Source organism: Gopherus evgoodei, chromosome 3 (assembly GCF_007399415.2).
Source record: "Gopherus evgoodei ecotype Sinaloan lineage chromosome 3, rGopEvg1_v1.p, whole genome shotgun sequence".
In the NCBI taxonomy this organism is placed as follows: domain Eukaryota; kingdom Metazoa; phylum Chordata; order Testudines; family Testudinidae; genus Gopherus; species Gopherus evgoodei.
This window is the reverse complement of record NC_044324.1, coordinates 23,482,310-23,554,398: the sequence shown is the minus strand read 5'-3', so window position 1 is coordinate 23,554,398 and position 72,089 is coordinate 23,482,310.

Sequence of the window (72,089 nt, the reverse complement as noted above, 5' to 3'; positions counted from 1 at the left end):
TTGCAGTTCCCACTGGCTACAGTTTGCCGCTCCAAACCAATGGGAGCTGTAGGAAGTGGCGCGGGCTGACCGTTGCTTCCCTCCATCCCCATTGGCTTGGTGGACCGCGGCCAGTGGGAACCGCGATTGGCCATACCTGCAGACACGACAGGTAAACAAACAGCTCCGGCCTGCCAGGGTGCTTACCCTGGCAAGTCATGTGCCAAAGGTTGCAGATCCCTGCTCTACATAAAGCCAGCATGACAAAACTAACAGCATACACACACACATATTGTCACAAGACTGAAAATTTGCTCACACACTAACAAAAAACTTTGAAAACTATGTTTCACAGCATTATTTGATGACACCAGCCATAACAATTATATATATATATATATGACATATACCCATAACATGCATTCATTCATATATTAGCATTGACAGAATAATCCACAACAAATCATTTCCTCTTCAAATTTGACTATTTTTCTGCTTGTGAAATTGACACTGATTTACTCACATTTTTGGGGAGTTGTTTTTGGTTTTTAAACCTCTATGGATTGATCATGACCAGAACAGACTGGTGTCCAGTGAATGGAAAGGAATGCCTCTGATTGACTTCTATGGTCTTTGGATTGGGCCCCTGAGTATATTTACTACTTGCAGCACTTAGATACTACAATGACTTGTTTTCAATAAATATGATCAATAAATTGATACCAACTATGGAAAATGCAGTATGTATCTCCAATTCCAGCTATTTTTTTCAGTTGTAATGAGTTTCATAAGTCACATGGTATTGTTTATGTTCCCTGTCTGGAAAAGTGAAACTCTTATTATCTGGAGTAGGATCTGAAGAAGCCGTTTGGGGGTTTGAATCTCTCAGAGGAGAGATAATTGATAAGTAAGATTAGGAGATTTTAGAGAATTTTTAACCTTTTCCTTTCTAGGCTACATTCCTGAAACATCATTCCTAGAAAAATTAAGCTACTGTTAGGTTTTTTGGGTGAGTGCGTAACAATTTATTCTGTGATTTCCCCCCCTTCCCTCTCCTTATTTTCCATATTTGCCAATGGATAGAACACAACACTCTTGAATTTATTCAGTTTAGAAAATTACTCAAATAATTCTCTACAGATAGTTATGGATCCCTTGCTAATTCAAGGAAAGCTTTCTGGGGGAGTGTAGGCTGGTGGACCTGATCATCAGACTAGGACAAACAATTAGCCATGCCCTTTTCTATTTGTAGCCTTTTCCCAGGACTCCGTTTATTCTCCAAACACCAAAACAAAAGAAAAAGTAGACCAATAAACAAAAGGAAAAGCCCAGTTCTTGACAGGGACTGTGGGGACCTCTGACAGTATCTCTACACACTGCACTCTTAAGCCCAATGACTCAGGGTTGAGCCAAGCCCCCTTTTCATCCACACACATCAGTCAGACTCAGATCAGCAACCATTCGGGATCGGGGTCCCAGGACCTCACTAATGGTGTAGGGCAGAGCCCAAGTCCCACTGGGATTCAGGTCCAAGCCCTATTACTTTTGCAGTGTGGACACAGCTCAAGCTGCAGACCTGAGTCAGAAGGTCTGTGCAACGCAGTATAGATGCGTTAGCACAGCAGTGAGACATGGATCCAGCAACTGAAAACCCAGGTCTGCTATGCAGTGTGGACACTCTAGCACAGGATTGGAAACATCGAGTCCACTGTTTATGATACAGTGTAGACATCCCCTTAAGGGTCTGGACCTCCCCAGCCCAGGGAGGTCTAAAGGTCCTGCTTGCCCTCTTGCAGCTTTCTGCTGCAGCCACAGGAGAGTGTGAACTCAACTCTTTCCTGGTCCCAGGCTCCCGCATTTATATTGTCCAGCTGGGAATCAGACTCAATCGTTAGGGGCAGTCCAGCTCAGTAAACTGATTCCCAGCCCCTGCCTGCTGGGTCTTCCTCCAGAATGGGGCTGGTGGCCCTCCATGGCCCTTAAAGGGGCACTCCACCCTGTTACAGGGAGTATTCACTATTCATCTGGTTTTAATTGGACAAACTGGTCACATGGCATGTTTGTGTCCTCTGGCTGAAAGAGTATTACTCTTACAATCAGAAGTCCACTCTGAAAATTCTTATTTTCTTTGAATATTTGCTTAGAATTCACTGCACTTATGAAAATCCCTGGCAGCAATTTGTTTTGCTAAAACATTTTTGGGACACAAACAAAACAGAAGTGCTGTTCACACTGTCAAAGAAAATGTAACCTTTCTAATGAATATTCATAGTATATTGTTTTTCACATTCACCCTGCTTTAGTGCAGAGCAGGGCTGGCCTTACCATGAGGTGAACTGAGGCGGCTGCCTCAGGTGCCAGACTGTAGGGGGGCGCCACTAGGACCCAGAGTGTAGAAAATTGTGTCTGCTGCTGGTGCATATGTATTCTCTCTGCTCTAGATGCACAGAGATAGTGGCGTGCTGTGCTGGAGGAAGGAGAGCATAAGAGAAATAACAGGCAGGTAGGAGAAAAGGTGAGAGGGAATAACAGAAAGCAGCAGGAGCTGCAGGGAGAGGGAGGAGGAGGAGCCTCTTTTGGATCTCTCTAGCACCTCCAGGACCCTGGACTGATTAACACCAGCTTCTCAGGGAGCTTCCTATTTCCTGCTGCTTCCCTGAACCCACTTGAGGAGAACAGGCAGTCAACTGAAGTAGTAGGAGCTAGTTAGGCCCTTAAGACGCTGATATCTTCCCTCACTCAGGCCCTGCTACCAGCCTGCTTATTTGTCCCCTTCAGTTGAGTGTTGAGAGCCACTATAGCTGGCATAGAACAGCAGTCATGAATGAAAGCAGAAAACGCCCCTCTGGGGCAGCATTCAGAAATAGAAAGAAAGCAAAGGAAGCTTTTCTATCTAAGAAGGAAGGAGCTCTCCTGAGATACACAGACACAAATGTTCACGGTGAGCCTTCCGGCCCCAGTGAGGATGTGAGTGATGAGGAGATGCCTGATCTTCCAGTTAGTCAGAGTGCAGGTGACCTAGCAGCTACTGCAGCATCCATCTCTTCATCTCAAATGAATGCACATGCACATTCCGGAAGAAAAGTGTAGATCACAGAAGAGTGTGGTGAAGGCACAAGAAACAGCTGCTGCTGAGTTTAGTTCCTTAAGTCTAAATGATTCAGGGCTGTGGACCCACTTGAGCAGTAGCCTGAGGGATGTCCTTGTACTGCATGGGCCACAGCAAGTGAAAAACTTCACGTTCCCCAAAGACAATGAAAATAGAAGTTTCTATCCAACACATTACTGGCGTGAAATCCCTAATGGTGACAAAGTGGAGAGGTCATAGCTTATGTTCTCAAAAATCCAGAATGCTGCATACTGTTTTGGTTGCAAACTCTTCCAGTCTAATGTTCCAGCCACATTGGGTTCTACAGGAGCAAAGTACTGGAAAAATCTGGCTAGAAATCTGGCATGCCGTAAGAAGGCAGCAAATTACCGGAGAGCATTCCATAGATGGAAAGAGCTTGAGATGAGACTAAGGTTGAAAACCACCATAGATGATCAGCATCAAGAAGAGATTGCATCAGAGTCTCTTTACTGGCAAAATGTTCTGAACAGGCTCATTGCCATTGTGAGAATGCTTGTTATTCAACACCTAGCACAGGGTGGCACTTCTGATCAGCTGTATGTGCCAAACAATGGAAACTTTCTTAAAATTGTGGAGCTGATGACTGAGTTTGATGCTGTACTCCAGGAGCATCTAAGAAGAGTCTCCACCCAAGAAATGTACACACACCACTACATTTGAAAAACAATTCAAATTGAAATCATACAGTTACTGAAAACAAAAGTTAAACAGAAGATTGCGGCAGATCTGAAGTCAGCAAGATATTACTCTGTTATTCTGGACTGCACATTTGACATCAGCCATATGGAACAAATGACTTTAATGGTGCGTTTTGTAACAACAACAGAACCTAGTGAAAATGTCCCTGCAATGGAGACTGTCAGAGAGCATTTTCGAGAATGTATTGACATTGATGATACTACAGGAGCTGGTATGACAAATGTGCTTCTTAAAAAGCTGGAAGATACAGGAATTGCAATAGCTGACATGAGAGGTCAGGGCTACGATAATGGTGCCAACGTGAGAGGAAAGAACAGGGGAGTGCAGACATGGATCTGAGAGTTAAACCCACGAGCTTTTTTTGTCCCATCCAGTTCTCGTTCATTGAACTTGCTGGTCAGTGATGCAGCTTCTAGTGAGGCTGCTGAATTTTTTAATGTCATTCAAAGCATCTATGTATTTTTCTCTGCATCAACTCATCGATGGAAAATTTTGAAGCAACATCTGGGAACATCCTCCCTGACACTGAAACCACTGAGTGCCACACGATGGGAAAGTCGAGTGGAAGCGATAAAGTCTATCAAACACCAAATTTGGAAGATAGATGATGCCATAGTTGCCATTATGGAGGATAATGCCATGACAGGAACTGTTCGTGGGAGAACAGTAGCAGAGGGAAATGGAATCACCAGAAACATACATAACTTCACATTTCTGTGTGGCTTAGTGTTGTGGCATGACATAATGGTTGAAATAAATATTGTAAGCAAGAGACTCCAGCTGTTGACCTTGATATATCTGGAGCAATGGAATAACTGGACAAAGCAAAGTTATACCTACAGTCTTACCGGTCAGATGAAGGATTTCAAAATGTTCTGAAGAGTGCACAGAAGTTGGCAGAGAAAATTCACAATGAAGCTATTTCCCCACCCATTCAAGAATATAAGAGTCACCAAAGAAGAAGACATTTTGATTACGAAACACCGGATAATACCATAAGAGACCCCAAACAACAATTCAAAGTTGAATTCTTTAACTAGGTGGTAGATTGTGCAATACAGTCAGTTGAAGAATGTTTCATGCAGCTCCAGGAACACAGCAGTATATTTGGGATGTTGTATGATCTTACAAAACTCCTCACTATATCTGAAGAAGACGTACACCAGCAATGCAGGGCACTAGAGACAGTGTTGACACATGATGACACGCACGATATTGATGCGAGTGATTTAAGTGATGAACTGAAAGCCCTTTTTAAGATACATTTCAGCAGGATCAACTCCAGAGACTGTTCTGGAATGTATGTGCACAAATAAGATGACCACCGTCTTTCCAAATGCTTTTGTCGCTCTCTGTATACTTCTAACACTTCCTGTAACAGTTGCCAGTGAAGAACACAGGTTCTTCAAGCTGAAGTTAATAAAAAGACATCTATGCTCCGCAATGACACAGGAGAGGCTGGCTGGCCTTACAACCATCTCAACAGAGCATGAACTGGCCCAGACTGTGGACCTTCAGGAAGCAGTTCAAATCTTTGCAACCAAGAAGGCACGGAAAGCACCACTTTGATTATTCAAACAGATAAAAATGCCAGTGTTTACTATGCAGACAAGAAAAGTTACATTTGGTGTTTAAGCAGCAAAGAGTCCTGTGACACCTTATAGATTAACAGACATATTGGAGCATGAGCTTTCATGGGTGAATACCCACTTCGTCGGATGCATGTAGTGGAAATTTTCAGGGGCAGGTATATATATGCAAGCAAGAAGCAGGCTAGAGATAACGAGGTTAGTTCAATCAGGGAGGATGAGGCCCTCTTCTAGCAGTTGAGGTGTGAAAACCAAGGAAGGAGAAACTGATGATGGTGTCAAATTTGCAGATGAACTGAAGCTCAGCAGTTTCTCTTTGAAGTCTGGTTCTGAAGTTTGCAGATGAACTGAAGCTCAGCAGTTTCTCTTTGAAGTCTGGTTCTGAAGTTTGCAGATGAACTGAAGCTCAGCAGTTTCTCTCTGAAGTCTGGTCCTGAAGTTTTTGGTGTTTTGGCATTGAAAGTTAAGTATTCCTTAACATTTTTGAACAAGGCATTTTAAGTTGTTTGTTCTCCTTTCTTGGGCTAGGTAGCAGAGCAGTACCATGAGAGGATTAGGACAGAAAGAAGGCAGAATTGAGAACTTTCATAGTTTCGGCCCAAGTGAGGGGACATGGGGGCATCATTTGAGCTCCCTGGCTCAGGTGGCCAGCCCTGGTGCAGAGCTCGGTGCAGGCTGGAGGAATATGATGGAGTTTGCAAACCCCATACTAGAGAGCAGCTCTGGACCCAGGCAGCCCCACCTGCAGTGCCTGCACAGGCTGAAGGCAGAGCTTTATAAAGGGGCGCAGAGGCACTCAGGGAGGCAGGCAGAGAAAGGAAGCAGATGGCTGCCCTGAACTCTGAGGGGAAAGTACTGCACAGGAACTTCTTGTCTGGCAGGACGGAAACCCTTGGGGTGAGGCATTAAATGGCAGGACCAAGATTCTAATGGGAAACCAAGCCACCGACCCCCACCTGACCACGAGGCATCATCAGGCTGGTGGGGGGGGTTGCACCCTGGGTTGGGAGCTACCCCCTGCTAGGGCCCAGGTGTGAGACAATTCCCATCCTATGGGGTCTGTCACTGGGGTCCAGTGGCCTCTGCAGCCCCAGGTCAGAGTCTGCCCCTTCAGCCGCACAACCCAGTTTTACAAGATTCTTGGGCGGGGCATTGTCACAGGTTTACTACTCACCACTGTGGCACCTCATTATGCCACGTTTGGGGATTAGCTCTTGACTGATCTGATGCCCTGTCCTTTGGTTTCTTTTCCCATGTTCTGTGTCTCTCTGTCTCTCTCTGGAGTCACATTATTCCATCTTCATAACTCAGGGTGCTCCTTATCCTGGCTTGCTCCTCCAGCCAGCTCACTATAGTTTTCCCCTTCTGGGATATCAAAGTCTCTCTGGACCAATTGTCTCAGGTAGTCTGATTCACCACCCAGACTGTGCTGCTTGTCCAGTGACTGGTAGGGGAACCCAGACCCACCCATTATTCTGGGTTCCAGCCCTGGGACCCTATGACTAGGAACCACAGTCTATGAAATCCTAGATCCTCAATGATGTTTCCGGAGGCTGCTTCCTACCTTTCTTCTCTAGCTATAGCAACCCTGTGGGTTGCTACTGGAGCTTCTTCTGCTCCCTGTAGCTATTTCACTCTTTTTGGGCTCTTGCCAGAATCTATAGACCAAGGCAGGATCCCAGGACTTACCCTCTACCTCCACCTCTCTACAGAGTGACTACACACTTCCTTCCTATAGTCCCTTCTTGTACGTCACTTCCTGGTTTTATACCAGCTCAGCCTGCCCCTGCCCGGTGGGCTTTATCAACAATCTGTTTATCAGCCCTGACTCTCTTCCAGGTGCTACCTGTCACTGGGTTAAATGGTTACTTTTATCCACTCAGGCTTTGTCATATTGGGTCCCAGGGAAGAGGGTGGGTGCAAGCCCGCCCAGGCTGAAGACCCCTCCTACAGCCTATGGTGAGAAGCCACTGAGCCTGGGACTCAAATAAATACGAGGGACAACAAAGAAAAAAACAGGAACAGGTGTGAAAGTCAAAGAGTCAAAAATAGGGAACCTGAACGGGACACCAAGCAGAGAATCCCGGACAGTGCCCACTGCTTCATGAAGGTGTCAAGGGAGCCAGCAGACACAGGGCTTTATTAACACAGGGGCTTCAGGGGCTGCAGCCTAGGGCCTCGGGCTAAGTGGGGGGGGTCCTCAAGCCAGACGGGGCCTGCTGCTTCTTTTCATCTGGCTCGCAGGAAGTCTCCGTGCCGCAGGCTGGTTCCTGAGCCACGAGTGCCCCTCCCCGGGGCTGGAACCACAAGCGCTTGGTCGCCGATGTGCCCCGCAGCCCCTAGGTGAGGGGCATTGAGGGAATCTCTGTGCACTGCCCCCAGCACCAGCTCTGCAGCTCCCATTGGCCAGGTACTGTGGCCAATGGGAGCTGCGTGGGCAGTGCCTGCAGCAACTGTGGGCACAGGCAGCCTGCACTTCACAGAGCAGCCTGGCCCCTCTGCCTGGGGGCCGGACATGCTGGCCACCTCGGGGATCAGAGCAGCAGGGAGCCAGGGCAGGAAGGGATCCCACCTTAGCCCTGCTATGCTGCCACCCGAAGTAAGCAGCCTGCACTCTGCACCCCCTCCTGTACCCCAACCCCCTGCCCCAGCCCAGAGCCCCTTCCTGCACCTAAACTCCCTCCCAGACCCCACACTCCCACCTGCACCCCAATCCCTTGTCCCAGCCTGAGTCCCCTCCTGCAAACTCCCACCGAGAGCCTGCACCCCGAACCACCTGCTGCACCCTAATTGCCTGTCCCATCCCTGGCCCCGCCCCAGAGCCCACCCCCCAGCTGGAGCTGCACCACCTCCTGCACCCCAATCCCCTTTCCCAACTCTGAGCCCACTCACTCACTCCAAACCCCCAGGAACCCCACAAAATCTATTAGCCCCGGGCCCACAGGAGAGTTAGTCCTGCTCTGAGTGGATGCCGCCCAGAGGAACTCTACCTCGATATGTGAACAGATAGTGGAACGGAAATAGGCTCCATGGTTGCAGAGTACCCCATAAGCCAACATCCTCTCCCTGGTGTTGTAGATGGCAACTTTGGCCATCGTTAGGAAGAGGTCCTGTGACTTTGTGGGGCCACAGATGGGGTGTAAGTATATGAGAAGCTGGGGGGAGAAGTGCAGCCAAAACCACAAAAGTAAGTCCAGGCGGAGTCAGAAAAGGGGCTGCAACCTGGCACACTGAAGGTAGGTGTGTGCCAAGGTCTCCTTTACACCACAAAAGGGACAGACATTGGGGACGGGTGAACTGTGCCAGGTACATGTCCGTGCTCAGTGCTCCATGAAGGAGCCACCAACTAATATCCCCACTCAGGCTTTGTGTGGAGTAGACACCCTGTAACAGAATGGCAGCAGCAGGGGAGGCACTTGGCATCAGCCATCAACATCTCAGAGGTCTAGGAGTGGGATGGCAAAGTGAAGGTTGCATAAGACAGCAGATTGTTTTGAATGGCCCGTGTTTTCCTGTAACTGTGATGGGACTACGTAGGGCCAGATCTTCTGCTGGTAAAACCTACATGAGTTACAGTGACTTACACCAGTTGGGAACTAGCCCTTTCTCTCCACAGCTGTAAATCCAGAGTTTTACATGTAAACGATAGAAATTACAAAAATGGCTCCTGAACTAAAGCCTGGAGAAGTGTCAATGTGCCCTGGAGATCCCGAGGATTTTGTTCCCGTTGTTTTAAAAGGGTTTGGGTGGATTAACAGGGTTGCTTAGAAAAGTAAAGTGGAGTGGAAGGTTTTCATCTGTATTCTACACCAATATTAATGTTGCATGAGCCTAAACAACAACAACAAAATCAAGCTGCTAAAAATAATGATGAAAGTATTTGGAAAAGTACTTCCATTTTGGAAATGAAACAAAAGCTTCAAGTAAATGCTGAAGAGTAAATTACATTTAACTCTGAAACCTGTCCATGAAATCTGAAGAATGTTTAGAAATTTATTGTTTCCTTATGGTCAGCTGAGTCACATAAACTTACGAACATTGGTGTAACTAGACATCAGGAGTATTGCGCTGAATGTCCCAAGGAAAAAAGCCCCAACTGCAACATATTTTAGTATAAATAAATATCTCTATATACATATTCGTGTGTATTTCATAAAAGTTTCACTGTAACATGCACATTCTTGGCTCCCAAAAGTGCTCTGCATAGATGTTGAACTTCAGTCCGCCAAATAAGCAGAACATTTCATTTCAGACCTTTCCTTTTATCTCACACCTTTCCCTGCTGTTTCCCTTCTGTCTTTTCTGCCAGCTACTCCATAAAGAAACCTGGGCACAGTATAGAGCAGTCTCCTCTGCTGGCCTAATAGAGCTGCTATGAAGGAAGCCTAGATTCAAAAGTTTCACATAGGAGACATCTTTTCACCTTTGGCAGTGCTTTTACGCTGATAAACAGTGGTTAGCTCTGCATGTTTCAATTCAGGAAGGTGGTCTGGGAAAGCTGAAGAAGTTACTGGCCTCTACCTTTAGTGGTTGAAACTCCCAGCACCCTTTCAACACATTTATGACACCACGTACTAAAATGGTGTTGAGCCCATATCTATGTTATGGACAGGGGCGGCTCTAGGTATTTTGCTGCCCCAAGCACGGCAGGCAGGCTGCCTTCGGCGGCTTGCCTGCGGGAGGTCCCTGGTTCCGCGGATTTGGCGGCACGCCTGCAGGAGGTCTGCCGAAGCCGCAGGATCAGCGGACCCTCCGCAGGCATGCCGCCAAAGGCAGCCTGCCTGCTGCACTCGTGGCGACCGGCAGAGCGCCCCCCGTGGCTTGCCGCCCCAAGCACGCGCTTGGCGTGCTGGTGCCTGGAGCCACCCCTCGTTATGGAACATGCAACCAGCCCTCTAAGCTAATATGGGCCTTCTGTTTTGCTATCAGCAGAGCCTACCTGAGCTTGCAAAGTGCTGGGCACCTTGTTGTCTGCTCCACTGACATCAACAGCATTTCATCCACTGATACTAACAGAGAATTTGGCCCATTTATTATTATTTATTTATCTGTATTAACATAGGGTGGGATTCACAAAAGAACTTAGGCCCTCTCAATGGCATTTAGGTGCCTAAATACTTTTGTGAATCCCATCTGTAATGCTTAGGAGACCCAGGTATGGACCATGACCCTATTGTGCTAGGTGCTGTACAAACACAGAATAAAAAGAATCCCTGCCCCCAAAACACTTACAATCGAAGACAAGAGACAACGGATGGATCCAGACTGACGGCAGGGGGAGTACAAAGAAACAGGGACCCAATATTGGTCATCATGATAAGCTGTGGTCTCAGGACACTAGCAGCGTAACCATTGTCAAGTTTTTTGTAGGCATCACAGCAAAAGGGAGTTTTGACCAGCCCCTCTGGGGTCGTGCAAGGGAGGGGGTGAATGCAAAGCACCTTTCCCATTTTTGCATCCTTTGCATAGGAGCCAGTACAATTTCAAGGCCTTTTCTTACAAGAAGGGGCAACCTTGGCAGCACTAGCCATCCAAAAGAGGTAGAAGAAGCAGGGATAAGGTGGGTCTGTGGTCCTACTCCACCCCACAGGATAGCCAGATTTGCTGGCCATGCACATGAGCTGATGCTGTAACCCTGAGAACGAGAATGCTTTCTGATGCTCCCGCTGAGACATTAGGATTGTGACACATCCTTCTCTGGCTATGGCTAAATGTCACAATCACACCCGCACTTTATCGCTTTTTCCATGGAAGATTTCTGTGTTAAATGTAAACCTTAAAATACCACTCTTTTTCCCTGGAAAAATCAACACCATAAAATATATTTAAAATATGGAACATAGCCAAGTTATTACTGAATCAGGTCCCAGGTGATGTTAGCTTTCATAGAGTTGCACCTGTTTACACCAACTGAGGATGAAACTGTAACTTTTTCAATATCCTTATTTTTGTGTGCTTGATTTTTCACCCTAAACTTTGTATTTACATTCGTTTTTGCACCTGATTATAATTATTTCTATAGCCTGTGTGTTGCAGGAGCTCAGATGAAATGTTCATAGCTGTCCCATCTGGCCTTAAAATCTATGAATCATTAGGTTTATTTATTAATCACACAAAGAAACTACAATTAAAAGAACATTAAGGTTGTGAAATCAAGCATTCAGAAATAAGTAAATGATAGAATTAAGGTGGCTGTGCAACCATAATTCAGCGCCCCTTGTGTGTACACATTATGATACAGTCTTTAATTACATGAGGTTAACAAGGGAGTGGAATCCCCACCACTGGAGGTTTTTAAGAACACAAATACCTGTCAGGGATGATCTCAACATACTTGGTCTTGCCTCAACACAGGCTGCTAGACTAAATGACATCTTGAGATCCCTTCCAGCCCTACATTTCTTGGATTCTCTGATCATACACTATTTTTTCCACAGGACCCCTGTCTTATTCAATACACAGGATGGAACTGTTCTAAAGATGAATCAGGGTTGTGTAGTAAAGGTAGGGTGATCTGCTTGTCTGAGTCCCCTCACCTCCTCGTGGGTCTTGCCCGATCCACTGGCCTGAGCCCCTAGCCCCATGTGGGGTTGGCCCCCACATCCACTGGTGCATTGCTGAGGCTGGCGTCACTGCTTGCCCAAGCTCCACCTGCCCCCAGCACAAGGCTGGGGCTGGTATCATTGCTCACTCAAGTCCTGCCTGTCCCCTACCCTAGCCCTGCCTCTCCCCATGCACAGGGCTGGTATAGCCGCTTGTCCCCAAGTCCACCCCTCGCACATTCCTTCACACCCACTATTTTGGCAAAAGTGGGCATTTGTCCTGTTTGCTCTTGCCAACTGGTCAAGTTGGCAAAAACAAACAGGACAAATGCCCACTTTTGCCAAATATTAGGGACAGTAGGAACAGGGCTTAAAAAAAGGGACTGTCCTGACCAAAACAGGACATATGGTCAACCTAAGTAAAGGAAGCTATTGTCCGTAGAACCTTTCCCTCATTTGTTGCAGAAGTTGGAAGGTGTGCAGTGAATGAGACAAGGGATTGCAGGAAGAGAAAGAATGGTCTCATGGTTAAGGCAGTTGAATGCTGCTCTTAAGTCTGTCACCCCGGGCTACTCAGCTGATCCCATTTGTCTTTTACCCAAGTTCCTTGTCTATCCAGTCCCATTCTCCTCCCCCACAACACCCCAGGCTCCTCATCTGACCCTCAACCCATTTTTAATATGGACAAAACAATATATTTCCCCCTAATGTCATTTTTAGAAATGGCTAAACCATTTTTACTGAAACTTTCAAAAGAAATTTAGCTGGAGGCAGATGCCCAGAATGGAAAAATTCCATCTGAACATTTTTAAAGTTTAACAGAGATAGAAGCAACTGAAAACAGAATCTGATAATGGGAAGTGTCTGGCAAACGTAACTATAGGCAGAGCTACTTTAAAGATCTTTATCATCTTTATTCAAAATTTGCTTCAGTGGAAATAAGAGGCGAGTAGGCAACCTTACTTACCTCTATGAATGCAGCAAAACCTTTGTCTTTAACAGTGCCTTTCCGCATAACAAGAATGACACTCAGAACGCTGACACCCCATTCCAGCCATCACCCATTGCCCTCCCAAAATATCAAATCCATAAGAAATACAAATTCAAGGAAACCTCAAAAGACCTCAAAGTATTGAACAAACAAATCAACCAACCAAGCAGTCAACCTCTGCCAAGTAGAGCATCTATACCCCTCAAAAAGGAAAAGACTCAGTGTGTCCATGGAGGCCACTAGCAACTTCACAATTGCTAATCTGTTTTCTGTAGGAGGTATCAGATACTGTGGTAATAGATAGCAATATAAATCCCTAAAATAGATAGCTTAAAGATTGATAAACATAGAGACCAAGGCACTACATAATAGTTAGCAGAAGTGACTTGTATGGATGGTAAACTCTCTTCTGAGTTTTATTGATACAGTGTTTATTTTTATTTATTGATAACAAGAAGTGAATACTCTATATAATCTGTTAACAGAGATGGGGATCAAACTGGTCCAAGACACTCGGAAGTATGGCTCCCCTCTCTTAACATTGCAAACTATTCGTTCATGGCTTGTCAACCTCTTGGGTTTTAATTAATGGAATTCCTGCTAGGGACGTTTTTTTCATCACTCATTCTATTCCAACACATTTCTTTCATTTGGAACCTGAGAGCTCTGCCAAACAGGCCCCTGATCTCAGAAGAGGAGGGAGCGCCTGTTTAAACTACAGTCAACCCTCTGTTCAACTTGATTCAATTTAGTGGAATTTCACTTTGTCAAAGGACAAGATGCTGTATTTTGACAGTTGCCTATTTATGCTAACGTGGAGGCATAAAAAAATCAGTTTGGTGTTTGGCTCACTTTATCTGTAGCTTTTGCTTAAGAATTTGATGATCCTTTTTCATTTTGACTGGCACTGGCATTTAGTTTCTGGTTGTTTGTTTTTAAATGACAGATTTCCTAAGAGACTGCTATTCTCTTCCTAGAACACACCCCTTCTCAACTGCAAATGTGGAAAACCAAAAAAGGAGGGGAAAAAAAAAGATTGAGGTGGTTATTTTGAGGGGTGAGGGAAGGGTTGGTTTAAAACTTTTTATTGGGAAAAAATAACTTAAAAAGACAAACAAAAACAATATTGATGCAGCAAATGTAAAAGCTGGGATTGTGGGTCCTGGGCTGCAGTCCTAACTGAGGGAGAATTTCCTATTGACTCCAAAAGTTTGTCTGATTAAGAACTGACAGAATCATTGATCCGGTTCTGTTTTTGTAATTGATGGTGTGTTGGGTTTTCTATAGAGTTAGGTAAAGTCTGTTCTGGGGGAAGGGATAGTGCCATGGTTTAAGCATTGGTCTGCTAAACCCAGGGTTGTGAGTTTAATCCTTGGGGAGCCCCACTTAGGGATGTGGGGCAAAATCAGTACTTGGTCCTGCTAGTGAAGGCAGGGGACTGGACTAAATGACCTTTCAGGGTCCCTTCCAGCTCTGTGGGATAGGTATATCTCCATTATATTTCTATTCAGGTTCTCACACTGCTCTTACCACATAGTATCTGAGAATTTTTCAGTAGTGCATTAAGTGACACGACCAACCACTGTTATTTGAGAAGTCTGTACAGTGGAGGGTTTTGTTTTGTAAGGGATTTTTTCACCCCCAATATGCACATTGCTGTGTATTTATGGTTGAGAAGGCAAGGTCAAAGAAACTTGCCTTGCACTGGGAGGGGAAGATGGGGAGGTTTGTGATGGTCCATAGTTCTTGTAGTTCATTCCACAATCTCAGACCAGCCTATGAGGGGGGAACTTCGTCTCCTGCACAAATGAGTTTTACCCTTTATTTCAGAGAATTCCTTTGAGCCAAAGAGCAAAGTTGTCAACCCCAGTCTTCAACCCAAAGCTTAAGAAAATCTTGTAAACACTCTGGTGGGGAGAGGCGCACTGAATGCCTTGAAGATAGAGAGTGAGACCTTGAACTTGACTCAATATTCTTTGGCAAGTCAGAGTAGAAAGTGGAGAACAGAGTCAGCAGAAATAACATACTTGTTTACTATAAGCATGAAAAGGCAGTGTGCTCTGCTGCCTACAACATTTGATAAGGACTCAAAGACCTGAGTTCTAGTCCTGCTTCTGCCACTGACTTGTTGGTTGATCTTGGACAAGTCACTTCACCTTCCTGTGCTTTTGTTTTTCCCCTCCCACACTTTGTCTGTGTTGCCTGTTTAGAATGTAGGCTCTTTAGAATAGGGACTGTCACTCACTATGTCTCTGTACAGCCCCTACTGTTGTGGGGCCATGATCTTGGTTTTGACCTGTAGAAACAAGAACAATAATAATCATTATTCTTTATTATTATTTGTCTAGTGCTACGAGGGCCTGAGCCAATGCCTACTGAAATCAATGGAAGACTGACACTGACTTTGCTGGGGTTTGGTTCAGTGCTTTGCAATAAATAAGTATTGCCAAACAAAAAACAGAGCCCCTGCCCGATCCAGTGAGATCCCTGGAATTCAGTGGGGGTTGAGAGCACTTAGTACCTCACAGAGGTAAACCTCCAAAAGAGCTCACGATCCTATGGCCTGATCTTGACAGGGACGGAGCTCTTGCAGCTCCCTTTGGAGCCAACCATAAACCACTGCAATCTGTAAGTTCAACATGAGGCTATTCAACAGCCACTTGATCAATAGCTGAGGACAACAGTCAATATGCGATGGGGTGTACTCACCACCCTGCCCCTGAAACAGCTGAATTAGTCCAGGTGGGCCCAATCGTCCAATTAAGCTGCAAAGTGGCAGGGGTGGGGGGGGGAGAGTGAAAGGGGATAATTAGGCAGAGTGCAGGGCATTAATTAGGAGGAAGCTCACCTGTGAGGGAACAGGAGGGGCTTGTATAAAACCAGGAGGTTGGCAGCAGGGAAGAAGCCTGCAGTCTGTCTCCCTGAGATTAAGGGAGAAGAAAGGGGGGAAGAAGCAGAGTAAGGAGGAGTCTAGGGGTGAGCACAGTAAGGGTGGTGTAGATGCTGGCTATAGGGCACTGGACAAGAGAGTAGAGCAGAGAGTTGGCTTGGCTTCTCCTACCATCCCCTGCAGAGTGGTATTGCTTTGGGCAGTGAACTGAGTCACTGTGGGAGTGACATAGGCAAGACAGAGGGTCTGAGGACTGCTCCCCCAGAAGGGGAAATCGCAACATGACCAGTCTGGGTGGCCAAGTCACAAACTGGCCAGATTGCAATGCTGTGAGCAGGAGCAGAGTGCAATGATAGAAGGGAAGACAGGGAGGGTGCTGAATTGGGCAGAACTAATCCTTATAAACACCTGAAAGGGGAGCCACCCAACATCAACAGAGAACCCCATGACAAAATCTTAGGGCTAGATCCTCTGCTGTATCTGAGGTGAACTCAGCACAGCTGATCAGGGGTGTGAGTAAAAGACAACTTACCAATTCTGAGGTCTGTCTATGATGAGCCAATCTCCCCTGGTGCTAACTGCCAATGGCCCCAACAGGCCATTGCTGCAGCTAGGCATCCCTGGGATAAAGCAACACCACTGAGCTGGCCATAGGTAGATGGGAATGGCAAAGGAGCTGCTATGACAGATCCATACCACCCAAGAATTCCCTCACTGGAGAGTCCTCCAATGGCCAACTATGCCAGCTTTAGGGCAACTTTGGGCCAAAGCAGCAGGACAAAGGTGCCAATAATCTTGTGCAGGGTCTGGCCCATAACATTCAGCTAAGCTATTAATGGAGCAGTGCTCCAGTTAATCAATATTGGGTCTTCCACAGCAACAGAGGCAAAGAGAAGCCCTGATCTCAAACCACAGGTGGTAATGATCTACAGCTGGCAAGTCCCAATCCTGTCCGTCCCAATGGCCCCCGATCCCAATTCTAGAGTGTGTCCAGTTTTGTGCAGTGAGTGAGAAACCACCTGGGACACCTAGTGGTCCCTACTCACTGAAATCATTAGAAATTAGATTGAGTTAGAGGATCTCAGTATTTGCCCAAAAGAGAGGAAGAATCAAAATTAGTAAAATATTTAAGATTATGTATCAATAGCTCCAAGTAAATAAAAGTTCACACTTACTATTCCTCTATCTGGTGCTTGAGGAAGATCTTCCCATTCCTCTGCTCTGGTCAAGAAAAAAAAAGTCACAATAGGGTACGTTACCCATACGTTGAGCCTGGTTCTGCTCTTAGTTGAGTTTAGAGTATTCACTGAACCTTCTCCTCTGCAATCCCAAACCAACTTCAAGGGGCTTCCTCAAACCAGACCCCAAATTGCTTCATTCCTTGATGATCTAGAATGTCCCCTTTTGCCATGGTTTCTAAAGAATTGAGGTGAGAAAGCTCTCCCACGTCTATAGTGTTGTTTATTAACTAAAACCATGCATGAGCTCTGCTATCTTGAATAAGACATTTATTTCAAACAGTTCCGTTCTCTGTTTTATGACCTGGGTTTGATTTCAGATTACATTTAAACCTGATCTTTGGTACCCTCTGAACAAAGTGCTTTGTAACATCCCTAATTAATTATTGTCACAAATATTCATTTATTCTAGGCCACCCATCTCTACTTGTTGTCGTAATCCCTGTTTGTCATGCAGATGAAACAGTTATTTTAGCCAAACTAACCATGCAGCCTGAAGGGAAGAAAGTCAATTCCCACCCAGATTGTTTGAAAGCCAGCCATTAGGAGGTTCCCAGCTCCATATCTAGTTCTCAGTCCCAGAATCCATCAATTCAGACTTGACTCTAACATTCCCCACCCTTCCCACCCCCCAGGAGAAATATTCCCAGATGTAGTTTTGAGCCACTGGTCAAGGGAAAATAGATTAACAGGATGTTGGATGTTAAATTCACATATATTAATGGGTGAGAGTTGTTCCTTCTAACCTCAGTTAGTGCAGAGAAAATTAAGATAGTAAATTATTTCACTTCATTAGTATGATGGTGAAAGCAGAAGAAAATGAAGGACTTTCTTAGCCACTAGCATTCTCTGGAATGGGAGAGCTTATGCTATTTCAAGGGACATTTAAACAATATTATCCTGGACAAAACCCTTACACAGGCTTGATAAAGTCATATCTTCAGTGTCTTCTCACTGCTTCTGTGTAACTGTTACAGATTGTCTATACCTATAGTCTTTAATATCATATCTATATCAATGATTTTTATTACTGTTTATATTAGTCTCTTCTTAGGAATTGATGCTACAAATAGTTATTCATGCAAATTGTCTTTACTCATGGGAATGGTCCTGTTGGCTTTGATGGAACCATGCACATGAATAAGGGTTGATAGGATTTGACCTTTAACTAGGAGACCTCAATGCACTGCCCTGTTAAGGCTTGATCCTGCAAACATGTGGGCATGTGTTTTGTTCCATTAACGCTGTCAGTGTTTGTGGGATCACGGTCCATTGCTCACTTTCACATATGCATAGAAAGACAAAAAGGTAGCAGACCTAGCATAGTTCATTTGCAGGAGGGCTTATGGGATAGGAAATGGATCATGCAAGACTAGATGAAGAGCAAGAGTCACATGCACAGGCAGTCCTCAACTTTGTGACGTTCAACTTACAACGAATGGCACTCACGACGTTTCTGTATTGGCCCCCTGATTTGACTTACAATGATCGGTTTCAACTTTACGAAACTCAGATCCGCAATGGAGTAGATTGCAGTTCTGAGTTATAATGTTTCGACTTACAATGCAATTTTCAGGAACCAATTGTGTCATAAGTCTGAGGACTGCCTGTATTTTAAACAACATCCTTAAAAGTGTTTAAATTCCAGGTGAAATAGTAAAGAATGCAGAAATCTAGAACAGACGTGGCTTCTGCCCCTGTGCCAGAGAAACTTTCACAATGAGACAAAAGAGAAAAAAACACCTCTAGGTCTAAATATTGTAACTTTTTCTGATGGGTCCCCAGCAGAGTGGAGCATGGGAAGCTGTATCCTGTTATTGTAAAGAATTTAGAATTCTAATAAACACAGAAAACCAGGAGCCAAAGGCATAAACACTATCTTTAAGAGACTAAGCCTGATTTTCAGAGGTTCTGAACTGAAATCAGTAGAAACTGTGGGTGGTTGGGCACCTCTGATATCAGATGATTAGTTAAGAAGACGAATCACAGAACTAGTCCAATTCTCAGCTTTGGTCTCAGAAATATCAAGCTTAGACTCTAATATCTGTACTAACCTATCTTCAATGATAGACTTTGAAGTAAGGTTCCCATCTATTTTTGTAGATGTGGAAGAAATTTTGAGTTGCATCTAGTTGTATATGAACAGAAGAAGGCCGGATTAGGGCAGAAATCCTGATAATTCACTCCTGGTAGGGAGCTAAGGTCAGGGGGTTCTTTGTCATTTCTAGAATATTGTTCCCTTACCTTTGTCTATTAGAGCCTATTTCTTCTAACCTTCTAGACAGAGGATCATAGAAATGCAGGCCTCGAAGGGACCTCAAGAGGTCAAGTTCATTCCCTCATGCTGAGGCAGGATTAAATATAACTAGACCATCCCTGACAGGTATTTGCATTACCTGTTCTTAAAATCTTCTAGTGACAGAGATTCCACAACCTCCCTAGGTAACCTATTCCAGTATGTAACTATCCTTATAGTTAGAAACTTTTTCCTAATATGTAACCTGAATTTCCCATGCTGCAAACTAATCCAATTTCTTCTTGTCCTATTCTTTGTGGACATGCAGAACAATTGATTACTGTCTTTTTTTTATAACAATCTCTTACATATTTCAAGACTGTTATCATTCCCCACACTCAGTCTTCTTTTCTCTAGACTAAACATGCCCAGTTCCAGGCCCACCAACCGGGAGTGGTGGCAAAAGAGGAAATTGCCAAGGGGCCTGGGCAATTTAAAAGGGTCCAGGGGCCCCTGGCCACAGCTGCCAGCAGCAGCGCAGCGGGGCTAAGACAAGCTTCCTGCCCACTCTTACTCATCACTTTGCGCTGCTCCTGGAACTGTCCAGCTCGTTGGCCCCATAGGAGGGAGCGGGTCTCTGCATGCTTCCCCCTGCCCCAATCGCCAACTCCACAGCTCCCATTGGCTGGGAACTGCGGCCAATGGGAGCTGCGGGGCTGGTGCCTGCTGGCAGTGGAGCGTGGAGACCTCCTGGGCCCCCCTCCTGGGAGCCGCTGCCAGTAGGGTGTGCCAGTCACTTTCAGAATTCAGGAGCCACCCAAGGTAAGCGCTGACACCCTGAGCCCCTCCTGCACTCCAATCCTCTACCTCAGCCTGGAGCCTGCACCCCACTCCCAAACTCCCTCCCAGAGCCAGTACCCCGCACCCTCTTCTGCACCCAAACGCTCTCCTAGAGCCTGCACCCCAACCACCTGTCCCAACCTGGTGAAAGTGAGTGAGGGTGGGGGAAAGCAAGTGATAGAGGGAGGGGGGATGGAGTGAGCAGGGGGAAGGCCTGCGAGAAGGGATGGGATAGAGGCATGGCCTCATGGAAGGGGCGGGGAAGGGGGCAAGGCAAAGGTATTTGAGTTTGCACAATTAGATAGTTGGCAACCCTACCGAGTGGGCATGTGGAAGCCCTGGCAGTGCCAGAAGAGCAGACCCAGCAGCACAGCTGGCAGCTCACTGAGCACCAGCCAGTGCAGGTACGGGACTGCTCAAATGTCAGGCGGACCATGCCCGTGCCGGTGCAGCTTGTGCGTGTGCAGGGGCCCATTTACTGTTCTGCCCTGGGGCCCGGAATTGCTGTCGGTGAGCCTGCCCAGGCTTTTCTTCATAGTTCATGTTTTCTAAAGCTCTCATCATTTTTGTTGCTCTCCTCCGGACTCTCTCCAGTTTGTCCACATCTTTCTTAAACAGTAGTGCCCCAAACTGGAGACAGTACCCCAGATGAAGCTTGGTAAAATACTTACCTCCCAGTCTTACTTAAAACACTCCTACTAATACATTTCAGAATAATATTTGCCTCCTTCACCACAGCATCACACTGTTGACTTATGTTTAATTTGTGACTTACTATATCCCCCAGGTCCTTTTCTGCTTTTCATTTTGTGCATGTGCATTTGTTTTTTTCCTTTAAGTGTAGTACTTTGCATTTGTCTTTCTTGAATTTGGTCTGTTTTTTATTTCGGCCCAGTCCTCCAATGTATATGATCATTTGAATTCCAGCCTTGTCCTCCAAAGTGCTTACAACACCTCCCAACTTTGTCATCTATAAATGTTACAAGCACACTCTCCACTCCATCATTAAAGTATTTAAATAAAATATTGAAGAGTACTGGACCCTATGAACTCACTTGATATGTCCTGCAAGTTTAACATGTTGCAATGCCCATCTTAACTCCCAGACATTTGGGTAGTTGGAAAGTTTTCATCTGGAGAGAGTTTAGGTTTCATGGCAGGATGAATAGTTTATTTGTTATGCTTTTGATCTGAGATATGACTTGATCAGATCCTCAGCAAAATTGACAATGGAGCGACCCCACGTTAAACCAGCTGAGGTTATGGCACAGTATCCTTATAAATACTGTGCTCGCTAGTCAAGCCTTCATAATTTTGCTTTTGTAATCAATTAATGCTAATGGTACTTAATCCATAGTATTTCCTCTGCTTATTTCCATTAGTACCATGGATACAATAATTTCTTGCAAATGGGGATGACAAAAATTTTAACAGTGAGCAGTTTATTTATTTTTGTAACAGTACAATTCTGTAATTAGGTTTGTGATACTTGTCCATGGAAGATGCTATTTACAATAAAGATTATCATTATTTTTTAATTGCAATTCACCTTTTTCTTGTTAACCTCTCATGCTGTTGTTAGCCAAAAGGAAAGCAACATGATAAAATTCTCCTCTGCCAGATAGGAAGCAGATGCGAGGCATCTTAAATGTTCTTTGCAAGGCCTGTTATAAGTTTTAGCTCAAACGTCAACATGAGTCAACATTTTACTTTTAGTGACAGGTTGGTTTAGTTTCCTATTTAGTATTGGGTGAAATGCTGTAAATCCACTTGGAGACAAAATATTGAATCCGTAACAGAAAATTGTTCTAAAAGCCCCAGTGAATTTTTCCAATGTACTTTGTGCATTTTCTCCTCGTTTCCTTGAAATTGCAGTGCGAAGGAATGCGGTGATCAAAGGGAATAGAACTGGCAGGGCATGGAGGAATACAAACCAATGCGGTTCCCATTTTCAATCTGTCTTTGATGAGATCCATACACTGTTATTAAGTGTTCTGTCCATCATGCTGCTATTCCATCTACACGTTCCAGTTGCCTTACAGAAATAACTACAGAACCTGCCTAGGGTCTTGTACAACTATGGTGGATCACTCCTATGGCATTCCTCAGTCTTTTGCTCCATGATAAGAGATTCTTTTTGACTTTCATAGTCACAGTGTTTGGTTATTATGAAAATGGCTCCTGAATGGAAATTTAGATTCTCAGGCACTAGTAACTAGGACTGGCTGGAAAACAACAATTTCATTTCATGAAAATATTTAAGCTTTTGAAGTTTTGTTCCAGTGAGGAAAGAAAACAAGGTCTTTCACAGAAAACATGAGAGAGAATGGTCCACCCTCTATAACCCGGGGGTTAGGGCACTTCCCTGGGATGTGGGAGACCCACATTTAAATTCCTGCTCTGAATCAGACAAAGCAAACACTTGACCCTGCCTCTTATACCTCCTCGGAGCTGGTCTTAACCACTGTTATTCTACAGCAGGGCTTGCTCTTGAAATTCCGTTCTGGGCCTGAGAACTTTTGTCAAAACCGATGCGTTTGTGCAAAAATTTACATTTTGGTGAAATAGCGTTATTCCATAAAAAATTAAAGCAGCTGTACTTGCAATGAGTCCCTTTGGCAGAGAGAGTGTATGTAGCCGTGGCTGATCCACTTGGGATACCACCCTGCTATCGATTGCATTAACACAGTTAGAAATTTGTCCAGCATGCATTGAAGTCAATGGAAATTCTAGTTTGGGCCACTACTCCCTCCACTCATGTGGCGGAGGTCTGTGTGCTGAAGGTCCTGCTCAAACCCAGTTTCTGGCCCACAATGGGGTTCATTACGGCGTCAAAGCAGGGAGTTTCACAGCAGTGCGACATCACTAAGGCTGTTCCATTTGGCTTTGCATTCGGTGTCATTTGTGACCAGCAGAGCAGGGAGCAATAATATCAGTAAAGTACATGCAAGCAGGTTAAATTCAAAATACAGGCAACGGCCGAGTTAACTCCAACCACATGGGTGCACAAAACATTAAATATAGGATGAAGTGACTGTGAGTCCTAGTGTTCTCCTGAGCTACATTGACCATTTGTCTAGAATTTGATGCTAAACTGAATTATTTGCATCTGTCTCAGGCATTTTGCTTCACTCTGTCCCTTAATGAATGGTTCTGTTCTCAGTCCAGCCAAAGGTTCAGATGGTCTCCCCCTCATGGGCAGCTGTTTCAGCCAGGCCCCACATAGCCAGGTTTGAAAGGGAGTTGGAAGTTCTATTTGCACAAACTGTTCTTCATTGCCTGCAAATAATAATATCAAAGGAAGTATTTTGTACGGAGGACTCATTGGGATCATGCTCAGCTAAGGATGTCGACTTAGTGCTAGTGGGGAAGAAGAGCGGGATGTGTTTAACAACCTAAGAGTCAGATGCAGCTACTCCTGAATGAGGTTGTGGAATCATTTGCCTGCACCAGGTGCCTGAATCTTGCATGAATTTGGGATCAGATTTCTAGTCTTCTAAATCTTCTTAAATGACCCCTGTCCTATTGGTACTGGATAGTCTAGTCTGCACACACACAGCTTCTTGGCACTATGCAAAATCTGTCCAGCTGAGAGTCTCTTCTTTCCCTTCTCACTGGATATTGTGGGCCAAATTCTAATCTTAGTTTGAGTGGCATAAACCAGGAGTGCCCCCTTTTTAATTAATGGATTGCAGCTAGTGCAATTTCCATTTTTTTAAACACAGGAGAGGAGAATTCACTTAGAAGTGAGAACTTTATGAAAAGCCATAACAAAGGGATAACTAGTAGAGGTGGATAAGAGTCATTGGCCTCAAAAAGGTAACATATTATGGAGTTTCAGGATAAAAGTTAAGAACATGAGTAATTTTTAATAATATTTAAGTCTAAATCTGATCCCAAATTCACGCAAGATTCAGGCACCTGGTGCAGGCAAATGATTCCACAACTTCATTTAGGAGTGGCTGCAAAAATGTTGTGACATTTTTCATTTGTGGAAAAAAGGTCATTTCTAGATCTAAAATGCTTTCATTTTAAAACTGTTGGCAAGCTCCAATAGTAATCCTTTCTCCCAGCCTGTGTCTATCTTGTGTATTTGAAATACAAGAAATTAGGGCCAGGGACTCTCTTTCACTGTGTGTTTGTACAATGGCTAGAACAATGGAACCCTGATCTCAGCTGACGCTCTTAGTACTCCTGTAATACAAATAATAATAATAATAATAATAATAATACTGCATAGTATGTGGCACTGCATGCGTCAGGCATCTGAGTGTCTTTTGCAAGAACTTGCTCAGGAAACATTTAACACGGACTTAATTAACCTAGCTGTAGTCTAATTTAGAAACGTGCTTCAGATACAGATGCCATGTTAAGATGGAAAACTAGAGAGAAAAGAGAGTTGGTAACCTAATGCAGTTCATCAGTGCATGTGATCTGCACAAAACACTAGATATTTGAAACAATGGTGTAAAATAGATTTTTTTGTTATTAATTAGTGTTATTAACTGATACATTCACTATTTAAATAGGAATTGAAAGCTTCTGAACCAAGTCATTGGGAGCCATATTCTGATCTCAGTTGCACTAGTTGCAATCCATTAATTAAAAAGGGGGCACTCCTGGTTTATGCCACTCAAACTAAGATTAGAATTTGGCCCACAATACCCAGTGGGAAGGGAAAGAAGAGACTCTCAGCTGGACTGATTTTGCATAGTGCCAAGAAGCTGTGGGTGTGCAGACTAGACTATCCAGTACAAATAGGACAGTGGTCACTTAAGAAGATTTAGAGGACTAGAAATGTTCATAACAAGCCAGATAATCTTGCTGTGGTTTCTTGTGCAAGACTAGATGCTGTGTATAGAGAGGGCTAGATGTTGCCACTTCTACTCAGGATGATTAGAACCTTATGTAACCTCCCCCTTTCCTCTCTGGGTTACTTGGGAGCAGGCAACACTTACCTGTGAGCCCAGGTGCCTGATGTTGACATTAAAGGAGATCCTGAGTATCCCAGGGGTGATGTTGGATATATGGGAATCCTCTGTCCACCCCTATGCTGCAGTCCTTTTATTTGTAGAGGAAATTAAAATTGGTAGTGCCTCCACCTGGCTGGGCCCTGTCCACACTCACTTGGGAGCCTCCAGGAATAAACCTGAGCTAATCTATGCAATGGATCTAACTCAAAAATATAAAGAATACACACCCAATATACACTTTGATTAGAATTAACACCCCTTTATTTAACAGCTTAAGGAAACATGATATCACAGACTGAAATTAATTGTCGCCACTAATTTGAATGAGCAGGGGGGCAGTTCAAGAAATCAATTAACAAATACAGTTGACAACAGTAAATGAAACTTATCTAACTTGCATTTACCCACCCCCGAGTGTACACTTCTCTGGATTTCAGAGTTCTAAACAGTTGCTCGTGTGGGCACACTTGGAAATCTTGAAAATGGCGACAGCACTCTGTTGGTCCAGTGTATCAGTCCAGCCAAGGCAACACGTTACACACCCCTTCTCAAGACCAAATGTCAGCAAGCCTGAGTTCAGGTTTGTTCAGAAGACCACTCGCCACTTCTGAGACGCAAACAACCCCTTAGGCCTGGTCTACACTAGGGGGCGGAGGGCAGGGGCATCGATCTAAGTTATGCAACTTCAGCTACGTGAATAACATAGCTGAAGTCAAAGTACTTAGATCGACTTACCGTGGTGTCTTCACCGCGGTGAGTCTACTGCTGCTGCTCCCCCTTCGACTCCGTCTGCGCCTCTCGCCGAGCTGGAGTACAGGAGTTGACGGGAGAGTGCTTGGGGGGGGGGTCAATTTATCGCCTCTAGACTAGCCAAGATAAATTGATCCCCGCTGCCCACTGATCCCTTAGAGTTTCTTTGCTGTCCGCCTTCCCTTGCAAGTACTTTCCGAAACAAGGGTGGTGGTTACTCACACTACCTTCACCTCAGGCCCACCTCAGTTAGCTCTAGGCATGGCAACAATCTCTGCCCTGACTCCTGTGAAGCCACCAACCATCTCTGAGGCTCCCTGCTCAATGAAAGCCCGAGCAGGCTCTCAGCAGCAGCTTCTGGCTTCCTAGCAGCAGTTAGCCACCTCTCCTGGTATGGACAGAGCTCCACACAAGCCCGTAGAAGTCAATGGAATCACTCTCACTAGTTTCGGTGGATGTCAGATCAGGCCATTAAATTGGATAACAGGAATATGCAACGTAATATTATGGCAAATATTGTACTGAGATTAGAAACATGACGTGTATGACTTGGAATAGGATTTGCAGTTATCTGGGATAAGAATGTGAGGGGTCATTTGAGGATGTTTATTGACTAATATATAAAGCTGAAATTGACTCATAAATAGCTACTTAGAAGAAAGATCTATTTAAACTGGAGAGAGCACAGCCTAGGATAATAAAAATGATAAAAGCAACAGAAAGGTTCACATGTAAAACAGGTTGACCAAAATTTTGATTATTTAGTCTTTAGAGAATATGATTAAGAAGAGGCGTGGAAGAAGAATTGAAACTAAACAAAGATCAATATAAATTAAGATTGAGCAATATGAATTTAAATGAATGTCCTGTAGCTCAAGGCGTTCCATTGAAATTAACATGGAATATATTAGATATGTGAGAGGAAGATTGTTTCTGTGGTTAGAACACAGGACTGGGAGCCAGGAAATCATGGTTCTGTGCTCATTTCAAAGATGAGTGCGCTTGACCCAATTATGTGGGGTAGAAAGCAATTTTAAAAAATGGAAAAAATTGATTTTCTTTGTTATTCCTGAGACGATTTGTCATAATCTTTCTAGTTAAACTGTTCTCAACCATCTGATAAAGAAAATATGCAATCTGAATAATAAAGAAAAAATTAGACATTTTCCTTTTGTGATAGTCAAAGCTAATTAGTTTCGAAACATATTCCATGAACAACCCATCAGCCCTTCATCCAAACTAAAAAGAAACCAGGCAAAAAGATCTGCAGAAAAAATGTGCTTGGCATTCATTCCGTTTCCTGGAGTCAGTCTTCATAAATGTTCAGGGTAGGATTTTCTATGACATCTCTTTTTGTTTGTACAGGAACCAGTTACTCAAAAATTCAGTCAGTGCTCATGAAAATAAGAATTTCAGTTATGTTGCTAACTCCAGATCACATGCAAGGGACCAAATTCTGGTTCATGCAAGGAATGTGGCTTGATACCATGACAAAGTTGAGGCATATACACTCAGCAAAACCACCACTGATGTCATGTCCTGCTTCATACCACCCCTACACACAGCCATTTGCACATTTTATTGATATGAAACGGATCACTGAAATGCTCAGGATTGTATGTGTAAAGACCATGTCTGCAGTTAAAGATGCATACAGGCCACAACTCTTATCTTATGGTACTTACATGGAGCCTCTTATAATATCTGAGCACCTAAAGACATATCTACACTGCATCTGGGACCGAACCTGCCTGTCCAGATTCACAGACTCTCACTAATGCTCTATAAGTAGCTAGATAGACATTGCAGCTTGGGCTGGAGTTCAGGCTTTGAAGTCTGGGGAGCTGGGCCTGAGAACTTGAGCTGCAATATCAGCACAGCAATTTTTAGAGCATTAGTGTGTCTGTGGACCTGTGTGGGGAAGTTCCCACCCAGATGCAGCGTAGACATGCCCTAAGAATCTTTGAACTTATTTTTTAGAACTTCACAGGGGTGATGTAACTAGCTTCATCTTTGCAGATGGGAAATTGAGGCATATCTCTAGAAACTAAACAACCTGCTCAAATTCACACAGGAAGTGTATGGTGGAGCAGGAAACTGAACCACAGTCTCCCAAGCTGGGGTCCTCACCTCTGGACCATTCTTCTCTTTATCATTTAACTGGGTTTTTTTAATTCATGGGAACATGTCGATTCAGACTGAACCAAATCCAACAGTGCTTACTACTCAGGCAAAACACTTATTGAAAATAGTGCAAGCAAATAAATAAATAAATTAAACAAGTACCAGATTTTGTTGCCCTTCTTTGTGTTGCATAGTCTCATATTCCATGTGCAGTCCCATTACTCACCAAGTAAGAAACTACACACAGAGTTGCAGACTCTGTCCCTAAGAAAGTTATTCAGAATTTTCGCCATTAAGACCTGTAATTTTTCTTGAACAAGTAGACCCTGGTTTTATTAATAATAAGAAATGGCCTAAGAATAGGCATGCTGTACCTAACACTGGAATGGGTTATCTAGGGAGGTGATGGAATCTCCTTCCTTAGAGATTTTTAAGGTCAGGCTTGACAAAGCCCTGGCTGGAATGATTTAGTTGGTGACTGGTCCTGCTTTGAGCAGGGGGCTGGACTAGATGACCTCCTGAAGTCCCTTCCAACCCTGATATTCTATGATTCTATGATCTACAGTACAGAACCTACCCACAGAGTTAAGAGTAAAGCTTGTCTATCCAGGAGATAGAACTTTCTCTGAGGGCAGTGCTGAAACCGGGCTCCGGGGACAGGCCATGGGTCAGAACCAAGGTCAGAGTCCATAGGCTAACCAAGTAGTACCATAGCCAGAGTCCAGATGCAGACCAAAGGTTAAAGCTCATTGGGTGCCAGTCTGAGGGTCTGGGAGTCAGGCGGTGGATGCAGGGCTGGAGTGGGTCAGTAACACGGCTACAGCAAGGGTGGAGTAGGGCCTAGACAAGGCTGAGACAGTACTTGGACTAACACAGGAACCAGATCAAGAGCAGGCTGGGAGCCTAGAGAATCTGTTGCACTGCAAGGAAGCAAGAGGATTCCTGGCTGGGTAGGGCTGTTGCACAGACTAACTTGCAGTTCTGGCAAGGCTGGTGAAGTACCTGAGCCTGGGGGTCATCTGACCTGGGCTCTGCTCAGGGATGGGCTGCTGCAGCATGCCTGAGGGCTGAGTCACTGCAGGCTTTGTTGTAGGGGTGAGTCATAGTACTTGAGTGAGCAGCCCTGGTCTGGCTGTGCGTTTGCCTCACAGATATGCTCTAGGAATTATTTGGGGGGCAGTTCTGTGGCCTGTGCTATATGCAGGCAGTCAGACTAGATGATTACAATGGTTCCTTCTGCCCTTAGAATCTGTGAACATATGTGTAGTCACATTGCTTAAGTATCAGAGGGGTAGCTGTGTTAGTCTGCGTCTGTAAAAGCGACAAAGAGTCCTGTGGCACTTTATAGACTAACAGACATATTGGAGCATACGCTTTTGTGAATGAATACCCACTTTGTCAGACACATTGCTTAGTGAGCTCCTGGAAGGTGCTCGGATACTACCGGGATGAGCGCGGTATGAGAATTTACAGTGCATGGGACAGAATTACTCAATTCTCCACAGAGAATCCCACACTGTTGTATATCTCCTCTCAGGGTTACAATAAAAAGGATGGACTAGCTCAGATCAATCAAAACATTGAGCACCAAAGCCGCTCTGGCAGTGTGATCTAGTGGCAGACAGGCAGCATGATCCAGGGGGCAGGGCAGTCAATGAGGTCTCAGGAGACTCAGTTTTATTCCTCTCTATTACTTTCCTGCTTTGTAAACTTGGGCAAGATACTATACCTCTGTATGCCTGTTTCCCCTTCCCCACCTTATGTTTGCCTTGTCTAGTTACACTGTAAGTTTTTCTGGGCAGACATGGTCTCTTCCTATGTGTTTGTACAGCACCTAGCACAATGGGGCCTTGATCTCAGTTGGGCTCTGTAGGTAAGACAAATAATAATAACTGACACCAGTGTTGCAGCTGGGCTGATATCGGCTCAGGAAGTCAGAGAATGATGGAAAAAATCTGAATGAGGTGAGAGGATTTCTATTTTTTTAAGTGGTGGTATGAAATGAGGTTGCAGTTCATAATCGACAGGTTGGGAGGACTGGACAATAGTCACAGCTGGGGTGAAGGAAATGTTGGGAACATATGCAAGGAGGAAACGCATGAGCGAAGGGTATCAGTAAAAACAATCCAAGAACCTAAAATAGGCCTGCACTAGAAATTGAGGCGTATGGGGAAATGAAGGAACCTATAGTGAAGTGACTTGGTCAAAGTCACACAAGTCAGTGGCAGAGCTGAGTATGTATCCTTAACTCTCCTTTACATGCCTCTTTCTGCACTCTGACCACTAAACAATGTCAAGCAATATAATTGGAATCATTTATCAGAAATGTACTTGATGTTAGGGTTCTGTCAAAGAGAACATAGATCTGAACCACCTGATTTTGGTTTCACAGAAAAAACCCAACCTGAATTGCCGAAATTCTTGAAAACCAAAAACCACCCTCCGTTTTGTCCATGTTTAATTGCAGCCATTCAGGCAAACAGGAGGCCCTGCTGCAAATTTCCAAGTCTGAATGATAATAATTAGCTTTGTTCATATTCAAAGCACTATACAAACATTACTTCTAATTAATTTCCCCCATAGCCCTGTGAATTGAGTAGGTAAGTGTCATTCTCCCCCTTTTACAGATATGGAAATTGAGGCAGAGCATGTAAATGTACCTGAGGTTACAAGAATTAAATCTGTGATTGCTAGGCCTATACTTAAGTCATTAGGCCATGCCTCTTTCTGCCTAAGAAGCACACCCTACAATGGAATAAAAGACCTCAGATATTTTTTACCCAGTCATGGAGGAATAACCCATGACCGTGGGACAAAGGAAACCACCTTGATTGTCCAGTCATCTCTGAACTTACTTCATAGTCTCTGCATTTTTAACCCTGGTGCTATAGTCTGGTACTTCTGCTAACACAAAAGCCCAGTAATAGTTGCACAGGATACTCACTGAGCCAAGCAGCTTAAGTACACCAGTCTGAAAAGTAATGGCTCAAGGAAAGGGCCTGCCTGGAATGCCCTATTATTACACACCTTCTGTTTAGTTATCGTAGTATAAAGAACAGGGGAGATTTAGTTTTTGGTGGTACATTTGCAAAAAAAACTCATGCTATACAAATAAGTGCCATGCAGCAACTGCAAGTAAGGGCAGATTCCAGAAAGGGGGAAAACACACTCTGATGCATGTGAGCCTGTGGTTTTGTGTTAGATTAATGAAAGCTCCACACAACATAATTATGTTTACAGTAAAGCTACAGGAGTTTTCCCACAAGGTACAGCAGAGCCGTAGAGAGATTATTTAATGTTCACAGAGCTAAACCTGCGTTTCAGAGGGGGAGATTTGTTAGACATATAGGGCTACATTTTGACATAGTGGCAGATGCAATTTAGATGCCCAAGAAGCTGATTCTTGGATGTCTAAATGGCCTAAATTGTGAATAGTTAGCACAAGTTTACTTTTAATTGTGTTTAGTTCACTTTAAATGAGCCTATCCCTCAAGTGGCCTGAGATGCCTGGTAAGGCTGATAACAGATGAGAGGGGACGGTGATTCATGGGGTTTAAGGCCAGAAGGAACCACTAGATCATCTTGTGTGACCTGGAAGTGTTACATTCACTAAAATCACTGCTTCCTTCTCTGGGGCTCCAATCCTTCCAGGTCATCACGGATCTTGTGTTTGAAACAAGAAGCTGGAAGTAGAAAGTAATTATCTGAATACAGTGGAATGGCTTTTTTCAGCCCTTTCATTGTCAGCTTTCCATAGTTCTCCATGCAAAAAACATATTTCTTGGCTCTCATAATTCACTGGAGAAACTCGTGCTTTCTTTAATTTGAGCATAGACACCAAGTTTTTTTCAATCCTATGGACAGAAATCAAGTGTATTGACTAATCCAATAGTTGGTCTACCTATCTTCTTCCACAGAGTGTGAGAAGATATTTTAGACAGAGCTAGAGGAAAGGTACGTATTTCATCATTTGCGCAGAATTCTATGGGCCTGTTTTATGTAGGATGTCAGACTAAATGATCAGAAATCTTTTAATCCATATTTTGCTTAATGAATTAATTTTGCTTATTGCCGTCTAATCTGGGCAACGTAACAAACAGCAGAACAGTCATCTAAGGTCCACGTCTCCTCCCACTGAGAAATATGGGAGCAGGCTCCAGAATAGTCTCTTAATCACAGATAATGAGCTTTAAAATGAATGAACTGGAAGGTGTGGTGTGATCTTTAATTAAAAGCCTCAGTCAGTAAATGTGCCCTGCATTGTGCTATAGGAGTCTGTTCCTGCCAGGTGCAGATCACTCAATGGGAGAGGAAGGTACTCAGCTCAGACAGGACAGGACCTAAAGCTGGTTAAACACAGTGACAAGGGTTTCAAAAGTGATTGGTTATTTGGGGTGCTTCCATTTTTGATATTGCCTTCTGGGGGAGCTGATTTTGAGAGCGAGTGCTCAGAGCTTTCTGACATTCAGGTGTCTTTAATATTCCTCTGCTGGGCACCCAAAAATCAAGGCAGGCAAAATCACTAATCCCTTTTGAGAATTTAGGTCAGACTGCCAGAGAGAGTGAGTTGCAGAGGTCTGGAAAGCCCTGGACAATGAAACTCCAGGAACTGTCTGTAAAAGCAACCTAGATGGTTTCTGCTACAATGATGAGGTGTATGGAGAGAGGCAATCTTTCATGCAGCTGGACCTTATACAATTCAAACTGGGAGGTGACCAAAGCCTGAATTGTCATTGAAATATCTGTGCAGTTCACTGACCAACCTAAGGGCTCAGACTCAGCTGGTATGCAGCAGTATACCAGCAGCCTTCTGATGACCTCATCAGCTTCTGAACAATTTAAGCTTATACAAAAACATACTTTTGTATACACTTCTAGATTAAGGTCAACATTTTTTAACCTTAGAGGTCTCCAGTTCAGCCCTCTAATAAGTGAGAGCTGTGGATTCTCAGCACCTCTGAGAATCAAGCCGCTTATCTAGATGCCTTAATATGGTGGTAAATCTCTAACTTTTAGGGACTCCGATTTGAAATTGTTGGCTGAATGACTTGCCCACGGTCACCCAACAAGTCAGTGGTGGAGCTCAGCAATATTGATTCCCCATCCCTTGTAGTAAGCACTTGACCATCCCGCCATGTTACAGCTCAGTCTTAGCAGTCAGAGGCATCTTATGTGTGTGTGTGTGCACTATTTGAAAAGCAGCATTCTATAGGTTTCAGAGTAGCAGCTGTGTTAGTCTGTATCTGCAAAAAGAACAGGAGTACTTGTGGCACCTTAGAAACTAACAAATTTATTTGAGCATAAGCTTTTGTGTGCAGTTGTAAGCCCATAAGCCATTTCAAAGCCTTCTCTGTGACATTGTTGATATCATCCAAATCACCTTTGTACCCATAGTTGGGACACTGCATGATGATGTGTTCGATGATGTGGATGTTTTCCCACCCAGTCCCACGTAAGGGAGTCTTTGATTTTCCACTGTGCATTAAGTAGCCATGTCTTCCATGGTTTGTTTGGATGCAGTTCAGTGTGGTCCAAAGTTTGCATGGCAGGTTGAGAGCGACTTATTGGGTGAGTAATAATGTGCTTGTTTGGAATGGTAGATGAAGTCCAGACACTGCCATTCCATGGCTGGATCCAGAGATATGAGGTGGTCACATGTGGTCCATAGTGGTTTTCTTGATTCCAAACATTGTTGGGATACGCTCCATAACCTGCCAGATGGAAGTCTTTGGCACCCTTAAGTTCTCTTGCTGTGGCTATCTCAATGGATAGCTGCAGGTTTGATGTTTGCTCATACAGAAAGCCACGATAGAAGTGTTGATTTTAAAGTTCCCATGATGATTCTCATAGTCTGTTTCAGCTGCCTATTCACAAGTTGAGCATGGCAACTTCTTGTCCACACCAGTGCACAGCACTCTGCAACTGAGTACGTCAGCTGATCCCCAGCTTGTTCTCACTAGCTTTTGAATAATGGTGATGCGAGTCCTCACTTTAAAGGCTACTTTTTCTGAAGTGATCACGAAAGGTCAGTGTGCAGTCAAGAATGACACTGAGATATATTGGCTTTGGGTTATAATTAAGGCTACTTTTATGTCACAGAGGTCATGGAATCCATGACTTCCAGAGACCTCTGTGACATTCTCCCCAGGGCCTGCGGGACTCTGGAGCTGGCAGCCAGCGGGCCCCTGGCAGGGTTCCAGTGCCAGGCAACACCAGCGACAGGTGACAGGGGGCCCCCTGCAAGGTTCCAGGGACAGGTGACAGACTCCTGAGGGGGTCCTTCTCAGGGTTGCAGTAATGGGTGACAGCCTCGTGTGGGGAGCGGGGTGATGCCTCAGGCAAGTGGCTGGGAGTGTCCCATTTTCTCTTTGGGAAATATGGTCACCCTGCAGCTTCCAGCTGCTGTTCACAAAGTGGGGACACCTGCAGCTTCCAGGTGCCATGGGCAGAGGGGGAAGCCCACAACTCCATGGAGCTGCAGCAGCAAAAGTCAGACAGGTCACAGCTTCCATTAATTTTTGTTTATTGCCTGTGACCAGTCCGTGACTTTTATTAAAAATCACCATGACAAAATCTTAGCCTTAGTTATAATGCACAGTTTCACCACAAAACTTGACAGTTAGTGTTTTGTGCAATTCTATTGTCAAGGTGGAAAGTAGAGGCTACCAATTTGGTCTCAGCTGCCACTTCTGAAAGTACTTCTCCGTGATCTTAAGGTCAGAGGTAGGGGTTACTGCAAGTTCTTTAAAGCTACGGGCCTGAGTTGAAAGTGCCAAATCATCAGCATATGCAAACTTCTGCGCTGTCGATTGAGGAGTATCATGCATGTATACATTGAAGAGTGTCAGAGCAAGCACAGAGCTTTGTGGTAGCCCATTATTCAAAGTGAGCAGCTTGCTAGTTTGACCTCCAAGGTACACATGCATCCTTCAGCTGCTAAGCGTGGTGTTCAACAGCCTGAGAATCCACACACAGGAATCCTACCAGACTGTGTTATATGCTGCTGACAGATCAGTGAAAGCAGTACCAGTCTTGAGTTTTCATTGGAATCCAGCCCTAGTGTTTGTAGCTGAGGGCCAGGATCTGGTTGGAGCAACTTCTGTTCGGTCAAAAACCAGCTTGCTCCTTGGGTAGGCTGGTGTCCACAGAGGACCCAATTCTGTTCAGAATCATGTGCTCTGTCACCTTGTAGGTGGTGCTCAAGAGGGAGATTGGCCTATAACTAAAAGGATGATCTGCAGAGAGATAAAGAGTATCCAGTCGGTCACTGAGACAGCTGGTAAATTAATGTGTAGTAAAGAAAGGGAACATTATCAAAGCACGGCCCTAATGAGACTTTTCATGTCATGCTATTTCCAAGATGATCTACTGGTATCAGATGGAAGGAGAAAACAGATGAGAATTTCTCTTCTGTTAGAGGCTGGCCTGGTAGCACCACTGTTATTGAGCTTCCCTGCCATATCCCATTATAAGGTCATGTTTTCAGTAGCTTGTAACTTTGGCCAAACTTTAACCATTTGGGTTGAAGTTTTCCATGCTGGGTGTCTGCCTCGGGCTGTTGTTGTTGTTGTTGTTTTGTTTGTTTGTTTTTAATTTCAATCAAAATGATTTAGCCCTTTCCAAGAACTAGGCTAGGGAAAAATACATTGTTTTGCCCATGTTAAACAATCAGGTGACCTTTTTGTTGAATTGCTCTAGTGCTCCCAAGGTATGGAGCAGAAACTTGCAATGTAGAGGGGGCTGGCTTTCGTGTCGGGGATGTGTCTTTTGCCATCCCTGGGAAAATCTGCCCAGATTTGGCCAAGTTATAAGACTTTGCAAATTTGCAGTTTGCAGAAAGAGAACAGATAGTCTTATGATTAAAGCAGTTGAATGCTGTCCCAGAGAAGTGGATTCTATCTCTGCCTCTGCAACAGAGTTCCTGTGTGATGTTACTGAAGTCAGTTAAATCAAATGTTTCAGCAGTGTTCCTTGTTTTTTTCGTGCCTGATTTGAGACACTGGGATCTGATTTGCAGAAGTGCTGAGTGCACACAGGTGCAACTGAAGGCAGTGGGAGCTGTGCTCTGAGCTTATAAAGTGCTACATGATGCTAAGTACTCTGAAAAAATTAGGTCCTAGTCATCTCGAATTGGACACCCAAAATTAGTGGATACTTTCGACTTTCATGTCTCTGTTTCAGTTCCCCAACTACAAAATGGGGATAATAATACCCCCTCATCTCACAGTGGTTTTGTAAAGATAAACTCAGTAATATTTGTGAAGCACTCCAATATTATAGCAAGGAGAATCATGAGGAAATTAATAATTCTGTCTTCAGAGCAGGGTTTGTGCTGTTAATAAGGCATTTGTTGAGCAACAAGGAGAAAACAAAATATTGAATAGCTGCCCATTAAATGAGCATTGTCCAACTTCTGCCACAAATGAGCCAGGGGTCCTACAGACAACATCTTGGTTACCTGCCCAGCATCACACAGGAACTCTGCGGTGAAAACAGAGATGGAGTCCAGTACTCCAGGCCAACATTGAACTGCCTTAACCATGAGACCACCCTTTCTCTTCTTGCAATGCCCTGCATCATCCACTACACACATTCCAACTTCTGCAACCAATGAGGTGTGGGGGGGGGTGTCGTATAGCCTCCTTGGCTACACAATCCTGATTCATCCCCAGAGCAGAATGAATGAGGCAGGGATCCTGTGGGGAAAAAATATCACGTGATCATGAAATAATAGACTGTATCATAATGCATAGGTACAAAGGGGAAGGCTGCACAGGCAACCTTAATTCTGGCATTGCCTAACTTTTGAGTGCTTGACTTTTCAACCATAATAATGTTCTTTTGGCATAGTCTGCATGTGTGCATGCCTATGTGTGTAATATATAGAAGAACTAGCCAGCCAGATAGTTCAGGGAAAGAAGGGAGCTTTGAGCAATCAGTCCCGTGTCATTTCTTATAGATAATTCACTACCTGCACATCCTTCCGAGAAGCTGCTGCATGTGTTTTACTTCTGGTATATTAAAAAATACAGAAAGATGTAATGCAATGTTTATTTAAAATCCCTGTTTTGGGAAATCATTGAATCATGTCTGTCTTGAGACATTTGTGGTTCAGTTTTTAAATACTTCTTCCTGAAGATATGTCACTGTAAAACAGCCGGTCTCTAGGCTGCCCTGTCCATAGCCTGGGAAGAATGATTTGCAGGCAACTAGTGGCCTAAAAAGTAATGATCCTTTTTTAAAATCTTCCCCCTATTGTCTTCAAGTCGAAAGCTGCTTTGGGGAAATTGAGATATAATGTCAGGGATTTTCGGGAACATACCCTGAGTGCAACAGGCTTTTTTTTTTGTTTTCCAGGGGGAGTGGGTGACCTTGGGCACATGGAGTCTGTCAGGGCCTTTCTGCTGAATTAAATGGAATTCAAGGCTTGTGAGCAAAGCCCACTGATCCCACTTACAGTCTCAGATATAGGCAGACACTATGGAAACAGAAAATTCATCGCTGCACTGTTAAGCTGGCACACAATGAACAGCTCCTAGCTGGAAATGGCAGGATACCAATAAGAGGAACCTTGTAGGGGGCTTGGAATCGTGATGCTGAGCAGAAGGCTGAGTAATTAAGCATGGGGGCCATTTGGAACCAATGCTGCAGCAAGCGGGGGAGGCAATATCGATTAAAGTGTTAACACTTCTGACACACAGAAGGGAAAAGTCGAGCTAGCCAAGCACGTTCAGCAGAACACATAGTCAGAAATCATGTCACTTAAAGTGAACAGATTGTCCAGTAGATAGACATAGGAAGGGAAGAACTTTGAAAATCCTTTGATTTCCATGGGCTTTGGCTTGTACCTCTGTGTCAGAAACTGACTTCCTCTTTGGACAGTGCTTAGTCACAACAGTGGTACAGAGAAGCAGCTGTGGTCTAGTGGATGGCACACGTTGTGGGATGTAAGGAAAGCTGGGGTCCGTTCCTAACGCTAATTGCTAACATTCTGTGTAACCTTGTGTAAATCATTTAGGAAATGGGCCAGATTCTCTGCTGATGTAATGGACACAAGTCAGTGGAAATGGTCCAAATTCCCCGCTAGTGAAAATAGACCCAACATTTCAAACATTGATGCCTAACGTTAGGCATCTAAATCCCACTTGGGCCCTGTAAATAAAAGTGGCCTGATTGTGAAGGGTGCAGAGCTCCCACACGTCCAGTTGAAGCCAGTGGAAAGCAAGTCTGCAAATACTGATCCTAACATATCTGTGCCTCAGCTGCATCATTTGCAAAGTGAGACTAATAAGCTTTACCCACCTTGTTAATCTGCTTTGAGAACTCTGCCTGGAAAAGTGCTCCATAATTGCAGAATGTTATTGTAAATGGTTTGGAAAGACATTTTAACTGATATAATGGGCCAGGTCCTCAGCTGGTGCAAAGCAGCAGCATTCACTAACTGAGAATCCAAGCCCCATTTTCCAACGGAGGGGAGAAAAGCTCTTCCTTTCTGTCTCTTCATTTCTGTCTTTTCTGTATTTCTCATTCCCTCTCTCTAAATAAAAAACCAGGATTGCTTTTTACAGCCTCCCAAGAGAGTTTTAAATAATCCTAAAAGTGTTGACAAAGACACTGTAAACATATCCATCATGGAGGGGGTTAATTAGCAGAAAGAGCTGCACAACCAAAGTTCCAAAACAGCACATCACACGGGCTGGTCTAGCATAGCTAAACCAGTCTGATTGTCTGTGCTGCGGTGAAGTCGAATGTGCCAGTTCAGGGCTGAGAAAGGGTCTGGACAGCACCTTAGCTGTCAAATTAGATAGCCAACAAGGTCATCAAATAATGTGTCCCTCTGGTGCCAATTCATCGGTTCTTAATTAACCAGTCAATGCGTGGAACGCCAACAAGACTTTAATGCAAAAATGTATAACTCCTCCACAGCCCACTGCACTCTCTCTGGGATTGGCTTATTTAAAAACTATATTTCTGCCGAGGCATTCAAAAATGCAGAGAGCCTCAAGCAAACTAGTAGAATAAGCATGTTTCTCTACTGTTTCTTGGCAGGCTCCGCAGCCCGAGCCCTGCTTTAAATTAAAGCACATGTGGCTTGAGTTTAGCATTATCATGAAAATGAAATTACCACTTTAGAAAAGTCAAGTTATTTTGGAAGTGAAAACTGCAGGTCAGAGCCCACCAAAATTCCAAAAAACTTGCCCGAGAAACATCTTGTCGAAGGTTCAGAGCTGCTGCAGCACACAATGCATCCCTTCAGGTTCTGATTTATGGAGAGTTCTCCTGCACAGTTTCCTACATTTGTTACATCCTTAAAGGAAAACCTTAGAAACCTCAACTCATTGTCACTGTGATTGCGTTTGCAGTTCCCCCATGGAAAGAAAGAAATCCCTCCGACATCAGTTAAATTGACTGAGGATCATCCTGTTGTTTTGAAGCCCTTCTGAAAATTGCCCTGGTGGGCGGTAACTGAAAACCATGCAAGTGCTGGTGGTTTGCTCAGTTGAAAACTCTTGATGCTATTACATACACGTTAATTGTCTTGCCAATAGACTAATGTTGCCATTGTCTCTGGGCTTTGGAACCAGTTCTCATGTGCTTTAATTTATGCCCAGAGATTTAAGTGGATGGGAAAACTTGCACATTCCCAAGACATGATGGTTCAAATGGGATTATTGTTTGTTTAATTCCTCCATTAACTGATTTTTTCTCTAGATTTGTGCAGTTCAAAACTGGAAACTGTAGGTAAAAGTGAATCTGAAAGGAAGCTGAGTCATACTGGTGTTGCCTAGAATGCAACAGGAGTTGATTTCCATTCATCACATAGTAGTAATAAATATACATATCAAGTCACTTGCTAATAGCTGAACTGACAATTGTTTGGCTGTATGGGAATTGTATCATCTGGGTCTGATTCTTTGCTACATTTATACCTATTTTATGTCTGTGTAACTCCATTTAAGTCAACCCAGTTAAACCTATGTAATAGCATGGACAACTGGGCCCAGCATTCCCAGGAGTGCTGCTGATAGGGACTGCCTGGTGAATTATATAACCCCTTTCAAAGCCTGTAAAATTATTGTGCAAGTGGACTTAGCTCGCACTCTTGCACTCTCTTACACACACACACACACACACACACACACACACACACACACACACACACACACACACACACACGGAAGAATCCCTTGTAGAAAAGAATTTTTTCCTTTAGCAAACTCAGAGACAGTCCTGCGAACAGGGGAACAGTGGTTGCCAAGAAAATTTCCCTCATCTAAGAATTACTATTACTAATACTTGCCCTTTTATAGAACCTGTTCCAACTCTGTTGAAGTCAATGGAAAGACTCTAATTGATTTCAAATAGAAGAGGGATCAAACCCAAAGTGCCTTTCGTTGGAGGCTCTCAGAACACTTTGTTGGGTACACAAATAAATGTCTATCTCTCAGTTACAGACAGCCAAACTGAGGCATTGAGACTTTGGGATTTGGCCAAACTCCCACAGCAAGTTGGGTGGCAGAATTAAAAATAGAACCCATATCCCCAGTTCATTCACTGTAGGATGTGGGTAACTCCCACTGAAGTTACACATCTTCTGCACAGGGAGAATTGGGCTCCCAATCTCCTGCTTCACAATCTCCTGAGATAGCCATTACCATCTTCCTAATCATACTGTCCCACCATTGTAATGGAACATTGATACATCACCTTGGGGATGTCCAGCCACCAGCTCAACCTAACCGTGCTGAAAATAGAGCCCCTAATCTCTCTCCCACTCCAAGCCCTCGCTGCTACCTCCTACCTCAGTCACTGTGGATAACACCACCATAAGGCCTGTCCCTCAGGCCCATAATCTTGGCTTCATCTTCAGCTTGGAGCTTTCTTTAGGTCCTCACATCCAGGCTATATCTAAACCTTGCCCCTATTTTCTGCATAACATCTCTAATATATGGCCCTTCCTATCCATCCACTCAGCTAAAATTCTCATCCAAGTTCTCCCCGTCTCACATCTTGACTACAGCAATGTCCTTCTCTCTAGCCTTCACAAATGCAGTTTCCGCCTGTCCGTTCCATTCAGAATACTACTGCAAAGATCATATTCATAGCCCGTGGCTTTGACCATGTTCACCCCTCTCTCTGAATCTCTCCACTGGCTCCCTGCACTATATCACATCAAGCATAAGCCACTTGTATTCACTTTCAATGCCATGCACAGTCAATCCCCCAAACCCAACCTACTTGTTTGCTCTCAAGCTGTGGATGCTCACCTCTGATCCCCCCATGATGCCAGCTTGCACCACCCATGTGTTAAATTTTCAAACAAACACCTTTGTGCTTTCTCCCACACTGCCCCATGTGCTTGGCAGGCACTCCTGGTAAACATCCATGTGACAGAGTGTGCAAAGCCCACACTGGACCCAAGGCAGATAAAGGACAATACTGGGCCCCAGTAGACTCACCCTTCCAGACCAACTGAGCATGCTCCAACTCCAACTCAAGTTTAAAAGGGAATAACTCAGCTCAGAAGGGAGAGACTGAGGAGGAAGACAGACCTACCCTGAGGGCTCCAGGACAAGGGTGCCAAAGAAGACATCCTGTGAGGAGTAGGACTGCCTGCTGAGCCTAGTGGAAGCTGAAGATTTAGTTGTCTTTCATTTTTCTTTTGTTACTTTCTATTGGACTTGGAGCCATTGAGGAGATGGACAGTAGGAAGTGACCCCGAGAGAATAATTCCGAGAGCATGCCAAGGGGCTGGACACTGTTCACTCTACTAGGGCCCTGGGTTGGAGACCGGTGGAGTGGGAGGGCCTGGGATGCCCTAAAAAACTGCCCCTGCTTTAGGAGGGGCAGATACCACATTCCAGTCTCGCTCCCCTTTTAGTAAAGAAGTGGGGAACGCCATTGCAACCTAAGAAGCTAATTCCCTTCTTGGGTGAGGAACTAGACTGCAAGATCTTCCTGGTGACAAGATATTCTGGGTATGCTACCCACTAGACATTCTGGCCCTCTGAGGGCTCTATTACAATCCACAAAGCTATCTCCTTGCCCACCTTTTTCATCTCTCCTCAAAACTCTACTTTGCCATTTACTCCTGCTCATAATACAAGAACTAGGGGTCACCAAAAGCAGCAGGGTTAAAACAAACAAAAGGAAGTATTTCTTCACACAACATATAGTCATACTATAACAGAGTTCAAAAATAAATAGATAAATTCATGGAGGATAAGTCCATCAATGGCTATTTAGCCAAGATGGGTAGCGATGGTGTCCCAAGCTTCTGTTTTCCAGAAGCTGGGAATGGGTGACAGGGGATGGATCACTTGATGGTTACCTGTTCTGTTCATTCCCTCTGGGGCACCTGGCACTGGCCACTGTCGGAAGACAGGCTACTGGGCTAGACGGACCTTTGCTCTGACCTAGTGTGGTCATTCTTATGTTCTTATGTCTACAAAAGACTTGACAATAGTTAAGCTCCTGGTGTGCTAAGACCACAGCCTATCATGCTGACCAATATTATCTCATTGTTTACATATGCTCCCCCATTTGTCTATATCTGTGATGTCTCTTGTGGTATGCTTAGATTATAAACCCCTTTGAACAGGAATTGTCTTTTTGTTTTGTGTTCATACAGCACCTAGGACAATGGGATCCAGGTGTATGACTAGGGCCCCTAAAAGCTATGATAATAATTAATATGTATACCTCAAGTGGCTTAGGTTCCTTCAAGAGTGAAAGATAATGTATCAAGTTATGTCATTACAATAATCTATTTACTTATAGAATACCATTGCCCATACTAACAACTATCCTGTAGCAAAGGGTCCTATCTGAGGGGAGGGGCTTTCTTTTTAAATGGGATTTTCCTGGTTTTAACCCTTCCTGAATTCTCTTTAAAATGGGTTACCTACTGTTTAAGCAGGAACCCAATTTGACTTGTGTTTAACAATGCTTTTCAAACACAATTTCTCTTGCCAACAATCAAGGCGGCAAAGGCTAGGTATTGCAAACCTTTCATTTATCATTCATATTACAGTAGCACATAGAGGCACCAACTGAGATCAGGGCCGCATTGTATTAGCTACTGTTCAAACACATGCATGTGTGTAACTTTTAGTATGGGAGCAGGTCCACTGAAGCCAATGTGAATAAATATTTGCAGGATCAGGGCCTAATCATGTGGATGGGGAACTGGAGTTCAAAGAGGTTGAGTGAGCGGCCCCAAGTCCCAAAAGAAATCTGTAGCAAAGGTGGACATGGAATGCAGATCTCCTGAGTTCCAGTCCAGCACCTCAAGACCATCTTTCTTCTTACCTGAGGTCTGGAATCACTGAATTCTCAGGCATATTTTATAATATTGAAAAATTGTTTAAAAATGTGTCATACCGTGCTTTCTGCTTTCACTGCTTTCTTTTCCCTTTAAACTAGTCACCCTACAGTGATAGTCAGTTTGCAAAGGCTACATTTCCAGCTGCATGTGACGAAACTGTGCATGCATCTATTTATTCACCCAGACAGGGTTTTAGGCGCAGAAATCTGGTAACTGCTTGTTTAACTACCCATTTATCATTTGCTAAGGCTGCCTTACACATACAGCTGTAGCTTTTGATCTCTCAGATAGGCATGTGTACAAGTCCATAAGCCTCTTTTAAGGCTGAATATTTGCCCCTTGCTGTTCAATTCTTTGGGGCTAGGCTATGCTTCAGCTGCCATGTGAGAAGGCAGTAGTAACCAAGGTCCAGCATCCGAAAGCTGCTCATGTCAGCATTGGAACCAACAGCATACTCTCTGGGGGAAGGGAGACACGGAAAGTGACAACAGCATCACTCTTCAATAGATGTTGCAACTATCTGAGCTACCATCACAGTCAGCATCTCTACAAACGGCCGATTGCATGCTCTCAGACAAAGAGTAAGTGAAAGAAATGCCCAGGGAAGCATCCTGGGGTGGAAAATAAAACAATTACTTCAGACTGTTGATAGATATTTACTGTGTATATGAATTACAAAGATGTGTCAGGGTAATTATAATGAGCAACTACAAGGGCATGCATGCTCTGTTAGACTCATGCTACCGTGTGTCACTCAGTAGCCAACAGCGCAGCAGAAAGCAAGATCAACATTGAAGGACAGATCTAGCATCCACTGCAGCCTTTCCATTGGCTTTAATGGGCATTGGATCCGACTCTTAGAACTAACATTTTTTAGTACATCCTATCTGCTGAATTGTGGACCCCAATGCATAGAAATAAGGATCCTGATGCAACTTACCCAAGCTTTGGTCCAGAAGGTCTCAGAGCTCTCATGGAGAGTAGGAGATGGAAAGGCAACTACAGAGAACAGACTTTTTGTAGTGAGGAATGTTCATCTGAAAGGGTTGGCGAGTGGCCTTGTGTCAGGGATATTGTCAACTGCCATGGAAAACACACTTTCTTCCCTGCCTTGCCCCTTCCCATTGACGTTTGGTCCTAAGCAGATTTTTTTTTTCAAACTCCAGTCAGTCCTTTGATTCCAGTTCACTGCAAACACAGAGTGCTGGGAACAGCTCCTTTGATCAAAGTGCAGCAGTGGAACCAGGATGATACAACCCTTTCTGTAGCTGAAAGCTCTACCACGGCCCTTCCACCCAACCTGCCTCTTCCAGCTCTGTCTTTCTGCTCTCTCACTGCTGGAACACAGCTGCAATTGTGTGCTACCACTGACCTACCTACAGCCTCTCTGGGTCCCCTAACTCCCATAATCCCTCTGCTCCTGCTCCTCCATCCAGTGAGAATTTCAGGAGGGTCCATTAGACTCTTCCAGCTGGTCCATGTTGGTTTCTTCTGCGGGAGCAGTCACCTCAGGTGCCAGGAGCTTTGTACAGACCAGTAGAGAAGTGCCTAGCTAGGGCACTTGCCTTGGATCAGGGAGACCGAGGTTCATTTCCCTGGAGACTTTCTACGTGACCTTGGGCAAATCACTTTGCCTCTCTGTGCCTCAGTTCCCCATCTGTAAAATGGGAGTCATAGCACTTCCCTATGTTGCAGAGGTGATGTGAGGATAAATACATTGTGATGCTCTCACATATTATGGTCACGGGGGATATATGTGAAGCTTAGTTAGAGAGTTGCCAAATGGAGCTAGTGGGAGCCAGCTGAAAATTTTCAGCACCAGCCTGCCTGGTTCTGACTTGTTGGATGACTTGGGTAAATCACTTAATTTATTTTTCTTCATCTGTCAAACAGGACAATCACCTACTCACTTTCGCTTCGTCAATGGAGATTGCCCACTGTTAAAATGTCAAAGCCCTCAAAAAGTGAGTAACCAACCAGAAGAAAGGTGGAATTTTCCATGTAGCTGTTCTCTGTCATGATCACATATTCTTCAAGGGAACCACTAAAATTATTTGCTCATTGAAGCTATTAGTATGTTATAGCAAGCGAGCACGGATAGTGTGAAATGAAAGCAAAAGTGTACGCTGCTAAAAGATCAAGATTCATAACTGTGAGACTGGGCAAACTATAATTGCTGTTTCTGATTGGCGAACAATTGCACACATTCTATTAATTTTTATTACCCCGTCTCCTCCATCTCCCACCCCAACTCTCTTGTTCATCTGATTCACCTGCTAGGTCTTGTCTGTTAGACTTTGGGCAGGGAATGTCACGTACTATATGTTTGTACAGTGGTTCACACAATAGAACTTTGACATGGTTGTTCTTTAGTTGCTATCACGATATAAATGCTTAGAAATTATTATTATTTTAATATTATTATTTTATTTTATTATATTAATAATAAATAATCTGATGATGTATGGAAATGTCTCCCAAGTGAAGAGGTAGAATCCCCATTGCATGATTCATGCAAAGATTCACTGGATAAGGCACTAAAAGAAAATCTTGCACTGACAGGAGGATGGACTGCATGACTTCATCTCCGTGGGGTTAGGAATAGAGAAAACAAGCAATTTTTGTAATGTCTATGGGCCTAATGGAAAGGCTTCCATTAACTACAGGGGGTTGTGTATCAGACCCTATGCCAACAACTCCTACTACTAATCAAAAAATATTTTTATGTGTAAATTCCCTATTTGTGTGTGCAGTTTAAATAGATAAGGATCCTGCTATAAATGTAAACAATCCTCCATTCATGTCATCAATTGATTTTTTGCTGTGACAATAATATTCTTCCCCTTTTCATGCTTGCTATTCCTTGTAATGCATATTGGACATAACTGCAACTATTGAGGTGAAAATAGACATCTGAGAGAGGTGGCCACGCCCAGCATTTTGTTGGAGGATGCACAAGCATGGCTTTGTGTGCTTAATTTAGAGTCCAGATTGTTTGCAAAGGACAATGGTGAGTGAATTGAAGGGCCTATTTGGTTCATTTTGAATAACGCTTCTGAATTACTTGAATTACCACTGCTCCCACCTCATATGATGAAAACTGATTCCAGTTTGCTGTGGACTAACAACTACTGCTGGCCAAGAGGGCATGGAGATGTGACATTCCCCTCTGGTGTTGTCTGGACCAGTGATCTGCTAGGCCACTCCAATCCTCAACTCTGGGAGCCAGCCTTACCTGCTCTGCTGTGAGATCCCCCACTCCTGGGCTGTTCACGCACAGCCTCTGGCATGTAAGTTGCTCCTTGGATTGTGCAACTAAAAGACACTAGCCAATATCTCTTGTCCCAGACACATCCTTAGGAACCTCCCTCTTGCACTGTCCAGTTATGCCCGCTGGATGCTGCAAGCTTATATGAGTTCGTCAATTTAACAAAGAAATTGATATGTACCAGGCTTGTTCTCCCAAGGGGAGTCTCTGACACACTGCAAGCCAAACATACTGCTTCAGGTAGAATAAACAAACAGATGTATTAACTATAAAGGTAGATTTAAGTGATAAGTCAAAGCATAACAAGTCAGATTCGGTCAAATGAAATAAAAGCAAAACGCATTCTAAGCTGATCTTAACACTTTCAATGTCCTTAAAAACTTGGATGCTTCTCACCACAGGCTGGCTCTTCAGCCAAGCTCTCCCCTTTGATCAGTGGTTCAGTTGCCTGGTAGAGGTGGTGTCTGCAGATGTAGGTGGAAGAGAGAGAGCATGGCAAAATGTCTCTCCCTTTTATCATGTCCTTTCTTTCCTCCTGGCTTTGCCCCGGCCCCCCCTTCAGAGTCAGGTGAGCATTACCTCTTCGCAGTCCCAAACTGCCCAAAGGAAGGGGGTGACTCCCTCGAGGGCCTAAAAGATTCTTTAGTTGCTGCCTAAGCCACTGTCCATTGTTCCTGTGAGGCTGGGCTGGGTTTGTCTCATCCACGCACTGACAAGGTGTGAACTGCCTCGCTGTTCTTAGAGAGTTTTTGCATGGGCTTGCTTTAAGCCATGAGGATACATTTTCAGCCTCATAACTATATACATGAAATTATAACCTATAACCTTGCTAGAACATCACTGTAACAATTACTATAACATCACTATAACAACCATGCACAGTGCATTATGAGCCTTTTGGAGACACCCAACATGACAAACTTTGCATTGGATACCACACAATCATTTTATAAAGATGAACGTGTGGGTGCAGGGTGTTCTGCTGAGGCATAGAGCATCACACATGTGTTGTGTTTTCCCTTCACTGACTGCCTGATGCAAAGCTCAATGGGAGTCTTTGCATTGACTTCTGGGGGAGTGGGGTCTGAAATAAGCCCTTTTTTAAAAAAGTAATCCTAGTGTCCAACTGGAAAGAAGGAAATCAAGGAAACCAAGAAAGTTGGTTTCATGTGAATGTGAGGTGGGTCAGTAATAGTACATGCTTGAATGTCCTGGGGCCCCATCAAATATATTTTGGGACACAGTGAAACATGTTTTGCAGTTACTCAGGAGGCCAACAAAAGGACTTAGTGGAGGTAGTCTTCTATCAAAGGTGGAGCAGATTGAACTCGGCACATTTGGGGATGCTCTGGGGTGGTTTATAAGACAGGAAGTTACCTAAGCAGTGTAGCCTCTTTCATTTGCCTCGCTGTATCCAATGGTAAGAAAAATAACTTATTGTGTGATGTTATTTATTTGTGCTTCAGACTTTCACTGCCCTACACTCTCACTCTCTATAGCTAGAGAGAGAGAGAGAGAGAGAGAGGCATAGATTCTCTGGTAACTCTATTATTTAGTTAATGTCCTGTAAGCATTTAAATGAGCCATTTGGTGGCTCTCCACATCATGATTGGTTAAGCTATTTAACATACTTTATTGCCTCCTTGATTTATTGCCTGATGAGGACACTCAACCAGGGCTGAGAACCTCTCAGGGATTTACTGAGCTGGTATATATTTTATGCTGATTTCAAATAAATCAGTGTCTGTTGCAACCTAAAAAATAGGAGCATTGGAAAGAACATTGAAGAGAACTATTTCCGGAGCTTTGTGTTCTGCTTCATGCATACAGCATGAGGGCTTCATTAACATGGAAGTATGTGCATGTGAACCTTTAAGTCCTTATTAATCATCTTTGTGACTAATACATCGAGCCCAACGATTCCCATAAGCTTCCCTAAAATGAACCATAATGTACACACTGTGTGGGTGATGTTTCCTCAAAGCAGTGTGAAAAAATAATGAATTCAGCAGTGTGTGTGTGTGTGTGTGTGTGAGAGAGAGAGAGAGAGAAAAGGATTCGCTACATACTCAGATAGATACTCATTTTTTAATGTACAGTTCCTATCCCATTCTCTGCATGATAACCAACCCCATCGATGAATTAGGCAAGAATATCCCAGACTGCAGCGTAATTCACTACACAGTCTTGCCTCATTCACTACTTATCCTACTCCCTCAGGACCTAATCCTGCACTGCTGAAGTCAGTGGGAGCTTTCTACTGATTTAAAAGGGGGGCAGGATTGAGCCCTGATGGCTGCAGGAGTCCTGCAGGCATGTAATATGTCCTCAAAGGATTAAAGGCTATATTGCGATGTATGCACACAAAGGGTCAGAATTAAGGTTGTGAGACTTTTGAGTGCTTCACTTTGCAACATTTGATCAATATTGGCACTTACCTTAGCCAGCCAGCCCTTGCCAGAGAGGTAAGGGGGCATAAGCCCATTTCTATACTCACTTGCGCGGATCACCACTCTGGGAACAGAAGGAAAGCAGGCTCCTTGGAGCAACTAGGGATTGCTCACGACTTTACCAGGTCTGTCCCCAGGAGGATACCGCTGCATGCCACCGTAACACAGGACAAGAAGTAAGGTCTCACTCTAGCCCTTAATATTCTTTCGTATGGCATGTGCTTTGATAACATGTCTTATCAATTATTGCATCATCTGTGCCAGGCACTGTACAGATTACAGTCTCAAAAGATAAGACAGAAACAGGGAGTGAGAATCAAGTATTATTTTTCCCAATTTACAGATGGGGAGCAGAGGCACACAAAAGTAAGTGCCTTGCCCAAGGTCACACAGGAAGTCTGTAACAGAACTGGGAATTCAATCCAGATCTCCCAAGTCCCAGTCTATTGCTGCATCCTTCCTCTCTTGACTGTGTCTGATTTCAATTATAAGTACCTTGGATCAGGGTTCATGTTTGTTCCTATCGCTCTGCAGAGCGCCAACCACACTTGGCTCTCAGTGAGCAATAAATAATATGGCATGCATTCCAAGAGAGGAGGAGGCTGGAGTTATTCTCGCTTCCAAACACAAAAGATGCTCCCTTGTAGAGTACACCATATGTATGTGTCAAAAAATGGAAACGTTTTTACAGCGTAATTTCCCGAACTACACATGCAACAATTGCTATGAAATGCCTGTGTAGCAGAAGTGCTGTGGTGATGCAGCAGCTCTGCCTCTGGTTCTGCACATGGGCTTCAGCCCACTTCCGCTGTAGATGTGGCTTAGTCCTCCGGCCAAGTCATTTCAGAGAGTTCAATCCCTTACAAAGTAATGGAGTCCTTGAGTCAAAATCCAACAGAGACACCAAACAAAAGAATCCCCTTCCCAGCCAGGCTCAGCTTTCAGCCCCCTTCCTGGCAGGCAGGCCCTCAGCTGCAACAGCTTGGTCTAGTGCCTAACAACAGGTTCCTGGACTCCAGTCAAACCAACAGTTGGGGCCAGGTCCACTCTCCTACAAAGGGGCACTGGCAGGCTGCAGGACACCCCTCAGCCAGGCTTCTTGCCCCACACAGGAGCAGCCTTCCACATCAGCCACCAATTACTGGGGTTCGCTCCTTTCAAGCCCATCTTGAAAGCATAAGTGTAGCAAGCCGGGGCTAAGTTAGCCCATGTCTGCTCTTTAACCTCTTCCTTTCTGGTGAGGGGTTTAGACATCCCATCACAGTCTTAGTATACTTTCCCAGTGTTTGGTTGATACTTTAGTACAACAGTCGGCAAATGAGATTAAATATCATCATGACTTTCTATGGGATGCTTCAGCAACACTTTATTATAGTCTTCCTGTAATATTGGTCCCAGGAGAGACATCTGTTCCACTGGATCTGCTGTTCTTGTGTACAAAAAAGTAAATAGGTCACTTGCCTGTACCAAAATCTGAACCGTTGATTATCCAGTCCACTAGGGTTACTTAGAGAGACATTAGAATGGCCAATGATAGCAGAATGTTCTGTTTCAAGAACAATATATTGTAGTAAATCAGGATAGACATGGATGAAATTTAGCAATTGGTCTGGCCTGAGATTACAACTTCTACCTCTGAATCTACTGACTAGCTCATGGAATCATGATATGTCTAATATTATACAGCACTTGAAAATCTGCTAGAGGATGGGGTGTCTCTAAAATGTGATGTAAAGGGAGCGTTGTGGTTTTTTTGTTTTTGTTTTCTGTTTTTCTTCACAAAAGTTGTTCTGAGGACACAAAGTTCTAATCCAGAATCAAGAGTCATGTCTCGAGTTATGAGAGCACAGGAGAACTGGCAAGACATGCGGAGCCTATGTGAATTAACTAACAGCACAATAGATTTGCAATATTTAATCAAATTCTCAGTGATCACAAATCTTGCAACACATTCCAAGACTACTAAAAAATGCTCTACAGAAACCAGCTGTGCCAATATTTAAAGCCTTTTTAATTTAACAGAACCCATTTTTTATAGTATCTAGGATATGTTTCTGGCTTTCCTACTTGTCACATGATCTCCTGTCCAGATGTGCTGGTGTATATCTAATAGTGGACCAGCCAAACCACAGCACTTTCCTCCTGCTTGTAGCTTGTTACTGTAATTCAACCATACTTCTCTCAGCTACAGAAGCACTACATTAATATGTGGTAGAACAACAATAACACAGGAGGGGATACAATTAACCATAACATTAATAAGTATCTAAAATAACAATAATAACAACAATGATGTGACCTGATTCAGACAGTTTTATTTTTCACTCCAATGAAAAAACACTGGATATAAAAACCCAAGTATACGGTTGCTTGAAAACTTCCCCTTTTTCTCACCTGTGATAGAAAACTTGTACCCGAGGAGAAGATTTCCTGTAGCTTTCTCCAGGAAATTAGCCAGCTCCTTTGTTTAGATCTGCAGGTTGCACTATGCATTCTTAAATGCTTTCACGGGCCAGGCTGCCTGCCCAACTCTAGTATATGTAACTAGCAGCTATGTTACTCTTGATTTACGCTGGTAGAAGAGTAGGGAAGTATCAAATCCACAACTATTGTTTTCTGAAGTCTTTGAATTGACTGGCTGGATCCTGTAAGGTGTGAGTGCACAGGGCCCTGAAATCCTACTGATGTCTATAGAGGTTGAGGCACTTTGGAGGATTAAGCATTAAAAGAGCTTGTGGTGGGGGTTGGTATAGCCAGGATTTAAACCTTCTATGTCCTCATCTATCACCCTAATCAAAGAGGCAGCCTTCTATATGTTGCAATGATACAAAACATAAAGGCTGGCAGCCATTCAGGGCCCAGTCTGCACCTTGCTTACTCTGTCAATAGTCTTTGGGACTAGTACTGACTGTAATATGGGTGGGAGAATTGGACCCCAAGTTCTTTGATGTTCATTCTTTCTGGCACAAAGCTTTTCTGTTTTTGTTGGGTTTTTTTTTTGTCTTCTGCTGCCTATTTTAGAGCAAGATGCTGATTTAGAATATATTCCCTGTGCAAGGGAGTATGGAAGAATAAAAATGCCTCCTTACACGTCTGCATGAGCTGACCACACCTTGAGTCTGACACGGAGGAGTAAGAGAGCTGTGCGCCTGTTTATTCCCTCCTATCCCATCAAGTAGCTGGATGAGGAGATTTGGATCTGCCTCTCCAATGTGCCAGACAGCATAGCTCAGTTGGTATAAATTACTCTTCCCCTTTTGCCTAGGGGAGACGTGAGGGGCAAGGAGAGAATCATGTCTCAGGGGGCTCTCTAAGGCACAATGCCTCCCAGGGTTCTCCTGAGGTGCCGGGCAGTCATTCATCCTTGAAGCAATAATGCACTGAGAATAGATGCACTGAGAATAGATGTGCCCCACTGAGAATAGATGTGCCCCAGGACAGCAAAGCAATGGAAGCTGGGTTCTAAGCCCCAGACACACTTCTCCAGGAATACACACCATACTCGCCACAGTACTGAGCAACTTCATTTAATTAGATTTTTTTCTTTCCCCCCTCCTTGCTTTTCATTTTTCATGATTTATTTCCTTTGAGCACCAATCCTCTGTACTCCAGTCCTTGCTCAACTTCAGCTAGAGCAGCGATAGTGAAAGATTTATTTCTCAAATTTTCTGCAGGGAGTGCTTCACAAAAAACGTATTGTTTCTAGCTGGGATTTACACCAAAGTAAAAAAAAAAAACCTGTGACATAAATCCCCATAGAAACAATACTATGTTTCTTCTTTGAAATCAGTGATACTGAAAAAAATTCCCTTTATTCCTTTAATAAAAAAATCTTGAACTCACTGTACAGCATTAACCTTCAGTCAGGGCCTCTGCCTTTATTATTTTAAGTTTCAGCAGTGATATATGACTATTTTTAAAGTGCTTCTTAGTTGTGCAAGGCTATTAGGATGTGTGTGTGTATATATACATTTTATATGTATATACATTTTATAAATTTATATATGTAAAAATAAAACTTGTTTAGTCAGCAGACTAAATGGATATGGATATAAACACAGGATAAAGTTCTCCTCTGTTATATCAGTGCAACAGCGAAGTTGTAGATATGTTGACTGTGAAGATGTCTGGTACGCCCTAAAGTCAGTATCAACCTTTTTGTTGACTTCAGCAGTACAAGATCAGCACTGTAATCACTTTTCCGATTACAGACTTACTTTAGCCTGTACTTGTTCTCTGTGGTGGCGATTTGCAACATGATTATGATGCATATATGTATGCATATATATGTAAATCATAATCATGTTGCAAATCACCACCACGCAGAACAAGTACAAACTAAAGTATGTTTGTAATCAGAAAAGTGATTGCACTGCTGGTGCTGATCTTGCACTACTGAAATCAATGGGAGCACTGATGCTGACTTTAGTGCATTGCAGGCATTTTCATAGTCAACGTATCTACACCATTGCTCTTGCACTAATGTAACAGAAGAGAACTTGACCCTATGTCCCTGCAAATCATATCCATTTAGTTTACTGATTAAATAAGTTTTATTCCTGCAAGTATTACAGAATCAACACAGCTTTGGGAGAGTTAGCCAGACTCTAATCTGGCTTGTTCATCCTCAGTGAAATAAGTCCCTGAATCAGAGTCATCATTAGTCTGAATGATGCAGCAGGAAAATGTAAAAGGATCACATCATGAAAACTTTGTGGTGTGTTTTCCAGGACAGGATTTTAAAGCCATTTCAAGAAATTAGATGAAAAATTAGTCCTCTCATTTTTTCTCTTCTTCACAACAATTTCAGAATATTTATTCAGGGAGGAGAGGAGAAGGAGAGAGAAGAGAAGAGGATAGCTGGTTTCTGACTGTATAGCATTTTTGAAGCTTAGGCACTGACATCAACCATCTGAATGGGCAATTGCAAACACGTTCATTGAACAAGAAAAATCATGCAATGTAGAATATCTCCATGTCACTGGGAGAAGCATACAGGCCTGGGAAAACAATTGAAGGCTAATTAGGAGAGAGGTTTGGCAGAAGAATAGAAGAGAGGAATGAATGGATGTCTATGAGCAAGGCAGAATAATCTCCAAACACCTGAGGTGGAATTTTCAAAAGCACTTAATGACCTAGAAGCATAAGTCCTATTGAAAGTTAATGAGATTTATACTCTCTGTCATTTAGGCACTTTTGAAAATCTCTCCCATAGTGTTTATACATTTTTATTCAGAGCAATGTATATCACACCTAAACCACTAGATCCAATTAATGGAAATCATAGTAGGATAGAAATGAGTGGCTTGTAACAGGTGATACAGGATTGCTCTTTCTGTTAAAGGCTTCTTTTGTTTCCTATGTCCTCACAGTCTAAAAAGATATTTGGAATATACCCATACTTTATTGATATTTGCTTACACAGACAGAAAGCAAGAGGCTCAGTGAGGGCATGAATATGTTTCTAAGGAACTGAAGCAAGGACAGTACATAGGGAAAGAAAACACATGTCCCAAGGATCTCCAGTTACTCTTCAAAATATCCCTAGACTATGGCCAAAGGAGAACATGCCCACTAATGGTTTGGTCAACATTTACAAAATCTGGCTTTCCATTTTTGCACCCACAATCCAAGTCATTTACACATCAGAGTGCCTGACTGTACCAGCACACCAGCTACATAGGTGTGTCTAAATGACCTGCAAGAACACGAGTGTGAACTAGGCAGATCTCAAAATCAGGCTATTCATTATTTTACTGACTACATGTGACTTGGTGTTCACCCAAGAGTTCTGAAGGAACTCAGATGTGAAATTGCAAAACTACTGACTGTGGTATGTAACCTATCATTTAAATCAGCTTCTGTCCCAGATGACTGGAGGATAGTTAATGTAACAGCAATTTTTTTAAAAAGGTGATCCCAGCAATTACAGAACAGTAAGCCTAACGTCAGTACTAGGCAAATTGGTTTAAACTATAGTTAAGAATAGAATTATCAGACACATAGATGAACACCATTTGTACGGGAAGAGTCCATATAGTTTTTGTAAAGGGAAATCATGCCTCATCAATCTATTAGAATTCTTTGAGGGAGTCAACAAACATGTGGACAAGGATGATCTAATGGATTTAGTGTACTTAGACATTGAGAAACATTTGACATTATTACTCACCAAAGGCTGCTAAGCAAGTGAACAGTCATGGGATAAGAAGGAAGGCCCTCTCTTGGATCGGTAACTGGTTAAAAGATAGGAAACAAAGGATAAGAATAAATAGTAAATTTTTAGAATAGAGGGTGGTAAATAGAAGTATCCCCCAGAGGTCTGTACTGAGACCAGTGCTGTTCAGCATATTCATAAATGATTTGGAACAGGGGTAAACAGTGAGGTGGCAAAATTAACAGATGATACAAAATTATTAAAGATAGTTAAGTCCAAAACAGATTGCAATGAGATACAAAGGGATCTCACAAAACTGGATGACTGGGCAAGAAAATGGCAGATGAAATTCAGCGTTGATAAATGCAAAGTAATGCACATTGAAAAACATAATCCCAACTATACATACAAAATTATGGGGTCTAAATTAGCTGTTACCACTCAAGAAAGAGATCCTGGCGTCACTGTGGATAGTTCTCCAAAAACATCTGCTCAATGTGCAGCGGCAGTCAAAAAATGTAACAGAATGTTAGGAACCATTACTTATAGATAGATAATAAGACAGAACATATCATAATGCTTCTATATAAATCTATCGTAGGCCCACATCTTGAATACTGCATTCAGATCTGGTTACTCCATCCCAAAACAGATATACTGGAATTGTAAAAGGTACAGAGAAGGGCAACAAAAATGATTAGGGGTGTGGAACAGCTTCTATATGAGGAGAAATTAAAAAGACTGGGACTTTTCAGCATGGAAAAGAAATAACTAAGGGGGGATATGATAGAGGTCTATAAAATCTTGACAGGTGTGAAGAAAGTGAATAAGGAAATGTTATTTATTCCTTCACATAACACAAGAACTAGGGCTCGCCCAATGAAATTAATAGGCGGCAGGTTTAAAACAATAAATAGTAAGACATTGTGAAGGCCAAAACTATAACTGTATTCAAAGAAAAAACTAGATAAGTTCATGGAAGACAGATCCATCAGTGGCTATTAGCCAGGATGGGTGGGGACACAACGCCATGCTTGGAGTGTCCCTAGCCTCTATTTGCCAGAAGCTGGGAATGGGCCATAGGGGATGGATCACTCGATGATTGCCTGTTCTATTCATTCCTCCTGGAGCACCTGGCATTGACCACTGTCGGTTGACATGACACTGGGCTAGAGGGACCTTTGCTCTGACCTAGCATGGTCATTCTTATATTCTTGTAACTAAAGCCACCTTCAAGAAATAAGAACTGACAGGGACACAAAGATCAGGATCCTTCTCAGCGATCTGAGCTTCTGCAACCCTTTACAATTCAAGCTGCAAGAGACTAAGGAATTTTGTCCACAGGAAACATGATCCCTGTTACATATTCCAACACAGCGACTGATAGTACATACGAGGCTGGGAGGAGGTTGTGGGGGATGAAATCTAACCATCTGAGTTTTGCAAAGTATTTTTAGATTATTTTGACTAACGGCTTTTGGGTGGAGGACATTTTACATTTAATGAGCATCATCAGCCAAAACACAGTTCATTCATGAGATCAAATATTTTTTCAGTTACAAAATGTAACCATTATTCTAATTAATCTCTCTCACAGAATGATATCCATTATCTTCCTCCTCCACCCCCCCTTTTTGCATCTGATCTCACTGCAGTTTACTAATATTGCAAAGTCCATTCTGGATAGTCTGCCCTCCCTCCCCACAAAGTGCATTCCCTTGTGATTTGTGCTCGTAACTAATTAGTTTATCTGGTTCAAGTCTATTTGACGATTATAACAAATTCAGGTTACATCTCTATATTTGTAAAGAACAGTTCTAGTCTGAAAGACAACTATGTAAAAATAGCTCCATTTTACTCAGCAAATTTGTTGCTGCTGACTTCAGTGACAACAATAAGTTTGTCCCTCCTGCCAGCCTTGCAGAGCTGATACAGCTAAGACAGAGTGAGTTAGAGTCTACTGCCTCTTGTGCATCAGCAATTGTTCAGCACAGGTATGGCTGACAGCCAAACGAAGTCCAGTTCTAAGGACTTGATTCTGCAAGTCAATGGGAGTTTCCGGAAAAAATGGGATATGGACTTCAAATCCTATAAGGTCTAAGAAAAGTTGGAGAGGAGAGAAAGTGAAAAAAATTCTAATTAAAAAATAAAACTAGTAGTTCTATAGTAGTGCCTACAGTCCCCATCAGGGATCAGGGCTTTGTGATGGTAGGCACTTTATACACATAGAGTGAACTCAGGAACAATAGCATCTCTATAATTAAGGCTGCAAGTGGTTTTCCCTTTAATAGGATCTTTACCCATTTCCATGCAGAAAAATGGTTGATTTTATGCACATATATATTGCCAAGAGGGCACCTATTCATGGCAATTATATAGTCTCTCCTGGGTGTATATCATAGATTTCTCAGGAGCCAGAAACACATGTTGACAAAATTGAATTAAAAATGGGGCATGGGTTTAAATTACCAGGACAAAAAGGAATCTATGAACTCAGACCAGTTCCGTAAACCTAGCAACCCCCCAAAAAACAGTTCAAGAGTTTCATTAGCCCCAAACTCTAGAAGGCTCACCCCTTCCTAGTCCCATCACTTCAACACGGTGTAATGCTTTAAATGCAAACTTCAGTTCCTGTATGTTGACAGTTTTCTGTAGATAGCTATCACAGCCCCTTTGGCCATTACTTATCCAAGCTACATATACGTCAGACTTTTAATCCTTGCAAACTCAATGCAAACCTGCTAGCCTTTTTAGAATGTGCATAGAAGCCCATCTATTTCCAGTGCTGCCAGGGACCCATAGCCTTCTTTAACTTTCTTATCTGTGCACACAAATCCAGTAGAGGGAGGCATTACACAGACATGGCTCTGGAGCTGAGGAACTATCTTCAGATATTTGGAGTCAATACTATGAGGTAAGATCATAAACAACCATGTCTCTGTCTAGTCCAGTGGCCAGGTCGGGGGGAAGAAAGTTTCAAAGGAAGGGGAAACTATCTTCCTACAACAGTAAAAATGAATCTTTCATGGTTAAAAGCATTTGTGAGGGAGAGTAAATTGTCCAAAGTGAGAGCACTCAGGAAAAAATAAACCAACAACCTTAGATTTAGACGTTTCAGAAAATATGAGGAACAAAAGTTTTCCAGGAAATCCATCTATTATGCCCATGTTCTCTCATGTTGATTTAGCAGATGTATACCTACAATATTGTTTTTGTGTCTACTTAGTGGTCATTTTTTAAAAGAAGCTTCTATTTATTATGCCCATTCTTATTTCTGCTCTTACCAGTTTTTTTCCATATGTCATAGCTTTGGCAGCAGAGAAAGTTTTTATAGTTAAGGCCCTGATCCTGCAACATGTAGTCCTGGAGGAGGCTGCTGCTCCCATGAACAACCTATGCATTCACAGTCCCCTTATAAGCCCTATTTTCAATGCCCCGGACTGTCAGCTTTGGAAGGGGAAAAGCCTTCTTGACCTGCAAGTGTGCATGGCTTTTGTTAGGGAGAATAGAATATTTTTAATAATGTTTCAAGGCCGTGAAGGAAACCATTTTATTAGCAGTAGCAGGATTTATTATTATTATTTCTGACTGTATAACTTTAATACCTAAAAGCCCCAACCAAGATCAGACCTCCACTGTGCCAGACACTGTAGACATGCTATGTGAAGGTGCTTACAATCTGACTAGACAAGATAGACACTGTACAGATGTCCAGATGGGAACTGAAACACAGAGAAGTTAAGTGACTTGTCAAAACTCACTTAGCCGAGAATAGCACATTGGTCTGCTGAGTCCCACTCCAAAGTCTTAATCACAAAACCAGTTTCCCTCTCATTTTAGTTAACTGTGACTATATGCAACTTCCTCTTATCAACCCTTTCTTTCCTCACTGCTGACATTGTGGATGTTCCCCTGCTACATACAGGCTATCTTGCAATTATCTACCAACTCCTGATGTCCAGTTTACTGGCTTACATTTTTTTCGCTCTTTGCCAGCTCTCTTCTTAAATATGAAGCCAAATGCTGCTGTCAGTTACACGGATTCAATATTGTTGCCTACTAGGGATTTACAATGGCCTAGCAGTACTGAAGAGTTTGTCCCTGAAGAGTTTACAGGCTAAATTCTGCAATGGTTTGTTTTAACTTCAGTGTGATTACCTGTGGTACCTTAGTGCAGAAGCTGGTCCTACCTATTCCGAGTCCCACAGTGCATCCCTGTTTCCTTATGGATTTTAAATGTCAAATCTAAAAGTTTCTTCTTTCTCTTTAGGCATTTCTTTCTGAGTTCGCAAATAGATATTGCATGGCCTTGCAGCTTTTTCAGCTAAAGAGTTTTTAATTGTGTGCCTGTTCTGACACAATTCTAATTTCTTTCCAAATCTCTTTCTTCCTTATGAATCTTTATTGCTCGCTGTCTGGCCTTTCACCCACCTCTGTGGATACCAAGGGAAAGAATTTTGTCAGGGTGTTTTTTTGTTTTTTTTTTTCATTTATTTTCCTTTTGTTAAAAGCAAAAATTAACTCTGAAATCCTCATACTGGGACAGATTCAAAATCATTTGTAATTGATGGGAGCCTTGTCACTGACTTTAATGGGCTTTGAATCAGACCCAATGTCCTGCCCTATTTCTTCGTAATCAGAAGATACCTAACTATTTCATCTTAAACTCTTTCCTCCAGTATTCAATTCTGGTTGATTGCTTCAATTGTCCTTTCCATGCTCTGAAGTCTTTTCTGTTGTCTTTCCCACTGATGTCATTGGGAGTTTTGCCAGAGCAATGAAGGCAGAATTAAGCTCTAATTTTATCCAGATTCATCTCCTCTCTTACTTTATATTTTATACCTTTCATAAGAAGATCAGATCATTCGCTCTCAGTCAGACCACTTGGTCTACCAAGACTTGTCTCTAGGTCTGGCAACACAAAACAACCATCATCTAGTGCAACGTTCTTGAGAAAAAAAAATACTTCCTGGTTATCAGTTTATGAATAATGAGATTTGATTACCTTTATCCTTTATTATGTTGCTGATCATTAAATAAATCTGCCCTTTTTAACTCCAGTCAGAGAATCTGATTCACTGACCTCCTACAGTGTGAATCCACATCTCTCTCTCTTATCATCAATAATTTTTTGCACTTCATTGTGCCTCTGCCTCAGCCTGTCTAACCTTAGCCGATGCATTGCTAAGCAGTGCGCATGGCACTCAGGTATACATTAATTGTTCTTTGGACATGTTCTCTTTCCCCCATCTGCTCCATTGTTTTATTCTATTCAGTTTCACCCAGCTCTTCCGGCACTAAATTCTTCCACAATTTCCTCTGCTGAAGCTCTGCAGCCTTAGTTTTCTGCTTTTGGGTCTCTCCATAGTTCTAATTACAAACCTGAAGGATTTAGTTGGAATTTTAATGGTAATATAATATGATGCCTAGAGCCAAAAAAAGTACTTATTATTTTAAAACACCGTGAACTGAACAACAGATCAGGGGGACTTAAAACTCAAATGTGCAAAACGCATTTGAGGAGAACTTTACCCATAACTTAAATTAATTTTCTTTTCCCCACCAACTGATTTTATTAGGGAACATTTAATTTAAGAAATTGAAAGTTTCAGGCTTTCTAAAGAGAAGAGACTCCAAAAATTTAGAGCGTATCTCATGCCAAAATGTTATTACAGAGTTTGCCACCCATTTGTGTTTCAGTAGGAATACTTGCCTCCCACTTCTTGGCACTGAACCAAAACCCTCTTTCTCAAAGGAGGTGCTGAAAAAGCATCTGAGTATTAATTTGTCTTTTGTGGGAGGTTTTAGTGCTGTTATAAATCACTCTAAATCACAAATCAGGCTTTAAACAGGAGGCTTCTTAAGCTGCTCTCACTGTGTAAGGCCGTGAAAATGAAAATCTTAAAGCAAATGTTATCTGGATGTGGTGTATTTTAATAGCCTATAGCAGACTTACTGGCCTGGATTCTCAAACATCTGACCTTTTCATCAGATAGCAAAGGGAAGTGTATTGGGCATCGCTTGATAGAGCGATGAATGTGATTTAAAGCTCTGTTTTTCAAAAGGGATCCAATACAAATCCTGAGTCCTGGTTTGCTAGGCTGACTTTCTTATGGGGATGCATCTCATGAGAACTGCAAGCAATCATTATTTGTAATCTACCCAATCCATGGTCTGAGCTTAAAATTCTAAGCATGCTGCTTATCATGATACCAATTACTTAGGTGTGATTCAATGGAAATAACCCTACCTACAGTTCTTACAAACCCAAGAAGGGACTTACTAGTATCTTCCATCTATATAGCATCTTTCAACCCAAAACATTTTTCTGAGCCTTTTATACAAGCTACACAGACGCTTCACTTCCTCACTAATTATTATCATTACTATTATTTATCCACTTTGGCCATGTCTGGAATGAAATGCAATGGCAATTTAACAAGGAGCATCAAAATTACACACCATTTTAGGATTAGAAGTGAAGGATACATTCATAAATAGAAACTGTGTGGGGAGTTTAGCTAGACAAAGTGTTCCAAGTTGGAATGTGGCCAGGACACCAAAGCCATTGCAAAAAGTCATGGGATCTTTAATGACCACAAGTGTTCAGGACCTCCTCTGAGTTTTATGAGTTTAATATCTCATCCAAAGAACTCCGCCAGCAGCACAGGGCCCCATTGTATTGTGCTGGAGCACTGGATCAGTACTAATTCAAAGAGAAGAGTACCACACTGAATCACTCATGCCACTTCACCCAGCAACCCAGATTTTCCTTGTGTTTCTCCCATCCAAGTACTGCACTCCTCCTTAGTTCATGAGATATGGCAAAATTCCAGCGGAAGGTGGTATGGCTGCAGGCCCTCTAAGACAAAGGCCTTTGATGCTGATGGGATTGGTCCAGATTTACTGAATTTGGCATAGCGATGTACAGTTTACACTTCCATGTTCCAACCTGACTCCTGCATCTCAGTGGAAATTCAACCCAGGGAGTGCACATGGCTGCATTTCCACTGGGTGGGAACAGCTTTCAAATCCTCCAGTAGTCCCACTGTACAGTCTGCTGAGAGGCTGTACTGAATCAGCACATCGTTTGCCATGGCCAAACCTCTCCATAGAAACTTTTCAGGTGACATTATCCTCCTAATCCTTTGCCCAACTCAGAAAAAGTTATGGCCGCTGCAACTTCGCTGCCACCCCAGAAGATATTTATATGGCTAGGGGTATCTGCCAGGGTCTAGAATCTAGTATGAATGTAGCCCAATGAATGCTAAATTGGCAGGTTTTTTACACAGGACAATTACTGTGTGCAGACAAATACCTACTATAACACAGGCTTTTTCACATAGCCCTTCCATATCAATCCAGCCTCAGAGTCTTCATGCATCCTTCGGCTGCTTCTGAACTATTTCTTTCCAGGAGTTAAGTGGACTTGCAGCTGCTTTCTGCAGAAAAGAGGAACTCAGATGAAAAGCAATGTGATGCATAACAAATCTTGAGAATCAGCTCAGGATCTCATAGAGACCGTGATGACTCTGGGAATATTTCAGGCAGCTCCCGACTTAACTCACATAGCTGGTCACATTCTCAATCTATTGGTGGGCTGGGATTGGAGGTTAGACAGCTGAAAATTAGGCTAATGTCAAGGATCAACCATTACTTCCTGTGTTCTGAAGTTGGGTCAAACCTGCCTTGTTGGTGCAAGGGACGTGTTTGAATGATACCCCCTTGAAGGCTGATGGAATAGGAATACTTATCAGATTGCTTCTGTCCTAAGGCTTCCTGACACCAGTAATCCATCTAACCATTTCCCACTGTCTAAGCTTCCCTTTGTTTTCAGGGTTATAGAGTATCTAGATTCCTGCCACCTCCCTGGCTCTTGTCAGACCTGGGTGTGAAGCAGACAGTGCACAGCTGATGTTGGTACATGATCTTCTCCTGGTGATGGGTGAATATTAGCTGCCCATGCTGATATTGCTAGATTTATCTCATGTGGTTCCACTTCCTTCTTACTGTGTGTTCCCAAAGCATGGCACTGGGCAATTGTTCTTTATTTCTAAAGGTGCTGCTGTGCAGAGTTCAAAAGGTTCCTTCTTGTCTCACCTGTATATGGAGCCAGTAGGGGGTTTACTGAGGAGGTAGGGGCTATGGTGCTTTCAGCATGCTGATATAACCCACCCTGTCCCTGTTTTACCCAAGCCAACCTGATCTACTGTTTGAGTCAGACTGCAATTAACAGAAATGCTCAAGATAGACACTCTCTCAGTATAAGGGAGAGATGGTTGCCAGCCATGCGTTATCTTTGAAGGGCCCTCAATTTTGGAACCTTAGCCTGAAATATCCTAAATGTATTGAGCTTCAGGCCATGCTATAAAGCCTATTTATTTACTGGCAGAGTGGAAGGAGGGGCCCGTGTTTGGGAGGGGAGTGTTGTTGGCTTTGATTTTTATTGTGGTTGGTTAATTTTGGCATGTGGGTGGTGGAATAGTTCCTGGCTTTTCTGTTAGTGTAATTGCATGTTCAGGATTGGCAGAAGCAGCCGGGGCTGACAATAGGCACTTTTCAATGGTATATTGTTATGAATCTAAACATAAAATAATGAAGCAAAACACAAAATTGGGAGTATGGTTATTTTAAGATGACACCCTGGGGCCTTGCTGTTGTGCTTTTAAACAGCAGGAGTCTACCATCCTACTGATATATATATACATATATATATATGTATGTATGGGAAGCACGAACAGTTAGAATCTGCTCTCTTTGGTGAGGAAATGCTCCTTTCAGAGGCAAGCAAATGTAGGAAAAATTCCTTACTCATGTAAGGGGACTGTTGACCCCTTACTAACATTCAGTGGAGGTGTTTTGATTGGCTAGCTCCCAGCACTAAAAGATTGGGGAGAGGCCAATGCCCCAGGCCAGCTTCAGCCTCTGAGCCTGACTGACAGGCTGGGCAGGCTAATCAAAGAGTCAGGATGCAGGGAGGGTCCCGTCCTCCGTGTGAGCTGTAATTGCCTGGGTCAGACAGAGTGGGGCTGAGCTAAGGAGAGAGCAGGGGCCCAAGCTGAACTGGAAAACAGAGCTGTGCCGGCCAGAGGGGCCAGAACAGCAGCTCAGGAAGCAGGTCAGAGCTGGGAGCAGAGCCAGAGACAGCCCAGGGAGAGAGCAGATCCTGTGCTAGGAGCAGGGCTGCAGCCACAGAACCAGGTGTGGTGAGCAACTGGGGCCAGCCAAGGGAGTACCCTGGGCAAAGGGTCCAGCGCAGAAAGATACCCCCAGCCAAAGGTCTGTGCAGACCAGACTGAGAAGGAGATCTTAACATGATGGGGGGCTGACGCTGGGAAGATGGGTCCCACCACCCGAAGCTTGGAGGTGTCTGGCCACCACCATTCCAAGTGTCCAACCCACAGCATCCCTGCAGCACAGCCAGGGCCTGAGAAGGAGGCCAGGGACCTACAAGGAACAGACTGTGAACTGCCCTGACGTTCCAGAGATACTGTTTGTGTTGTTCCCTGCCACAGAGCGGGGTGATGTGTTTTCTGTTAACTTTTTCCATTTTTCCTTTTTTTTTTAAATTAATTGTTAATTAAACAACTTGTATTTGCTTTAAATTGTATGAAATGATCAGTGGGTCAGGGAAGTGCTCAGTGCAGAGAGAGTACCCCGGAGTGGGGACACCCTAGCCCCTGTCCCAGGTGACCACAGCAGGGTTGGGGGTCGAGCCCCCAGGAATCCTGGGCCCAGCCTTGTTGGGGTTACAAGGACTCTGCCAGACAGGAGAGTAGAAGGGGAGTCCTCGAGGGCAGGGAGGCCTCCAGGTAGAGAAAGTGGGAGTGAGGACTCAGATCCTTTCACTAGCCCATTTCACTGGGGTAGTGCAGAAGCCAGGAAAGTTTCCCACAATAGTGGGACCATTCCCCCGCTTACACTCAGATAAAAGTCCCGTTGACTCTCATACAAGTTTTATCTCAATAAGAACTGAGTAACAGCCACGTAAAGAGCTCAGAATTTGGCCAACAAAGAACACTCCTGATTTTGCTCTTGCTTCCACTAGTGTAAATCACAAGTAACTCCTGAATTAATTCTGCAGTCAATGGAGTTACACTGAGATAAAATGGATGCGAGATAAGAATAAGTCTGTGATAAGCACAGTACTATCTGGTGGTGAAACTGTAACCTAATATTTTTATAGGATACACATTAGCTATACTTTCATACTACAGTATGTTTATGGAGCTGCAAGATTCAGTCAGTTGACTTTAATTCCATAGAGGTGTAATGATCTTGTGATAACCACACCTCTTAAAGTTTCTTTATATATAGACACCCACATGCCCATACACACGGAATAGATGTTATTTCTCTGACATTCAAATGTTTTCATTGAGGAATTTTCAGAAAGGCATCTGTTCCTTCCACTTAAGCCATCAATAGACTTTAATGTCATTGCAAATATTATGGAGGTTTATGTATTGATATGTTAAAACTGTTGGCTCTCAGTTGGTTATTTCATGGTAGGAATTCGCATCATAAGACACAACAGAAGGCAGAAAATAGCACATGCTCTCTGATTTGGAAAACATCCTGCACTTAAGGAATGTGAAAGATGAAAAGTTCTCTTTTGCCTGCTCTCACGTTATTATTTTCTGTAAGAGACAAATGGTCCAATCCCCCATTCGAGTCCAGACAGTTGTAGCTCACAGAGTTCTGTGCACACAGCAGCTTAATAGATCTGCTCCACATGCCCTGTGGCAATGTGGAAGGGGTCAGCACCTAATACTCTGCTTCCTGAATCTTCCTGAATTTTAAAAGTTATCTGTAATAAAGGGGGAGATGCATGCTACACACTCCTTTTGCCAGATTCCTGCCCCACTACCCTGGCTGCATCAGTCACATGGTTTCAATCATCATTTCAACAAGTTATTTGCAATATGAAGAAAGGGGAGGTCATTTCTTCTTTATGTCTAGCAAGACACTTAGAACAATATGGAAGACCTGTACCTGGAAGAAGAAATAATCAATCATCTTGCAGAAAATGCTGATACTAGGTCATGCTTCCTTGCACTCATCAATTATTAATGGTGCACTTCTGTTTTTCACTTTTAACCAGAAGGGAGTGAGATTCTGTAGAAGTGCAAAAGGAAGGAATAGCATAGCCGCAGCGCCAGTGATTCAGTGGGTGGCACTCTTCCCCATCTAACATACTGATTCTGATACTATGCCCCAGTGTGCTCTTAGGGGGCACAGTGGTGTTGATGGTCCCACCCATGCCATCTTTCGGATGAGATGCACAGCGGAGATCCTGACCATTTGTGGTCTGTCCATCTGTCACAGGCAATTCTCTTAGGAGAAAGAGTTGCGCTGCCTGATGCCCTAGTTAAAGTCCAGTTGGTTAATTAAATCTTACCTACACAGTAATATTTTTCATTAACTGCATCCAAGCCACTCATACAGTGCTGCTGGCACAGTTAAATAGTCATACTGGGAATACCAGATGAGTATTTTCAGCTGCATCTATTTAGCAACTATGTTTTAGAATAGAGCAATGGTCTATCAGTGGTCTGGTTTGTGGGATTACTGGTCTATAGACAGAAACCAGCAGAGATTAGCAGAAGGAGATTAATGCCATCTACTAGAAAGATGTCACTTTCCACACTAGAGGTCATTCATAGAATCATAGAATATCAGGGTTGGAAGGGACCTCAGGAGGTCATCTAGTCCAACCCCCTGCTCAGCGCAGGACCAATCTCCAACTAAATCGTCCCAGCCAGGGCTTTGTCAAGCCTGACCTTAAAAACCTCTAAGGAAGGAGATTCCACCACCTACCCAGGTAACCCATTCCAGTGATTCACCATCCTTCTAGTGAAAGAGTTTTTTCTAATATCCAACCTAAACCTCCTCCACTGCAACTTGAGACCATTACTCCTTGTTCTGTCATCTGCTACCACTGAGAACAGTTTCAAACCATCCTCTTTGGAACCCCCTTTCAGGTAGTTGAAAGCAGCTATCAAATCCCCCCTCATTCTTCTCTTCTGCAGACTGAATAATCCCAGTTCCCTCCCCCTCTCCTCGTAAGTCATGTGCTCCAGCCCCCTAATCAGTTTTGTTGCCCTCCGCTGGACTCTTTCCAATTTTTCTACATCCTTCTTGTAGTGTGGGGCCCAAAACTGGACACAGTACTCCAGATGAGGCCTCACCAATGCTGAATAGAGGGGAATGATCACATCCCTTGATCTGCTGGTAATGTGCCTACTTAAACAGCCCAAAATGCCTTTAGCCTTCTTGACAACAAGGGCACACTGTTGACTCATATCCAGCTTCTCGTCCACTGTAACTCCTAGGTCCTTTTCTGCAGAACTGCTGCCTAGCCATTCGGTCCCTAGTCTGTAGCAGTGCATGGGATTCTTCCATCCTAAGTGCAGGACTCTGCACTTGTCCTTGTAGAACTCCATCAGATTTCTTTTGGCTCTAATTTATCTAGGTCCCGCTGAATCTTACCCCTACCCTCCAGCCTATCTACCACTTCTCCCAGTTTAGTGTCATCTGCAAACTTGCTAAGTGTGCAATCCACGCCATCATCCAAATCATTAATGAAGATATTGAACAAAACCGACCCCGGGACCGGCCCTTGGGGCACTCCACTTGATACTGGCCAACTAGACATGGAGCCGTTGATCACTACCGTTGAGCCCGACGATCTAGCCAGCTTTCTATCCACCTTATAGTCCATTCATCCAGCCCATACTTCTTTAATTTGCCGGCAAGAATACTGTGGGAGACTGTATCAAAAGCTTTGCTAAAGTCAAGGAATAACACGTCCACTGCTTTCCCCTCATCCACAGAGCCAGTTATCTCGTCATAGAAGGCAGTTAGGTTAGTCAGGCATAACTTACCTTTGGTGAATCCATGCTGACTGTTCCTGATCACTTTCCTCTCATCTAAGAAATGTCTATTATAATTTATTATTTTTATTACAGTAGCACGTAGCGGCCCCAGGCAAGATCAGGGCCCCATTGTGTTAGGTGCTTGTGTAGACATAGTTGGAGACAGTCTTTGCCCTAAAGTTGTGACAGTCTAAAAGACAAGACAAAGGGATACAACATACAAGCTGAAGACTGAGAACTGAAACATAGATAGATTAAGTAATTTACTTAGATCACATGTGAATCTGGTGGTAGAGCCATGAAATTAACTCAGAACTCCTGCTTCCCAATCCAGTGCCTAAACCATAATAATAATAATAATAAAAAATATCTGTCTCTTATAGAGCATTTTCCTCCATTGAGCTCTAAGACTTTTGCAAAGGATCCAGGCTATCGGTGTCATTATTTACATTTTACAGGTGAGGCAATGGGAAGTGAAGTGATTTGCCTGGAGTCATCTAGTAGACTTGTGGCAGTTCTGGGAATAAAAGCCAGGTCTTCTAAAGGTCCAGTTGAAAGCCCTGTCCCTTGGAACACACTGCCTCAGCCTGCCTCCCTTTTTTGGTGGTGGATGACGTGAGTGGTGGGTAGAGTGCTATGGAACCCTTTAGGATGTAATGTGCTATGTGAATGTAAGAGTTATTATGAGTATCAGCAGGAACATAATAGTCTTTCTTGTTCTAGGTGTGTGCATTCAGGAGTATATTCTTCTCCAATTAATGCCAATGGTAGTTATGGGCATGACCTAAACTGGAGAAATAAAAACATACCCCTCAGGGTCATCACAAACTTCTATCTCAGAAGGTGAGAATCATATCTGAATTTGACTTTTCCCCTGCCCTCTCATCCAAATGATCTCCATTAATAATAATTAAAAAAATGGATGGTGTGGAAAAAGTGAACAGAGAAGTATTATTTACCCTTTCCTGCAGTACAAAAACCAAGGGTCACTCCATGAAATTAATAGGCAGCAGGTTTAATACAAACAAGAGGAAGTATTTTTTCACACAAGACAAAATTAACCTGTGGAACTCATTGCCAGGGGATGTTGTGATGGCCAAAAGTATAACTGGGTTCAGAAAAGAACTAGCTAAGTTCATGGAGGATAGATCCATCAATGGCTTTTAGCCAAAATAGATAGGGATGCAACCTCACACTCATAGCAACCCTAAACTTCTGACTGCCAGAAGGGGAAGACAGGGATAGAACTCTCCAGCATTGCCCTATTCTGTACACTCCCCATGAAGTTCTGGTACTGGCTACTGCTGGAGACAGGTACAGAGCTAAATAAACCAGAGGTCTGACCCAGTATGGCTGTTCTTATGTTCTTAATTGCCGCTATCCTCTTTGTACATTGAGCTTCTCCATTCATGGTTGTGAGAGTGGAGAAAGGAACTACAGTAGAACCTGAGAGTTAAGAACACCAGAGTTATGAAAAGATCAGCCAACCACACATTGGAACTGGAAGTATGCAATCAGACAGCAGCAGAGACAAAAATAATAAAACAAATACAGTTCAGCAGTGTGTTAAACAAAAACTACTAAAAAAAATAAAGGAAAAGTTTTAAAAAAATTTGACAAGATAAGGAAACGGTTTCTGTGCTTGTTCAATTTAAATTAAGATGGTTAAAAGCATCATCTTTCCTCTGCATAGTAAAGTTTCAAAGCTGTATTAAGTCAATGTTCAGTTATAAACTTTTGAAAGAATCATTTAACATTTTGTTCAGAGTTACAAATATTTCAGTTACAAACCACCTCCATTCCCAAGGTGTTTGTAATGCTCAGATTCTACTGTATAGCAAAAGGAAAGCAAAGCATGGGGGAAGGGAAGGAGAAATTTATCTTGTGAGATAGATAAGAGAAAGATAAGAGAAAATATATAATCTTCTCCAGGATCAAGGAGGCCAATCCTCAGCTGGTGTAAATTGTCATATCTCCAAAGCAGTCAGTGAAGCCATGGTAATTTACACCATCTGAGGATCTGTGCAAATAAGCTTAGGGCCAGATCATTATCTAGTATAAACCAGTGCAAGTACATTAATTTAAAGGGTGCTAAGCTGATTTACACCAGCTGAGGCTCTGGTCCAAATTTTGTATTATTCCCTTTGGCAGCTTTAAGACAAGCTAGCAAGGACCTTCTTCTAAAAGTAGACAACTTTCCTCCCAGTGAACAGTGAGAATAAGAGATGCCCAGTGATGGTGCTGGCCAAACAACTAAAACTTTACATGATCAGAATAAAAAATAAAAGAATTATGACATTGGAGAAGTGACGAGCTATTTTTTTCCGTCCGAGAATGGAGATCTGGAATATTTTAGATCACATCTTGATGGGTTTTATTAGTGATAATTTATCGGCCATCTGTTGTCAGGATAATCAAAATTTACAACGACTTTTTTCTGAGTAGTGTTATATTTATTGGTTTATTAAGCTCCAATTCAATAAGGTGCCACTTGCGCCAATGAATAGAGCTTTTAAAGACTTCAGCAAGTGGCAATTCACTGTGCATTTTGTACTCCCCTATTATATCCCTATAACACTAAAAAGATTTATATTGTGCAATGTCTAATATAAATCAATCTCTCAGGCTTTGCCCTGGAACTTGGCATTTCCAGGGGGAAGGAAGATGAGAAAGAGATCTAGGAATGTTTTTTAAAAAGTCCCTGTTAAAGGATTGTTATGAACAAAGGCTGGATATTAAATAGAAGATAACTACATAGACACTGGAAAGTCTTTGCAGTCCTACCTTGTCCTAATATGTTCTCCAATCAGTCATTATTTACTAACTGATGGTTAATTTCTTTCTAAACATTGACAGATAATTTCTATTTCTGAAAGCTTTTTTCAGCAATTTACTCATTCAGTATGAGTACTTACTTTTATACCCTGCAGTCAGCTTCCATTGAATACATAGCTGATCATCTGTGAACTCTAGATTTACTTATCCCTTCCTCCAAACCACTCTTTAGATTGCTCTTTGTGAGCCTACATGAATGTCTCTGAGATGGGTGTGAATCACGCCCTCAGAGTCACACTCTGCTGAACGTGGCTGAAAACCGAACATGAATCCCAAGTTTATAAGTGGCCCAAATTCAGATTTGGTGTAAAGTAATGCATGTCCACTAACTTCAATGGAGTTATGCCCACTTAGTTTAGATCAGCTCTGAATTTAGTCCCCTGCCTATATAATGACAGGTTTCAGAGTAGCAGCCATGTTAGTCTGTATCCACAAAAAGAACAGAAGTACTTGTGGCACCTTAGAGACTAACAAATTTATTTCAGCATAAGCATTCGTGGGCTACAGCTCACTTCTTTGGATGTACTTCCACCTTTTCATGTTCTCTGTATGTATAAATATCTCCTGTCTGTGTGTTCCATTCTATGCATCCAAAGAAGTGAGCTGTAGCCCACGAAAGCTTATTCTGAAATAAATTTGTTAGTCTCTAAGGTGCCACACGTACTCCTGTTCTTTTTGCCTATATAATAGGTCTATTATATTTTGCAAAACATGCACTTTCAGGGCCAGATCCTGAGCTAGTATAAATCACCTTGATTTCAATGGAGCTACAACAATTTACATCCTCCACTAAGGATTTGGCCATTTGAAAAAAAAAATGGTTTGTGTCAATCAAAATGTTTTGTTTTGATTTAGACAATTTTTTTTTTAGAAAAGATAACTCCAGTTAGCTAAAATTTTGAAACAAAAAGTCATTTTGAACAGAAAAACCAGAGCTTTTCATTTTGAAAATGTCCATAGGGCATTTCAACAATATCTAAACTTTTTTCAAAAAAAATTCAAGTTAAGAAATTCATCAGAACTGATCCTTTCTCATGCAACGTTTTGGTTTCAATGAATCAGCAATGTTTTTAACATATTGTCAAAAATTCCCCAACCCAGCTTTAGCTGATGGACTTCTCATATTTAAAAGAGCAATACTCAGGAAACAGAAAGATAACATCTCCTCATGATTAGTTAGCCACTAACACTA